Source organism: Chenopodium album, chromosome 11, assembly GCF_948465745.1.
Source record: "Chenopodium album chromosome 11, dcCheAlbu1.1, whole genome shotgun sequence".
Lineage (NCBI taxonomy): Eukaryota > Viridiplantae > Streptophyta > Magnoliopsida > Caryophyllales > Amaranthaceae > Chenopodium > Chenopodium album.
Genome location: NC_137844.1, coordinates 17,898,511 through 17,970,468, shown reverse-complemented (window position 1 = coordinate 17,970,468; position 71,958 = coordinate 17,898,511). Strand labels below are relative to the sequence as shown.

At 34.9% G+C, this 71,958-nt stretch overlaps 5 protein-coding genes across 5 annotated transcripts; all 5 read left to right on the top strand.

Moving 5' to 3' along the window:
* Window positions 1–14,320: 14,320 nt before the first annotated feature.
* On the top strand, window positions 14,321–26,244 carry LOC145568686 (uncharacterized). Its single transcript, XM_081628109.1, has 8 exons — window positions 14,321–15,124; window positions 19,349–19,510; window positions 19,717–19,815; window positions 19,995–20,087; window positions 20,203–20,322; window positions 20,509–20,646; window positions 20,777–21,121; window positions 25,723–26,244. Exons 1-8 carry the CDS (start codon window positions 14,618–14,620, stop codon window positions 26,026–26,028), a joined length of 1,770 nt encoding a protein of 589 aa, XP_081484235.1. The 5' UTR covers window positions 14,321–14,617; the 3' UTR covers window positions 26,029–26,244.
* Window positions 26,245–30,102: 3,858 nt separating this feature from the next.
* Window positions 30,103–33,124, top strand: LOC145568685 (lysine histidine transporter 1-like). The gene is made up of 7 exons (XM_081628108.1): window positions 30,103–30,435; window positions 31,296–31,679; window positions 31,792–32,185; window positions 32,278–32,383; window positions 32,466–32,557; window positions 32,653–32,721; window positions 32,845–33,124. Exons 1-7 carry the CDS (start codon window positions 30,242–30,244, stop codon window positions 32,941–32,943), a joined length of 1,338 nt encoding a protein of 445 aa, XP_081484234.1. The 5' UTR covers window positions 30,103–30,241; the 3' UTR covers window positions 32,944–33,124.
* An 8,214-nt stretch (window positions 33,125–41,338) lies between these two features.
* LOC145566401 (uncharacterized) lies at window positions 41,339–41,954 on the top strand. Its single transcript, XM_081625832.1, has 2 exons — window positions 41,339–41,411; window positions 41,515–41,954. The coding sequence occupies exons 1-2, from the start codon at window positions 41,339–41,341 to the stop codon at window positions 41,952–41,954; spliced, it is 513 nt and encodes a 170-aa protein (XP_081481958.1).
* Window positions 41,955–54,508: 12,554 nt separating this feature from the next.
* Window positions 54,509–55,924, top strand: LOC145566399 (uncharacterized). Its single transcript, XM_081625831.1, has 3 exons — window positions 54,509–54,755; window positions 54,864–55,163; window positions 55,362–55,924. The coding sequence occupies exons 1-3, from the start codon at window positions 54,509–54,511 to the stop codon at window positions 55,922–55,924; spliced, it is 1,110 nt and encodes a 369-aa protein (XP_081481957.1).
* A 5,937-nt stretch (window positions 55,925–61,861) lies between these two features.
* LOC145566398 (uncharacterized) lies at window positions 61,862–62,544 on the top strand. Its single transcript, XM_081625830.1, has 2 exons — window positions 61,862–62,117; window positions 62,159–62,544. Exons 1-2 carry the CDS (start codon window positions 61,862–61,864, stop codon window positions 62,542–62,544), a joined length of 642 nt encoding a protein of 213 aa, XP_081481956.1.
* The last annotated feature ends 9,414 nt before the right edge of the window (window positions 62,545–71,958 follow it).

The window sequence follows — 71,958 nt, the reverse complement described above, 5'->3', positions numbered from 1 at the left end:
CGTGATCACCCGTACCGTAGGCAGAAAAAGGCTTTCGATGGGACAGTGGAGGAGGAGATTGCGCCTAGGCCATTGACGGGTGTTGAGGTATATGCTCGAGTTAAGGGTATACGAACGGTGTTTGGAAAATATGAAAAAGCTCCGGTCTCAACAGCTCTTTTTAAAAAAGAATCAATCTTGTGGAAGCTTCCGTACTGGAAAGAACATGATGTTAGGCACTGCCTTGATGTGATACATATAGAGAAGAATGTGTGTGATGCTCTTGTGGGAACGCTTTTTAATATTTCAGGAAAAACAAAGGATGGAAAGGGTGTACGGTTAGATTTGCAAGAGATGGGGATTCGTCCGGAATTATGGCCTCAGGACAAGGTTAGAAAGGGGAAGGATAGAAAGGGAAAGGAACCGGAACAGGAAAATGTAAATGTTTCGAAAAAAGGAAAGGGGAAGAGCAAGGGAAACGGAAAGGCCGCGGATGCTTCAAAGAGTAGAGATGATGAGGGTCAAGGCAAGGTTGAGAAGAAGTATTTACCACCGGCTTGCTACACATTGTCAAGGGTAGAAAAGCGGATGTTTTGTGCATGTCTTTACGACATTAAGGTTCCCTCTGGGTACTCATCTAACATGAAAAGATTTGTATCCTTAAGTGGCGAAATGAAGTTGACAAGTATGAAATCCCATGAATGTCACATGTTGATGCAAGTATTTCTACCGATTGCAATTCGTGGTATTTTACCGAAGCACGTGAGGGAAGCTATTACAAGCCTATGTTCGTTTTTCAATACAATATGCAGCAAAGTGCTTGATCCTTGTACACTTGATGCTTTGCAAATGGATGTGGTTGTGACTTTGTGCAAATTTGAGATGTATTTCCCACCCTCATTTTTTGACATAATGGTCCACCTTATTCTACATTTGGTGCGTGAGATTAAGTTGTGCGGTCCAGTTTTCCTAAGGTGGTGCTATCCTTTTGAAAGACACATGGGCACATTGCAAGATAAAGTAAGGAATCCGGCTCATCCGGAAGGAAGCATGATTCAAGGGACCGTGAGTGAGGAGATTGGTAATTTTGTGGCTGACTATTTAGCCGTTGCTGAACCTATTGGTCTTCCTACTTCTCGACATGAAGGGAGACTAGATGGTCATGGCACAATTGGGTCGAAACGAATGTCACCTGATCGAGATCAGTTCTTACAAGCACACCTTTATGTGTTGCACCATGTTGCAGATGTTCACCCATATTTAGATGAGCACATGGCTAGTTTGCGTGATGAGTTTCCATCGAAAGGTGAAAGGGCACTGATGCAGTTGCATAATAAGAGGTTTGTGAGTTGGTTTAGTGAACGAGTGATCATTCGTTTGGATGATAGTGTCACCGATACAGTAAGGTGGCTTGCTTATGGTCCTAGGGATGATGTTCGCTCATTTGAGGGATATGACATCAATGGGTACACTTTTTGGACAGAGGGTCGGGATTTGAAATCTTCGTCGACCCAAAACAGTGGAGTAACGCTTGTGGCATCGTCAAGGGAGTTTGCAAGTGCAAAGGATAAATCACCTGTCGATGCAAAATTGTCATACTACGGTCGAATTCAAGAAATATGGGAGCTTGATTATTGTAACTTCACGGTTGCACTTTTCAAGTGTAAGTGGGTTGATAATATCAGGCGTAATGTCAAGTATAATGATGACTTTACTCTTGTAGATCTTGGCCACTTGAATGATAGTGCGGAACCGTTCATCCTAGCATCTCAAGCTAAGCAAGTGTTCTTTGTCACTGACCCAGTCGATGCAAAATGGTCCATTGTGCTAGCTGGGAAAAGAAGAATCCTAGGCATTGGAGATGTTGAGGATGAGGAAGAATACGATGCGTTTGATGATTCAGCACCTTTCACTGTTCCTAGACCTATTGCATCAAATGATATAGACGACCAAACAAGTTATATGCGATCAGACCACAACGAAGGAATGTTAGAATGAGGTACTACAACATTTAATTTGAGATTGTAAGCATTTAAAAGTATTATTTAATCATAAGTTAAGTTATTTTATTAATAGGATTTGGGAAAAATGAATGAAAGTGTACACTTAGTTGCTAAACTTTTACAAGTTCTTGCCTATTTTATATGCTAACATGTACTGAACTTAGTTGCCTATTTTTACAAGTCAATTTGATGAAAATAGAAAAAAAATGATCTATATGTGAACTTACTTGCCTATTTTATATGCTAACATGTAGCATGACCTATATGTCAACATTTTTATCTTTTATGGAACTAATATCGTTTTGTGTTTGTAATGACAGGTTTTTATAACTCATGGCGGACGATCATGATGACCCAGTACTAGAGGATTTGGAGGATGATGACGATGGCTATGATGGTGAGTATGAGGACAAGGACGAGCCATATGATGTCAACAAGGAGACTGATTTGGGTGAGCCAGAAGATCAGGAACAAGATGCTTTTGAGCGGAGGCTTGTAGAATTTGAATTGTCAGCTGAACGTGCGCCTCCTATTGATTCTACAATTGTTGAGGTCGTTGGTGAGAACGCTACTCCTCAAACTGATAGCCAAAGACATGAGCAATTGAACACAGGTGGTGGAGGGGGGGTAAAGGCTCCTGCTAAGAGAAAGGGTAGGGGTCCGACAACAAGTTTTAGGAAGTCAAACGGTCCCATGGTCCTGGAGTATGACAAAAGAGGACGACCTACTGGCAAATGGCTTCGGAATTATGCAAACCAAGTTGGCATGTGTGCGCGCAAAATCCCGATTACACTTGGTTGGCGGCAAGTACCTCCAGGCTTGATTCAAACATTTTGGGATGATACCAGGGCAAGTGTTTTGTTTCAATGCACATTTACACAATTACAAATACTTTCACTTAATATTTGTTAGTGAATTGAACATAATAATTGCTTGTATTTGTGATTGCTGAAGCTGTTTAATATTGCAAATGATCCTGAGAAGAGAAGGGTATTTGATTCTTTAATAGCGGAGAGATTCAGAGGCTTCAAGACCCATTTGACCAATGGATGGATCTATAAGAAGAAGAAACACAAGAAGAAACCTTCCAAGGGGAAGGGTGGTGAAGGTGGAAATGAGGATGTTGTTGAGGAACAAGAACCATCGTGGAAAATGTGGCCAAGCGTGACGGAGGAAGAGTGGAAAGAATTTGTTATTCAAAAAACAAGACCTAAAGCAATTGTAAGAACTAGTAAATCTAATGAGAATTGTATAATATATTGACTTTTTTTGCAGTAATGATTCTAACATTTGTATTTATGTAGGAACTTCGAGAGCAAAACAAGGCAAATGCATTGCAGAAGGAGTACCTTCATAAGACGGGGGCCAAGACATTTGGTGAATGGAGGCCTACTTGGTTGAAGGAGGGTATATACCCTACTTTGCTGCCTGGGTCATCCAAAGAACCCTCCGACTCCACGATCACTACGTTGGTTAGTCGTGCTGGCGATTTCAATTGTTCTCTTCATTCCTTTGATAAGGAAACCGGAAAATGGGTCATCAAAGAACCGGAAAAAAAAGTGGCTGATAAACTTGTAAGCTATTTGAAACTTTTGCATAACTTTACCATCTAAAAACATTATATGTATTCATGTTGACATTTTTTCTTATGCTACAGCTTGAGTACACTACAGAAGTTGTTGAAGGCAAGCTGGTCCCGACTATAGAGAAAGACCCGTTCACCTTGGCTTTGGGAAAGCCCTACCATCCAGGCCGGGTAGTAGGTATGGGAGGGACGTTGCTAGGATGGGAAAAAGTCATGGGTTCGGAATACACCAAATTGGGAAGATCTCGGGCAAGTGTTAACTCACCGGAGGACTTGGATGCCAAGGTGGCATCCATCAAGGAACAAGTACGCAATGAGTTAGTAGGTGAGTTCAATGCTTGGGCGAAGCAAATGAACTTACCCTTGCCGTTCCCCTCGACTACACCGGTCGACTCAAGTAGCCACCCAAAAGGACAAGGAGAAGATGATAGAGATGGAGAAGATGAGATACATGAGGTAGTTTTCAATCTATTAGTTTTGGCATAGTGAGTTATGTGAGATCAAATGTGACATTTTTGAATAACTATTGCAGGTTGTTACTCCCACACATGCGGACTCGAGGGAGCTTGATGATCCAACAAGCCATGAATTTCCAGATTTAGAGGTGAATTTAGGATAATCTATTACTTTTAACGTAGTGAATTTCGTTAGATGATCAATTGTGTAGGAATAGACCATTTTTTTTTATAATTTCTGCTTTTACAAGTGAATTTCGTTAAATGATGTAGGTAGACACCGAGTGTACACTTCTAGCCCCGGGGCTATCAAATAGTGAAGAGTTGCAGTTGGTGGCGCATGGTAGTGCACAAGCGATGAGAGGAACGGTCCATTTCCAAGGGCTTTGGCCACAACATTACGCGGTCGGGATCAATTCTGTCGTAGCTGGGTTCGAAAACATCCCACTCCCGGTGCCTATAATGGATAATGGGATTACTCTTCTTTGGCAAGCAAAAGGTAGCTATGTGCAATGGTCTCGTGCTTGGGTAAGGTTGATCAACGAGGTAATAATTTTTGAACATGTGCTGAATAACAAATCTGCATGCCATTAGTTGTTATTCGGTTTTTTGTCCAAAAAAAAAAAAATTGTGCTGCCTGGGCTGCAGCAGCCTCGGCAGGTGCTGCCTGGGCCGCTGCAGCCTCGGCAGGTGCTGCCTGGGCCGCAGCAGCCTCGGCAGCTGCTGCCTGGGCCGCTGCAGCCTCGGCAGCTGCTGCCTGGGTGGCCTCCTGCAGCCTGGGCAGCTGCTGCCTGTCCTGCTGCAGCCTGGGCAGCTGCTGCCTCGGCCGCTGCAGCCTCGGCAGCTGCTGCCTCGGCCGCCGGTGCATCCTTGGCAGTTAAATCCTTGTTTATTGCATTCGTATAGCTTGACCCCCGGCCTATCATTTTTGATCCTATTTTTACTTTGATTTATTAGATTTCGAAAAAAGGCCAAACCTCAAAGCGAAGGAAGGTGGAGAATCCCAAAAGCGTTGATCAACCTACAAAGAAGATGAGTGAACAAGGGTCGAAGAGTGAACAAGTGTCAAAAAAGAATTCTTCGAAAGGTTCAGCCATGCAACCTACCCCACTTGTTGGAGACAATGTCCTTCAATCGCTCACTAAGGATTTAACTTTTCTACACAATCATGTTAGTCATTTGCCTAGTGACGATCCCATTGAATTTGCACTACCTAAGGCAATGTTCCACTATGATGAGGATGCAAGTGCATGGTTAAACAAACAAGATGTGAAGGAATTTTTAGGAGGTTCTAGCCTTAACATTTCTCTCATTCAAATATTCATGAGGTATGGGCACATGGCACTAAAATTGAATATGTTAATTCATATTAGTGTTGTTTATCCTTGATATGTTAATCAATTTTTCATTGTCCATGCACGCAGAGCACTACGGGAGCACTTAAGGGACACTAATTCCCCTGGTAAAGTTGGGTGGTTATGCCCCGAACAGACATCCGAGACTAGAATCTTAAACAACTCCCCTGAGGTGATGGACTATGTTAAGCGTAGTATTAGGGAATCAATGCGTGCGGGAGATGAGTTCATATTCGCCCCATGTTATCAGGAGTACGTTTAACCATGTGTAATTCAATTCTTTCTACATTTGAAATATATTTTGTACCCTAATTATTGATTTGTTTGTGAATTGTGAATTTATGTAGGTATCATTGGTTTCTCATGGTGATTTGTCCTGCTAAAAACACAATCTTTCACCTTGATTCAGCTCGATCAACAAAGAAGTACCTCGTGGCCTCTGTACTTCAAAAGTAAATATAGCTACCTAGTGGTGATTATCTTAAGCTAACTCATTTAGTAGTCAAACTAATCAAATTTGAATTTACTTTCCTTCAGTATTATGAAGAAAATACATGTTCGTGCTCCAGATGGTCCTACATGGAAATCACCTACGGTAATACCACATCATATTGTGATTATCTTAATATACATTGCTCGAACAATTGTGGATTTTATGTGATGTTTGATTCATTTGATTTGTTCCTATGCTAGTGCCCACAACAAGATAATGGAGTTGATTGTGGATTGTACGTGATGAGATTCATGCTTGACATAGCGACTCATTGTACCAACACCATACATCTTGATGAGGTACGACCTTAAAACTAGTAAAATGCGTCCTAAATCTTGGTAAGTTGCTTTTTTATGTGATTTCAAAGCTTTGCCACCTAAAAATAAGTATAATTGACATGTTATGAGAAAGAACTAGCTCATTATTTCAAAATTGTAGAAAATGGGCAAGGTAGAAGTCATTTAGGCCTTATTTAGGCCATTTAGTACCAAAGTGCCGCCTAAATCTTTGTAAGTTGCTTTTTTATGTGATTTCAAAGCTTAGCCACCTAAAACTAAGTGTAATTGACATGTTATGAGAAATAACTAGCTCATTATTTACAAAATGTACAAAATGGGCAAGGTAGAAGTCATTTAGGCCTTATTTAGGCCATTTAGGATGAAAATGCGTCCTCTAACTTTGTAAGTTGCTTTTTTTTGTGATTTCAAAGCTTAGCCACCTAAAACTAAGTATAATTGACATGTTACGAGAAACAACTTGCTCACTAGTTAAAAAATGTAGAAAATGGGCAAGGTAGAAGTCATTTAGGCCTTATATAGGCCATGTAGTACCAAAATGCGTCCTTTAACTTAGTAAGTTGCTTTTTTGTGTTGATTAAAAGGCTTAGCCACCTAAAACTAAGTATGATTGACATGTAATGAGAAAGAACTAGCTCATTAGTTAAAAAATGTCGACAATGGGCAAAGTTGAAGTCATTTAGGCCTTCTTTGGGCCATTTAGGATGAAAATGCGTCCTAAAATTTAGTAAGTTGTTTTTTTTTTTGTGATTTCAAAGCTTAGCCACCTAAAACTAAGTATAATTGACATGTTATGAGAAAGAACTAGCTCATTATTTAAAAAATGTAGAAAATGGGCAAGGTAGAAGTCATTTAGGTCTTATTTAGGCCATTTAGTACCAAAATGCGTCCCAAAATTTAGTAAGTTGCTTTTTTATGTGATTTCAAAGCTTAGCCACCTAAAACTAAGTGTAATTGACATGTTATGAGAAATAACTAGCTCATTATTTACAAAATGTACAAAATGGGCAAGGTAGAAGTCATTTAGGCCTTATTTAGGCCATTTAGGATGAAAATGCGTCCTCTAACTTTGTAAGTTGCTTTTTTTTGTGATTTCAAAGCTTAGCCACCTAAAACTAAGTATAATTGACATGTTACGAGAAACAACTTGCTCACTAGTTAAAAAATGTAGAAAATGGGCAAGGTAGAAGTCATTTAGGCCTTATATAGGCCATGTAGTACCAAAATGCGTCCTTTAACTTAGTAAGTTGCTTTTTTGTGTTGATTAAAAGGCTTAGCCACCTAAAACTAAGTATGATTGACATGTAATGAGAAAGAACTAGCTCATTAGTTAAAAAATGTCGACAATGGGCAAGGTTGAAGTCATTTAGGCCTTTTTTGGGCCATTTAGGATGAAAATGCGTCCTCTAACTTTGTAAGTTGCTTTTTTTTGTGATTTCAAAGCTTAGCCACCTAAAACTAAGTATAATTGACATGTTATGAGAAACAACTTGCTCATTAGTTAAAAAATGTAGAAAATGGGCAAGGTAGAAGTCATTTAGGCCTTATATAGGCCATTTAGGAATAAAATGCGTCCTTTAACTTAGTAAGTTGCTTTTTTGTGTTGATTAAAAGGCTTAGCCACCTAAAACTAAGTATGATTGACATGTAATGAGAAAGAACTAGCTCATTAGTTAAAAAATGTTGAAAATGGGCAAGGTAGAAAACATGTTTTTAAAAATGCGTCCTAAAACTTAGTAAGTTGCTCTTTTTATGTGAGTTAATTTTTTGCATATTTATTTACACATGTTTATTCTAACATAATGTTTATATATTCCAAGTTTTGCAAGGTGCTAAAGGGTGATCCGTTAACAAGCAAGGACCTTAATGAAGTACGAGACATGTTGGCATCTTTCATCACTTTCAATTTGTAAATGTTACATCATTTTGAATTTAAACTTTGTTGATTAAACTTTAGACTACTTTATATTTATTGTTAATAAGTTAGTATTGTGCAAATTTGTACTTATGTAGTATATGATACTTTATTTATTATATTGCATTTGGTTTTTAATAATTAATGTCTAAATATATATTTATAAATCTTGTTATATATAATTATATTACAGCAGAAATAATAGCAGCAATACAGGAATTACATGCAGGAAATATTTAGCTGGAATTACAGGAATTATTATTGCAGGGAAAAAAAAAATTACAGTAATGGCCACCGGTTCAGCCATGAAACCGGTGGCAATACCTGCCATCCCTCCAAAAAAAAATGGCGGCAAAGTTAAATTGCCACCGGTTAACCGGTGGCCAAATTAATTAATACCACCGGTTAACCGGTGGCAATTAATTAAATTGCCACCGGTTTTGAACCGGTGGCCATTTGTGCTAGCTTTTGCCACCCCCCCACTGGCCAACGGTTCAAAACCGGTGGCAAAGGGGGGTTTTGAACCGGTGGCCAAGTCTATTTTTCGCCTAGTGCTATAAGGTCACACAAAAGGGTGATGGATTAAACAAAATAAAAAAGCCCATTATTGGGTCTCATGGAGTGGCCGGCCATATGGGATTGAAGACGCATATACTTAGCTGCATGCTTGTGCATGTAGAGGTAGATGCAACAACCCAAAAGGCATGTTTCACTGAATGAAACGCAACAAAACACAACCCTGTTCTTCTGAATTTGATCAACGTTCTTCGTGCTAACACATGTCCTTCTTCTCGAATTTTTTCTCTTCTTTTTTTGATCAACAATTTTTGGTTTCCTTCTTCCCAATTCTCTATCTACTCTTTTCTTTCCTAATTCTCATCAAAATTTTCGATCAAAATTTCATTATGATTTTCTTTTCCTCAGTTTTTTCTCCTTCCTTCTTTAATTTCTCTCTCCTATGTTGTTTTTCAATTATTCGATTCAATTTTTCAATTGAATTTATTATGTGGTGAATTTGTGCTTAATTTCGATTGATTAAGTTTATCTGATTTTTTTAGCTTCGATCAATTTCATCTATGTATGAATTTCATCTGATTTTCTGCATTTTTTTTATCAATGAACATAATCATGCAAAATATGAACATATGCATAGGTTCCCTTAAATGTGAACATTAGCTTTTCAGAAAGTGAACATAGGCATAAAAAATATGAACATTTGCATTTCGGAAAGTAAACATAACAATTCAAAATATGAACGTAAGCATTGGTTTCCTTAAAGTGAATATAAGCATTTAAAAGGTGAACATATGCATAAAAAAAAATGAACATATGCATTTAAGAAAGAGAACATATGCATAAACAGATTTAATGAGAATATTTCATGAACAACAAATATTTATTATGAATATTTACATTATGAAAATATAAAATATTATTATGAATATAAGGCATTATAAGTATTAAAAATATGAACATATGCATTTTAAGTATTAAAAAGATGAACATCTGCATTTTAGAAAATGGACATACGCATTCAAAATATAAACATATGCATTGGTTCATTTTAGAATGCGTATGAACATAATTAAGCATTTCAGAAGGTGAACATATACATAAAAAATATGAACATATGTATTTAGAAAGTGAATATATGCATTTCAGAAAGTTTACATAAGCATTTCAGAAAGTTTACAAAAGGATTCAAAATATGAACATAAACATTTAAGAAAGTGAATATATGCATAAAAATATGAACATATGCATTTCAGAAAGTGAACATAAGTAATCAAAATATGAACATAAGAATTCAAAATATGAACATATGTATTTCAGAATGTGAACATAAGGTATTCGTTTGATTTCACTAATTTTTTTGACAATTCCAATAAAAAATTTCGAACAATAGAGTATTGAACAATATTCAAACAACATTAAGTGATAATCATATAAATTCAAACAAAATTAAGTGAAATTTACATAAAATTGCCTTTTTTGAGGAGAATCCGTTTGATTTTTCATCTCATCTCAAATATTCATGGATGTTTTTGAAGAGAGAGAGAGAGAGAGTGAATTGTGTTTGATTGTTAGAGAGAGAAAATCAAATAGAGGAGTAATAAATTTCAGAAATTTAAATTTAAGAGTGACATTTTTTTTAAAAAAATTATACTTAAAATATAATAGCTGTTGAAACTGATGGTTAAGTGGACTGTATTTTAAAAATATGTTCAGTTTTTGGGTTGGCTCTGTAATACCCCGTATTTTCATACGTATTTTCCTAATTATTAATTAGGAATTATTTTATAAAAAGGGTATTTTAGTAAATTTATTATTTGGAGCCAAAATAATATTTGAATTTTGGCGCCAAAAGCATTTTGAAAACTAATCATTATTTTGGATAAGATTTATTATCCATTTATCTTATTTTAAAAACCGGATTATTTACATATTTCGGATATTTTAATTTAAGAAAAATAATGTTTTATAAATTAATTATTATGGCCGAAAATTCCCATTTATTTAGCTAGGAAATTTGGATTTTCTATGTATAGAAAATATGATTTTCTTAGTTAATTATTGGTGAATAATTGGTATTTTAATTAATTAATTAATTATTTAATTATTCTATATTATTTACACAATTATTTTTATTCCTTAAACCGAGCAAAATCTTCCTAAATACTAGTAAGGGAATCTCCTATTTTCCTTAATTCTAATTCTCCATCTTTTTAGTATCCAATCATCATATTCTCTTGCCTTTTGTTCCTTATGATTATTCCCCAAGTAATTCTAATTTCCTTATTATTTTTCATGACATACATACCTTCCATATTCAAGTATACACAATCACCTTAATATCCAAACTTTCCTTAATTCTTTATTCACTTCTCCAAGTTATCTCTTAAACCCTAATTACCATAATTCTTCCTACATTTTCCTACCATAATTCATGCTCATACTAGCCTATAAATACCCCTTCATACCTCTCACATTCTTCACACCAATTCTCTTCTTTTCTTCTTCTCAATTTTACACAAATCATCCCGTTTATCTTTGAAGCCAATTTTCGGGCACTTCTGGTCAGTTTTTGGGGTATTGACGTTTCATAGAAGATTGTTCCTCTCGAAAAATCCTTGAGGTTAGGCTCAAGAATCACCCAATTCGGAGTTATATCAAAGGAGTTTTAGCCTCTGCAAGTTCTGCCTATTATTTCCTACGAAATTCCAATTCTTCTCTTTTCCTTGGTTTCTTATCTTTTCTTCTTCTCTTCTTTTATTCAATTATTGTTATTATTATTATGGGAGATTAATATAAAATTATTATTATGAGTATTTTTAATTATATAAAATCATATTTTAATGATGTTTATGAAAAATTAATTAAAAGGTTCATGTACATATAGTTGGGAGTTTTTAATTATTTGATTAAGGTTATATATTTATTTGTAGGGTGTGTTCTATCAAGATTCTTGAAGTTCTTTTGGTGTGTTTGCTAAGCAAGGATCAAGGTACGTTAGGTGGCTGGATACCTTTGAAAGTGATTGGATTGAATAACATGTTTTTTTATGATTTGATTGGTGATTGAATTAAATTGATTTGAATTGTGATTTTGAAATAAATTATGTTTTGAGGTATTGATAAAAGTATTTTGAATGATTGATTTTTAAATCATGTTTTGAATGGTTTGATCGAATTACTTATCATGTTTAAAGGAATTGATTTGAAAAGTTTATTGAATTAAATAAAAGGTTTCTCAAGGAAGAGTTATTGATTTTGAAATGTTATTAATATGAGATTTTATTCTCAATTATTTATTTAAGAGGTTTTGATTTTGAAAGTATGTGGAATTATTAAAAAGGAGTTTGAATTATATTGGATTTATTGAACCATTGAAATATTATTATTAATGCTTTATAAGCATGTTGATTGGTAATCCCACTATGCGGATTTGGTTTATTGATAAGATTATGGACTTTGTATGACCTAGTCTTTCCTCAAGAATAGCCTTGTAATATAAGGAGACTAGCTTGGGGGGTGTGCACACTTGGGTGAGGAATTGGATTTAAAGAAATTGGTTCAAAAAGGAATTGGATTTTTTAAAGGAATTGGTTTATCAATTATTTTGAATGTTGAATCATTGGAATTGGTTTTGAATCATGAGTTTTGGAATTATTGGATTATTTATTGGAATTGGTTTTAAAAGCATGTTTGCAAATAAATTAAGTTTACATTATCTTGTACTTATCGTACGTAGCATATTTTGCTAATCCGTATTTCTTATTTGTTTTGGTTCGCCCTGTTTACCGTAATGGTAAGCAGTGTTGCTTATTTTCAGGTTGGAGTCAATAAATGATGCATTGGAGTCCCGGGATTGGTTTTCACTAAATTAGGAATTTGGTCTTGTATCTATTTTAAGTACTCATGACTTTGGTTACTATTTATGGTTATTATTAATAAAGAAGAGTATTGAAGTTTCCGCTGCAAAATATTGTTATTTTTAGTAAGATGAGTAGCCTTGCGTAATCACGCGGCGGTAACACGCCCAAGTCTATCTCTACGGTATAATTATACGTATTATACTAGTATTTCCGTAGAGGGAGATTTGGGGGTGTTACAGGCTCATTTTGGTTTGAGGTTTTTTTAATGGGGCACGTTTAAAATTGGGCTTGTGGGTTAATGTTGCATCTAAAATAGGTGCACATTGGTGCATCTTAGACCTATTGGATTGAAGAAGGAGTAGTTTGGACTTGGTTTGGACTCTAATTATACATATGATGTATATCTAGAGGCCTTGCCTAGGGTCTGTAAAAATACACTTAACCAGTCAATTGAGAATTGACAAGTGAGCAACCAAACCCTAGTCTCATGCAATCTCTCTCCTCACTCCCTCCCTCACGTCCGTACAACCGTACAGCCACCCGGTGCAAGGTGGTGCATGGTGGTGGTGTTTGTGGTCGTTCTCCTCACTTTTCCGTAGAAGGTGGTTCGAAGTGTTCGTGCTCAACTACCTAGCAGCAGTGGAGGTTCAATCCTATCCCGCGGACTAAGTAAAAGAGCAACGCTTGGGGCTCTATTATCTCCCTAATTGACAGTCAATCACTTGTGGAAATCACGCGTCAAAGGTATGTATTATGTGATTTTTTATGTGTTATGCTTGTAGATCCTGTTTAGGTGCGAACGGATATAATTCGTGAAATTCCGCATTATAGTACCTAAAACCCACAAAATAAGGTTTTTTTTTTTTTTTTTTTTTTTTTTTTTTTTTTTTTTTTTCAAACACACGAGATAACTCACTTAAAAAAAAAAAATCAATAATCAGACAACATGATATGAATAAAGTGTTTGAATATGGTGTTAAAATTGGAGGAGATCAGGAAGGAATAATAAGGAGGAGGGAGAAGCATCAATTTTATAACAAGAACCGATAACAAGAATGCAATTTAACAATATTGTAAGTTTTTACCAAATTTTCCCAATTTCCAATAACCTGATACAAGAACTTATGTAAGTTTTTACCAAATTTTCTCAATTTCCAATAACTTAATAACAGAACTTAATAAAAACAAAAATTAGAAAAAGAAAAAGTTTAATCAAGATATTAGACAACCAATTTGGGAAGAACTTGGCATAAATTTATGGTTTGCAGAGCTTCTGTTTTAACCTTTTTGTCTCCCACGGCTATCTCTGAGAAAAAACAATGAAGGATGGAGGACTTCAATGGGGCACTATGAACGTTGAGTAGACGACGTTTTGTGTATCCATGTTAGTCATGGCAAAAATACAGTTTTATCCTTTTTAAAGTGTTTCAAATGTCCAAAATAGTCCTTGATATTTTTTTTTTGTTTATCAAATAAATTAACTTGTGTTTTCACCACAAGCTAAAACATAAACATGGTAAAAATGAATTTATATACCATTTAACTTTATAATCCATTTAACTTTGAGCACGATCATGAGCATGACACGAAACGTTTGATAGCTCCATTTGTTGCTCATGCTTACTCTTCTTTAAAAAAAAAAAAAAAAAAAAGCATCAACTACCACCTAACTGTCCAACACTATTACACCTAAAACACTTTTTTCTTTTTTTTTTTTAAAAAAATAAAATAAAGAAACAAGTCAACCACATACTCCACAAATACATAAATGTTTCAAAATATTTCAAATCATATGCTGTTAATGAATTAAGGGAACAAAAAATTATTGCCAATTTGCCAGTCCTAAATGGTTGTACTCGTTGTAAATAACAATAATAATTCAAATTCATACCATTTCAAATTAATAATCATTAACCAATGAATTATTAATACAACGCTCCAAAAATAAAATATTCAAGACGTATAAATATTAATGTACGACACAATTTCAAATCCCCCAAATTTCGTCTTCTCCGCCATTATACTACTTTGAAGAGCTCCATTCAGCTCTTTCCCGTGAACAAACACAACGCCATTTTTGCTCAAATTTTCTCTCTCCTCCAAAAATGTTCTTCACTAAACCCTAATTCAACTCTCTCAGTTTCTCTCTCCTCCATCAACAATGGCGACGGCAGCATTCAGGTCTACAACACGGCGAACATCAATTGGAGGAGATTCCAGTTCCAACTCCAGTACTAGTCGGAACTCCACATCATCGTCGTCGCACCACCGCCGTTCACGGAGTGTCAGCCGCTTTTCGCACCGACTTCCGACGGAGGTCTCGCCGGAGGAACCACCGTCGGCGAGTCGTAGGGGTAAATTTGTAAATACAGTACGAGGTTCTGGTGTTCCTGAGATTAGTCTCGATGATCTTGCGATTGAGATGTTTTCGTCGAGTGATATTGGTGAAAGAGGGCGAACTACTTCTGATGAGGTTTCTTCTGCAAATAGAGATGATAGAACGGCGTCGTATCGGAGAGGAAGGTCGGTTTCTAGGCGTGGGGCTAGGGTTGGTGAGCTGAGGAGCAAGAAATTTGGCGAGAAAAATGGCGATTTTGATGGTGGTGGTGCTTCTAAAAGGAGGCGGTCGCTTTCCGTTGCTCGGGATTATCAAATTAGCGATTCTGAGGTATGGGATTTTTAATCTTGTTGTGGTTTTTGGAGAATTAGGGTTTTTGGTTGATTAATTTGGTTGGAAGTTTTGAATTTTTGGCGGAATTTAAAGTTGATGTGATGTATGGATGTGGGTCAATTTGTGGATTGAAATTGCTAGTTTAATTAATAGGACCTATCATATTAAATTTTTTTTTTTTCTCTTTGGAGTATAAATCAATGTTGAGAGAAAGTAAGTACTCATTATGTTGGGTGTATTAACTTTTGAAGAGGGCGATGGATTTTGTTTGTATGATTGTGGTTTTGTGTTTATATGCACTGTTTTGTGAAGCTATCTTTTTAATGTTCTCGATGCCATAGATTATATGCCAATTTGGTAGATGGTACTCCGTAATAAATAAATGATAATACTTGTGAGTTTGTGGTTAATATTTTGAGAATTTCATGTCAATTTAATTCAATTTTCCTTCGTTTTTTAAGATCATAGGGATTGGATGTTTACACTATGGAGTATTATGTGCCCCTCCGTCCTTTTTATATGTTACATTTTGATTGTTACAATCTCTGATGCACACGCTTAATCATGAATACAATCAATTGAATATGAGTTAAAATTATAAAAATTTGATATTTTGAAAATACATATCAAGCCAAATCTAACACAATCCCCACATTATATAATTTTGATGTTTATATTTTTGTGTGTTTATACTATGAGTTTTTATAAGTCAATTATAAAAGTCAAAATGTAACAAACAAAACGAACATAGGGAGTATGAAATTTGACTATAATTTTTTATTAAATTTTAAAAAATAAGATATTATGCAAATTGCAAAGTATTGTTGGTTAATCTCATTTTATAATTTTAATTTTGTGTGTTTTTTTTTAGTTTTCTTTAATAGAAAAGTAAAGATATTAATAATTAAAGTTATGAATACAAGTGTTTATCTTTAATTGTTGCAACTATTAAAAAAAAAAAAATCCAAAAATCATAGAACTCGTTTGGTTTGATATAAAAACAAATTTTCCATTTCATTTCATTTTCCTTTGTTTGGTTTGTAAATGGGTGAAAAATTGCATTTTTAGTGGTGATTTGGTGAAAAACATTTTCCTTTGTAAAATAAAGGAAGCCACTTTTACCTCCCTATACCTTAACTCCTTTATACTTTTCTCTCATCCATCCTTAATTTTCACCTCCTAATTATAACTTTTCTATTACTTCCGTGTCATATTATGTGCAACAAAGAGCTTGTCACGAACTCCAAGGTGAAATTTGGGTTTTAGTGTTAAATGGAGAAAGAAAGATAGAGATGCATGCGATGATGAGAGAGATAGAGGGATTTGACAATTTAAAATGAAAATAAAACATTTGTTGCACATAACTTGTATATTCTATTTTTAGTAAATGTTGCACATAACATGAAACGAAAGTTAGCATAACTTTTTTTGTAAGGAACTAAACAAAGGAAAACTGAATGTAATTGTGGTTTTCCTTGAAAACATATTTTCCATGAAAAATAATCTTTTATTGAAAATGTTTTACATTTAACCAAACGTTGCCATAGATTTGATAGATTCCTCATTAATTTTCAGCCCTATTCAATGGCAGGGAAGTATTAGTGGACTATTATTATGAGGCAAAAGATTAGATAGGTGTGAATTCATCAAAAGCCAGATGATGAATGCTGGATGGGTGGGGTGGGTCATAGACATAAAGGGAGTTGTTAAGTGCAAATGGTGTAACTAATCAAATATTAGAGAAAAAGTAGGTAATTTTGTTTAAAATTAATGTTATATAAGGGTAATATAGGAATTTTACATCACAAAACTTACCAAAAATAGAAATGTGTCAACTAAAAAGAATTTTTCCCAAAAAGAAATATATATCAACTAATACAAAACCGAGTAATTAGTTACCTAATTAGGTGTTACCTAGGCTATCTTTGGAGAGCATGTATATCGATTATTGCTTGAATTTTATAGGCATACTATTTGACACAATATTTCATGTCACAAGAATTAATAAAGATTTGACATAAATGTCTACAAAATTTTGCAGTTTTACCTATATGACTTCATTTTTTGTTTAATTTGATGAGTAAAAATGGCAAATATAGTTCTAACAACCAAAATGTTGTAACTGTGAGCATGTTATCTTCATCATTTCCACATTTTCCTTGACCCACCTGATAGCTCTTGTGTATGCTGTGCTGTCTCAAATAGTCTTACTGAGGGAAGCTTTCAGAGCGGTAGCAAAAAAGACACCTAGTGTTCCCGTTGTTACTACTGGTCCTGCCTCTACCGCTGGAAAGAAGGGGCCCCATTGAAATGGGAAATTCGCGACCCCCAACCCACGGGGGGAGCACAGACACAGCGGAGGAGCGACGGACTACCCATTTCAATTGTTGTGCTTTCTTGGCAGGGCGCTAGACAGCCGAGTGAGTTTCAGCCTCTTTCTTAGTCTGGAAGTCATATGCTAGATCACTTCCTTGGACTCCATCAGAAAAAATCAAAACATCTTTTGGACTATCGGTCCATGCTGTATTAATGATTAGATTGTCTTCTTAGGGCACTTTTGTAGGGTTACAATCTTACTTCTTTACTTGGATCTTTACGAGTGGGTAATATACAAGAGAGAAAAGGGTGGGAGGTGGGGGAAGTGAAATGACCAGGTTGCCACCAAGCTTTGAGGTGGTTTGCAATGACCTAGTCCCATGTAGGCATACATATTATGTATGAATATGTGGAGGTGGGTTACTCAAATTTAAACTTAGGAGAAAGTAATATATTGGATAACCAGAAAATGGGAAGGAAAAGGAAAGTAGAGTAATGACTTATTTTATTCATTCTTTAGGGAAGACAGATAAAATGAGGATCTGTTAACTCACTTGTGGGATTGGGTGTCTGTTTGTAGAGTACAAAAATGTTATAGCCAGTTGTGTATGCATGTATGTGTATTGTGCAAAATGGGTGATATCTGGTGAAGGGATAAAAATATCAATTGAAATCATTGCGAAGGATCCTGATTCCAGTGGTCTTTTTCACCCTTTATAAGAGTTGTTTATAAAATTATCTGTTTGTGTTAATGTGAATCTGCCAGCTCTTAGATAATAACTGGTATATATTAGGATGAATTGAAATCTGCCGACAGTGCATCATTGAAGACAACTACTAGTTATTGTCACAGTTTACAAATATATTTGTTACTTCTAATAACAGTAATAAGTATTGTCGAGGCAATTTGATGATTTTTGGACGTCAATGCTACAAATGCATTATTTTAGCTTTCAGTCATTAGAAAGTGTGCATTTTCCCATAAGCACCTCTCTGTGTATCTTGTGAAACTGGGCCAGTTCAAAGTTCAAACATCCTTGGAGTATGGTGGTGAGTGACCTAGTCTTCCCCTCTCTCTGGCCAAGCATGGCAAGTAGAATGGTCAGCAATAAAAGTGCCCAAAGCCTACTTCAAAGGTTCCAAAAATATACTTCCTGTTTGTCTTAACTTACACTACCTCTAGGTTTTTTTGTTTCCTACTCTTTTTCCCATTTACAGCTGCTCTTCAGTTATATTCCATTTTTGGCATACCCTACCATCTTTCCCTCTTACCTCACGATATTTATCCCTTTCCATACTACCTCTCTTACTTTTTCTTAGTCCCACCCATCTTTTACATCCTCCCTCCTACCGTTTTACAAACTTACTATTTCTTACACCCACACAACTTTTAAACTATCTACAGTATAATAAGTGAGTCTAACAAAAAAAAAAAAAAAAAAGAAAAGAAAAAAAAAGAGGAGGTAATACATGCAACGCTAATTATTTGTACCATCTACTTATTAAATTTGACCACATTTATATATTGAGATATAAAAAGGAATAATGTTAATTTGTAAATTGTTTCTGGGTAACAGTTAGTGTATACTTTGAAATTATTTCCTCGTAGATAACTTAAGATGTTAATCATCAAAACTATGTGTCAAGCATGAAAGTCAAATTGTTGCAAGTATTGAGAAATGGAGGAAATATTGATATGACTTGAGAAAGAGAATACAATCTTCAGAGGTAGACTATTAGTTAAGAGACTTCCTGACTACACATGTTGCTGAATTAGTTTTCTTTCCTTTTCTTTTTTAGCTGATAATATTGCAAACAAGTTTGCTGATTGTGTTAGCACCTTCTAGCAAGTGACTTATCTCTTGATTTTTGTATGTCACGGCTTCTGATTACTTGGAATTACAGAATGAACACATTCAGAAAAACAGGAGTCTTGTGAAAGCCAAAGATCTTAACATGTGGAGCAAACAAAAGCCTGCAATGCAGCCAACATCTTCTAATCAGCAGAGAGGATTGCGGAGGTCCTCTAGCCAGAAAGATCTCTTGAGGTCATATGATGGGTACTCTGTAAGTGCCACCTTATCTCTCTTTCCATTCCAAACCTGCTGATGCTTTCTACTGTAGGTTCATTATAACTTGCTTACCTCAAAAAGCTGTTTGGACTGGAGCATTTCTCTCGGTGGTTCAGTGTTGTACTAATACAGTTATACTCATCTTTAAGCATCTAGGTATCCTGCTTATTATATTCTAAAACTTTTGTTTATAACTCTCAGAGCTATTCCTCCACCCTAACTGATGATGAAGGGAATGATGCTTGTTACAATGCTAACCGGAGAACGAAAGACGTGCAAACTGCCTGCAAACAAAATAAGGTTATGTTCTGAAGTGTGTATTTTTTTCTTTTTCTATTTTTTAATATATGAATTTAGGAAGGAGGCGTTGGGTACAGTTAGTGATTTGCTTGCTGTTATCCAAATTAATTGTCTTTTATGTGTCTGAATCTTTACTCTTATGTGTACCGCACCTTCATTATATTTTTCATGACTTACAGGAACCACAGGCAAGTGGACATGGGCAATGGTCCAAAGCATTGCAAAAAGACTATACGAATCCTGCCAAAGATATTAGGCTAGATTATAGACAGGTTTGGTTTCTCTTCAGGTGTTTGAGTTAAAATATTTCCTTAACACTATCTGTTTCTTATGCTTTCCTTTTTGGGAGCTGTCCTAAGAAAAATAACTGACAGCATGTATGTACAGGTTAAGGCTGAGAACCAACTGTCAGAGTTGGCTAGTAACAATGGTCTTCAGTCATCAGACTCTGATGCTCTTAAGGCTGTTTCAACTGTTAGAAGGAATTATAAGTCAAAACTGGAAGAGGTAGGTCTTAGTGTATGCCTTATTGCTTAATTATTTAGTATGAAGTCATGCATGTGTTCATTATTCGTTATAGTCAGAAATCATTTGATGGTAAGGTTCATCTCAACCGCTGAGTGTTTATCAACTGCTGTTGATCTGATAGTCAAATAACCGTAATACTGTATGCTAATCCTCTGCTTGTCACAGTCTGAAAAGCGTAAACAAGAACTTCTTGCTGAAATAATGTTGGAGGAGGAGCGTGGTAAAGAGCTAAAAAAAATTGTTGGAGAACTGCTTCCTCATCCAAAGAGCACTCCTGTTAAAAGAGCTGCTAGAGGAAGAAAGGTACATATTATGTTAACCAGGGATCCTCACTGCTTTAGAAGCACAGGAAGTGCACATCTCATTCAAGAAAAAATCGTTTGCTTGTCATTTATTTAGGCAGTTTCTGAAACTCTCCATTTGTGAATTTCAGAGAAGTACTGACACAACCAGAATGCCTAAGCAATTGGTAGAAGAGGCTGATAAAATTATTGACGAATTTATTTCCAGTGTTGAAGAAACTGATATCTCATCATATGATGGTGAAAGGAGTGATACCAGTTCTGTTTTTGGAGGTGCAGTAAAGCCAACCTGGCAATATGGAGATACAGAATCTTTTAAAAGTCCAATGAGATCTGATTTGCTTCCTGGTGAAATGGATGGGGTTGTTCTTCCTTGGTTGAAGTGGGAGACCGGCGATGATAGTACTCCTCTTCTGGGCAGTGATGATAAGCAACATCCTACAACTCCAACAACTGTTCTACAGGGTTCACAGGAGGTAATGTACTGTTTGATATTTGCACCTTATAGTTTGCTACGTCCATGCATTACTGTTTATGGTATCGTTGACATATTATCTTGTCAAATTTGCTTACATAATTGATTAATTATAATTGAATGATGCTTCGCATGATTGCAAAGTTACCAACAGCTGATACTTTTATGAATTGGTGTGGAACGCCATAGAAAAACTAAAGAAAAAATTGAATCACTTGCTTTATTATTTCATGTCACCAAGTGTAAGAACCCTGAACCAAATGAAAAGCTTTCATATTTTATCTTGATCAAAGCATTGATCTGTGTTACTTCCTACAAGAGAAGTTGTTACTGGTTAAACACCCCCCCATTTGACATATCGAGGATTTTCAGGGTATGTTCAATATAAAGAGTAACAGTTTGACTTTGCTTTTACTGATCTGAGACATTTTGTCAAAATGATTTCTAATTGCTATCAATATGTTTAAATTAATTGAACCACATGATACAATAGAATATTGCCTAAATTCCTATTTGTTCTCCACCATTATTAGAATAAGATGTATTTATTTGACTTTCAAAAAAAAGTAAATTTGAACTAATGCTTTGAACCTAATGAACACGGATTTTGTGTCAAAATTATTTTGAGTGGAAAAATCCATATGTAATTCGTGAAATGATCAACTATAATGTCATGATGTCTGAATCCATTTATAAAATAATTTGGAGATGTCCATAAATCAATGTAAACTAGCTCAAGAGAAATGAGGAACTAAAATTGATCGGTAGAAGGGAGCTTATGACTCTTATTACATTGACATAATTCACTATTAAAAATTTAAAACTGAAGAACTAAAGACTTTCAGTTTAAATTGTGAAAATAAAAATTTGAAAATAGCTAAAGATGGATGGCCAAGTTTATGAATCTATGATGCCAATTAATTACCCGAGCTTTGACAATAGACAAGGCTAGAATAAAAGAAGGGTCCCTATCTAGTTAGACCACAAGGGACATGGTGAGAAGCTCTAATATCTAACAGCTAAAAGGGGGCTGAGGTGAGTTGGGTTACCATGGACAAGTTGGCTTTTGGTAATTGTTGTGGGTTTGATGGTGGTGGGAGGGTAGGATGGGTTTGCGGAAATTTTACGTGAAGATACAGAGATAATGACCATAAGCATGGCACCATTGGCATTTGCCTCAGTAACCCATACCCTTTGGTATTGACGTTTTACTTTAGATAATATCCAGCAGCCTTACAGTTAATAATATGGTGCTTATGACTTTATGAGACTTAGTTTGGTGGGGGAAAAAGTAGTAGAAGAGGTGATGGGGTAATAATGGAGGAAAATTGAGTACTGATGCTTACCTTACATATAAGTAATTTTCACGAAGCTCATTAAATTAATGAGTCACAACCATTTAGCGAATCAATGATTGATATTTAGAGCTGTCTAGCCTTCAAGGTCTTGTTTGATGAGCTCCTTTGGCTTAGAATAACCCGCAAAAATAACATGCTGATTGAACAGGGACTCTAATTGCATTTGTATATGTTGATATTTTTGAAGTACCTTTGTAATGAGCCAGAAGTTTGCTTGTGGAAGTTTAATGTCGTCGGGATTGGTGGGCATAAGGCCATAAGTGTGCCAGAATGTCCTGTGTTTCCTTTCTAGTGGAAGTACAAGAAAAAAGTGGGAAAATGGTGGGTCTTAGGTTTCCAATAAAAAGAACCAAACAATAATTTATATAGCTTGACAAACCCAAGTGATGTAGGATGTGTTGCTAGAGACTAGAGTAAACAATCTCATGAGTAATAGTTTCAAATAGTGGTGTGTATGAACTATTTAAGAACTTAAAGTCAACCATACTAACAAGTGTAGTTTCAACGATAGATAATTTGTGGTGTTTTGTTTAAAGATATTTGATAAGGTGGTGACCATACGAAGACGAGTCAGTTGAATTCACTTAACTCTTTCAAAAAAAAAAAAATAAATAAAAATAAATTGTTATAAAGAATCAAAAGATGAAAAGTAAAAATTTACAATTGAATTACTCAATATGAGAAGATAATATGCAAAATTGGAGAAATGCATGACTCTTTACAAAAAAAAATACTTGTTACAAACGGTTACAAGATAAAAAATAAGGACATGCAATGATAAATAATTTGTGGTGTTTTGTTTAAGGATATTTGATATGGTAACGACCATAAAAGGATGAGGCAGTTGAAGCATTGTTGGGAATGACAAAGGTGGAACTACATTCAATGCAATATGGTCAAGTGATTTCATACAACGATTAAAAGATGAAAAGTAAGGGCTTATAATTGATAATGGAAGAAGATATGTGAATTTAGAGATTTATATATATAGTAACTCTTTAAAAAAACTTGTTACAAACAATTAAACGATGAAAAGTAAGGACTTACAAATGAATTCTTTATAGTACAAATACATGTGTAATATAGATATATAACATATGCTGGAATTTAAGGTTTGAAAATTCTCAGTTGTTACAACTTAAAAATGTGTACTTCCCGTGTTCTTTTTTAATTGCAACGTTAGAGTTTTTATGCTTTCTAATGCACTTTTATACTCCTTTTTGTATCAGAATAATTAGCATAGTCAAAATTAGTACACATGTCAATGCAATATTTTGACCTTGAATATATTATAAATGTTAGTAAAAGAATTTAGAAAGGTGCTATTATGGAGCTCTAAGTTAATACCCATTTTTTTTTTTTTTTTTTTTTTCTTTTCTTTTTGAAAGATAGGTATTAACTTAAAGCTCCATAATACCTATCTTTTATCTTGAAACTGTAAAAGAATTTATCTTGAATTATGTTGTTAGTTAATACCTATCTAACATGTTTCAAGATAAAATTCGATTTGTTACGTTACTTTAAAACTATGGTCAAACTTAGTATGTGAATAGTGAAAAAAAAGGCCAACGTGTCAATTATTCGGGGATGGAGGGAGTTACCATTAATATCTTTAATTATACTTAATTAAAAATTATGAAATTTTAATATTTTGAAAGTGTACCAAGACAAATGTAACAAGAACTCATATGACTATTTCTTTTTTAATGAATGAATCATAAAAGACGGTCAAAGAAGGTTGTGTGAATAGTGCAAAATTTCGAACATTGCGATTATATAAGAACGGAGGAAGTATTTATATGTTCTTTCAAGTGATTTTGAGAAAAAGTGAATTTATTTTGCCCATTGCGCTGCTTTGAAGTGAGACACATATAATAAGTAATTAAAAAATGTGGAAAAATTGACATGTGCCTCAAGGGGTATGCCTCTCATCAAATTCGGTTCTTCTATACCACAAAAGGCATATGACCACCTGAAGTGTGCTTTTTATTTATTTTTTATTTTTTATTATGCATGTTGTCTATCAAGAACCGTAAGTCCACAATTGCAGTTGTATTCATGGAAAACTTAGATAGGAAGAGAATAAATGATCAGTCCACACTAGGTGTCTTTCTTCTTTTTTTTTTTTTGGGAGGATGGGGGGCTTTTGGAAGTTTGTTCAAGAACTAGAGTATCTTAGTTAATGTGAAGCAAAACCTGGTCATAGAAGAGCTAATGCTATAGGAGAGAGTAAGGAGACCATACATCATAAAATATTAAAATAAAAGTACATGTATGATCTCCTTACTCTCCTATAGCATTTACTCTTCTATTGTTGGATAAAAGAGGTTTGTTCAAGTGTTGAAGTGGTCATAGTTTACAGAATTATAGAAGGCAAAGCTTAATTGACTGGATTAATGTAATAGTTGATGGTTTATCTCAAAAGATAAAAAGGTAAATTACTAGCGCTACAAGTAAATTACTTCTTTATACCCTTTACCATACTACTTTCAAATTGGTTGGGTGTTACAAAAATTTCAAACATTCCACTCTGTAACTGTTAGCTTTAATCATGTAATATGCTAAACTCCAATGGTTGTTTAGATACAAGTAATAGTTGGGTTATTTCATTGTATTTGAATGGATGTTTTGTCTTCTAAAACAGCCGTGGTGAGATTGAGAAACTAGAGAGTATAATTTTTCATCTCACCCAATGTGGGTAAAAACTTTGTTGCTATACTAAATTAACAATTTTAAAGATGAGATAAAACTACTGTTAATTATTGCTAACAGTCAATTTTTTCATCTCTGTTTTCTGTGGTAAAACCAAAATGGCAAAGGTTCAGTGGAGAATTTCCTTCCTTTCCTAGCATTTGGGGATTGCTTTCGTAGAATTTTTTGTAAGAAAATAACCTTGTTGCCAATTGATTATCTCCAATGGAGATCTCAAGAGGGTCTTGAAAATTTCTCGGTTTGTGGCTCATAACTGGTGGATTCTAGACTCTGTGGCTTCTGAATAAAACCATTTCCATTAAATAGTTGTTTCAAGTCATGATAATGTTCACACTTTTTTTTCAACACTGTAGTAAACGTAAAAAAGATTGTGGGTCATACGAGTTTTGTTATTGGAAAATGGAGTTCAACAATTAGTGGTCATGTGAGTTTGTAAAATGGCATGTAGAAAACTATGTTGGGATCCAATACAAGTCTCACTATTAAAGTTGCCTATAACAACGTTTTTTAACTCTCTACATTGGATTGGCAGATGAATGCTGGGGATGAGCAAGAACAAAGTTCAAGTTCCAAAAGTAGCCGTGGGAGTTGGAGTCCTGGAGTTGCCAATAGCTTCTCTTTGGATGTAGGAAATTCCAGCAAATCTGGAGTAGTTGAGAGCTACAAAAGCCAACTTTTATCTCGAGTGCCCAGAAAATCGCAGGTGGATATAGATGATTATCTAAAGCTTACAAGCAATGAGGGTTTCCTTTCAGAAAGATGGATACAGCGGGAGAGAATCCACTCAGGTGGTCTCCTTATATGTAATAGTAGGTCTTCAGGAAAATTTCTTTATTGAATAAATGCAGTAATCCATCTTATATCTAGGTGCATTGATCAGTAGTTACTGTATTCGGACTGATTTCTGTCAATTCTCAGCGTAAACCTTTGAGGCTATGTAGTTATTATTAAGGTCTCGCTTGTTTATGCTTTTACTTGTGTTGGGTTATATATCCTGAAGCAATTATGCATTCACCACACCTTGGCTGCTGTACAAAGTACTGTCGCTACTGGCGTTTAATACCATATGCAGTTCTTCATAGCTCTATTTTCCATATTGTCTCACTTTAATACCATAATGTTATCATGATTTATGACTACACTGTAAAACTTCCTTTGCCTCTAAATAAAAGCTCTATTGTTGCTAGTCATTGCTTATTTTTAATGGGAGTTATTGTATGGCTAGTGGGATTAAAATGGAAAAAAAACGAAAGTAGCAAGCCTAGTGTGTCCTTCATAGCCTTTTTAAATATTTGCATTGCTTTGGCCGGCTTGGGTCACTTTAGTTCACGGGGCATTTTGATTTTAAAAAATGTTAATAACAACAGTTGATCTTGGGTAGAGGTGGTCACTGTGCGAGCTGGGTGGGCTGGTCAGGGTTAGGTGGTTAGTGGGTTGGGGTAGCTTGACATAGGACTGACCCGGATTTTGGGTAGGATGGGCCGGGCCTTGGTCTGGGATGAAGAAAATGGACACACTAGGGTTGGGTTTGTGGGTTAGGTGGGTCGCAAGTGGGTCGAGCTGGGTTTGTGAGGCAGGTGGGTTGTGAGCTGATCAAACTGGGTTCGTGAATTAGGTGGGTTGTGGGTGGGTCGAGTTGGGTTCGTTGGTTGACCCTCAGTCCCAACTGTTGTAAACTGAGCCCCAACTAGCAAAAAACCTTGATGTAATTCATTTGTCTGCTGCTTGAAAGCTTCCTCAGATGTGCCTAGGTTTGCAACTTGGCAGCTGATCTGAAATTCTGAATCGACAAAATCAGCAGTATTGTTCTGCTGAGCCCAGAGCTGAGAGTTTTTACCAGCCTTCGACATATGAACCTCATGAGATCCCTACTCAACAACCGTTCCATTTTCCAGAACCACAATCTTAAGGCAGAAATTTTAACAGGTAGTCAAATTAGAAGCAACTTAATCATAACATGCAACTTAAATTCTATTCTTAACACCAACCAGTTCACAGGTTGATATAACTCAAAGAAAGTTTATTTTGCATGCTTATTTGGCAATAAATTTTTTTAATTATCAACACATAGTATCCTACTAATGCTATTATTAACTCATCATGTGGTACTGTTACTTTAAAATCTAGTCTCAACTAAGGTCCTCCTTTGCTTTGGTGAATACTATCTAGATAAGGCCAATATAACAAGTCCTAAACATACTTTCGTTCGTGCATGGGTTATTAACTTATTATTCTACCATCAACTAAGGCCTCAGTTCGGCTTTACCAAAAATAATAATGATCTATATTAAATTTATATGAAATACAGAGTAATTTATAATGTTCGGATTTGAATATATGATAGAAACTATATTGTCGAAGTATATATTTGTTTTTCCTTATCTTTATCTTTATATATTACCCCGTATACTTTATATTTTGTGAAGTTGATCCAATATATTAATTCTGTCGAAAAAAAAAATTACGTGTGATGTAAATGTTAGCTGAGCTTAATTAATCCCACACCCTTTCTCTCGCTGCCCGAATATAAAGGGGACCAACTACTATCTTCTTGTTTATACTGTTTTACGAATAACACCCCAAATATTAGGAACCAATGAAGTCAATGATTATTTATAAAACACAACTATTGGAAAGGAATTGATAAAACTTAACAGGTTGAGATAACAAACACCCTTAAATCCTTGGAATATGTTATATAAGTGCATCATACACCCAACTAATTCATGTTTAATTTTTATTCTTTATTTATTTGATGATTAAAGGGAAAACAATCATCAGAATGATAACAAAATACTCATAGGGGTACAATGCACCAAACTGTATATATATAAAAAATCTTTCCTTAATCCTAGGGTCCTATGATTAAGTTTTTTTTTTTTTTTTTTTTTTTTTTTTTTTTTTTTTTTTTTCTTGGAACCGGCAGAGAATCTAACTATATATATATATATATATATATATATATATATATATATATATATATATATATATATATATATATATATATATATATATATATATATAAAGGGGAGTTTTTTCCCGAGTTTTAAGAGAGTCACGAAGGATTTAATTTTTTCAGCGTGCCATGTAGCATAATAAATTTTAGTGGTAGCTAATTAAATACGAGATTATTAATTTCCTTTTGAATTAAATAATTTAAATGACATGTAAGCAAAATTGACGAATGAGATTTCCCAGTTTAAATTAATTAAATATAAAATATTATCTTTTGATATCATGAATTTTATCTAAATATATAACAAATTTTAGCACATAAATATATGTATAAAAAAAATTATTTTAAAAAATTCAAACAAACCGTACATCGCACGGGCTTCATCTAGTATTATTAAAGGAGATCAATTTCTGCCAAAGTTAATAGACTTTGAGGAAAAGGACCAAAAATACAAATTCATTACAGTTTCTAGTATCTCACCTTGCTACCATATGAGCTAAGGTATTCCCTGCCCGATTAACATGAGAAACGGAAAAATAATTAAAAAACAAAGAGTCATAGATAAATGCATAAATATTAGTCAAAAATAAAAATAAAAATAAAAATAAAAAATTGTAAACTATATTTAGATATTTTCTGTAAAGGTGAGACACATAAAAGTATTACTTTAGATGTTATGCATCATGAAACCGTGAAACTAATAATATTAGATAAAGGTTATTTTTCTTTTTTGAAAATGTTAGATTAAAAAAGAAATGATTTTTTTTAACAATAAATTTTTATGATTTGGTATTTTTATGATTTGGTATTTTGATTATATATGTGCAGGATGATTAGTTGCCAAAGCAATGATTTTTTCAGTTTTTACCAATTATGATTTGATCATGTAATCAAAATATATAGGGTGATTATTTACAAATTGGGATGATCATCTATTAAACTAATAATCAATTGAGCTAATCATTTATTAAGTTAATAATCAACTGGGATAATCACTTACCTTATCAATGAAAATTACTCCACCATTTACTTATCAAATTCATGCATATTGATAAATGATTGTGCTAATTTACTCTTTTATTAAGTTATCAATCAACTGGAATGATCACTTACCAATTCTGTTATCAATGAAAATTGCCATTTACCAATTTATCTATCAAATTCATATTGATAATCAAATAGACCTAATCATTTATTAAGTTTGTAATCAACTGGGATGATCACTTACCATTTATGTTATCAATGAAAATTGACATTTACCAATTTATGTACCACATTCATTTTTCTTACACTGATTTGCTTATCAAATTAAATCTTTTACCAATTGATTTATCAATCATGACAATGATTTACCAATTTACGTACCAAATTCATTTATCTTATACCAATTTGCTTATCAAAATAAATCGTCTACCAATTGATATATTTGATTTATCAATCATGAGGATTGCTTTACCAATTTACTTATCGATTAGGGTGATCACTTACCAATTCACAAGTTTTTAGATAAGGATAAAGATTGTGTTTTAAAAGTAAACAACTAACCGTTATTTAACCAATTAATTAACCATATAAATTTTGTAATGTAGAAAATTACGCATGTTTAATATCTTAATATCTTTTGAATTAACAAAATAAGCTAATTAAAGTTTCTCAAAAAAAAAAAAAAAGCTAATTAAAATAAATACCTACAAAATTGTGGAAAAAGAAGTTGATAAGTCAAAGTCAACAGATTCACATGATACAACATCCTAAAATCACTGAAGTAAAACTTTTTAAATAACTTTTTAAACAAATTCACATTCCCACCACCCATGAGTGATGAGTCCATGACCCATCATTAAATCAGGAGTCGATTGTGTATGTAATATCTATTAATTATTACAATATTTTTATAAATGGAAATAAATCAATAAAATTTATTTAAAAAATAATTATAAAAACCATCCATTCACACCCTAAAGGAGTCATAGAGTAGCTAGGAAACAAACTCTTTGGTGGTTAGGAGACACAAATATTTTCGCCCTCTCAAATTTGCATAAATACTGTAAACTATATTCTAAAAAATCATATTAGCAAACTAGAGAGCAAAAACATGGAGTTAGTGAAGAAAGAAAACGGTGAGACGGTAAAGAAGGAAAACGGTGAGAGTGACAAAAGCATCAACGACTGGCTTCCGGTTACGGCGAACCGTGAAGGGAAGTGGTGGTACGCCGCAATACACAATGTGACTGGTATGGTTGGTGCTGGTATTCTCGGTTTACCATACGCTATGTCTCAACTTGGATGGTATGTACACTTTTATTCCTTTGCCCTTTGCAATGTTTATTTTTGATCTTTAATTTGAGAAAAGATAATAATTTTAAGGCTTGTTATAATCTAATTCACATATACCTCATGTTATTTAATTTAATTACATATGTACCGTATAATAGTTTTTATTTATCATGATAATGAAACATGGATGATATTGATTTTAGGTGAATAATTATTGTTGATTGCATGAAAACAGTTGAATAATAGAGAAATATTTTTTCGCCTGATAATCATTATTTTTATTTCATGTTGTTTATTTCTGATTATAAAAGTGATTAATGAGTTAAAAACTAGAAAAGATTTCATTAATAATAGTAGTCCAAATTAATTTGGTTAATGAAACAGAAGTTGAGAGTATGTATGTACATGATGAGGAAATTTTGTTACTTTGCATTTATTTTGTTGTAAATTGTTAGCTCAATCAATCCGACAACTCGCCAGGCGATTTGATCTGAAGTTGTGGATCATCTGGTTGTTCCGGGGGCAATCTGTAAGTTTAAGCTATGTATATGTGTATGTGTATATATGTTTGGTTGCATCGTTATTCATCATCAATTTGATCTAGTTTTGATATGTTCATTTAAAGTATTTATGTTTTTGTAATTTGTGTATCTTTAATTAAAAATAAAATTTATGAAAATGGAATATGTATTAGTAGAGTTTTAAATATAATTAACAATATATTTTTTTCCCTTTTTGACTCATAAATTTGGGGAAATCATGTGGTTTGCGTTCATGATAATAACTAAAAAAGGAAATAATATATCATGTTATCAAAATAATAATATTTTTTATCTGCGTAATACATTGACATTATTATTAATTTATTATAGGGGTCCAGGTGTGACAATATTACTATTGTCATGGGCTATAACACTATATACCCTATGGCAAATGATCGAAATGCATGAGATTGTCCCTGGTAAAAGGTTTGATCGGTATCACGAGTTGGGACAGTACGCGTTTGGAGAAAAACTCGGTCTATGGCTTGTTGTTCCCCAACAGTTTATGGTTCAGGCTGGGTGTGACATTGTGTATATGGTCACCGGAGGGAGTTCGTTGATGAAATTTTATAACATCATTTCTCCTAATGGACCGTCAATCAAACTTACCTATTTTATCATGATTTATGCGTCTGTTCAATTTTTCTTGTCCAACTTACCAAATTTCAACTCTATCGCTGGTGTCTCCTTAGCTGCTGCTATTATGTCTCTAAGGTATGTTTTTGCAATAGACTAATGATTTTATATTTTTTCTTAGACAAATATAGTTTTTTATTATCATTTTCATTTGATATTATTTGATGGAAAGTCATTATTTTGAATTCAGTTATTCAGCCATCGCATGGATAGCTTCAGCTCTAAAAGGAATACAACCCGACACGAGTTATGGACCTAGATATCACACTAGCGCCGGACAAATATTTGGTTTTTTGAGTGGTTTAGGGACGGTTGCATTTGCTTTTTCTGGGCACAATATAGTGTTGGAGATTCAAGCAACAATTCCTTCAACTTTGCAAAAACCTTCTAAAATAGCCATGTGGAAAGGATCTCTACTCGCTTATATAATTGTAGGATTGTGTTATTTTCCGGTGGCTTTTGTTGGTTATCTAGTGTTTGGCAGACTTGTTGAGGATAATGTTATGATGTCCCTCGAGAAGCCTATTTGGCTTATTGCCGCTGCAAACCTATTCGTTGTCATACATGTTATTGGGAGTTACCAAGTAAGTCAAATTTCTTTCGTTCAGTTTTCAAAAAGTATTTGACAATATTTCAAAACTACACTTAAGACTAATAAATTTTTATCGTACTATAGGTTTTCGCAATGCCAGTTTTTGACATGCTTGAATCTTTTTTGGTGCTGAAAATGAAATGCAAACCTTGTAGAATGCTTCGTCTTATAACTCGTTCTACTTATGTCGGTGAGTTGTTTGATGAAATGTTGTTTATTTTATAATTTATCATTTTTTTTACAGTATATTAAAAATATCTTGTTCTGCATAGGAATTACTATGTTCATAGGTATAGCATTTCCATTTTTTGGCTCTCTCTTGAGTGTATTGGGAGGAATTGCTTTTGCACCAACATCATTTTATGTAAGTTTTATATACTATTTTTTATTTTATTTCATAATAATCAAAACAAATGAATAAAATTGTCTAATATTAGTATCATATGATTTGTGTTTCAGCTTCCTTGCATAATATGGTTAATAATATGCAAACCGAAGAAAAACAGTGCATCATGGTTCTTAAACTGGGTACGTTTTCTACTCTAAAATTCATTTACATTCACCAACATTTATTAATTTTATTTTATTTTATTTTTTATTTTTTTTCTCAATGACACTAATGAACGTATGTTTTTATATGATATATTGCAGGCATTCATCATTTTTGGCACATCGCTGACGATTTTAGCTCCTATAGGAGCTATAAGAGACATAATCGTTCAATGTGATACCTACAAATTCTTCTCCTGATCAACTATTTTTTATGAGGAGTGATTGGGGTGATGATATATATAGATCATAGGTTTTGATCCAGTCATTTTTCAAAGCGGGTCATCTATGATTGTTAGTAAATTTATGTGAACTGTTATTATGAACTATTGTAAACATTATATATGTATAATAAAACCATGAATTATGGGTTTTATGATCAGTCTTTTTTTTCTTTTTTTTTTTTTTTTTTTTTGGGAAGGATCACTGTCTTTTAATATTTTATAATATCTATATTATATACTATAGTAATCATCGGATAAATGTCATAATATTGTGAAAATTTCTAATAAATACTATTTATTGTTTTATTAAAAATTCTATAAAAATTAGGAAAAATTGAAATTAAAAATCCCACCTTTAGCTCATCTTCTCAAAACAATTCCACCTTTATACCTCATATATTCTTATTTCATAAAACACTAAATTCAAATTTTTGACCATGAACCCTAATTTTAAGATTCAATTGAGAAATTAAATTAATTACAATGCAAAATTAAAAGCAATTTACATGTTTTGTATTCGGCCACCGAATTCTCTTGTTGTCTCTACCACAACTGACTGAAATTATATAAAATAGGGCCCCAACCGAATATTCTTATCAGAAGATTTAATGTGATAGTGTTACTCAAGGTTTCTATGTTTTTTGGTAGTTTTATTTTACAAAAATAAATGATCTCAAAAGTGGTCATTTTAATGGTGGTTGATTTCAATTCAAATCCTTGAGAGTCGACCGATATACTATTTAAAAGATATACGCAAGTGCAAGAAAGTTAAAAAAAAAAAAAACAAAGCTAAATTGTACCATGCGATCTTTTGTAATATAACATTATTACAAAATTTCTAGTTAAATTCCCAACAATTTATTTTCTATATAAACTACTAGAACATATGAAGTGTATAAGAAAATCATTTATGGTATCCTAAATATGATACGACCCGAATGTTTATCACTATAGATTTAGAATTTGTTATATACACCCAAATATACCGGTCGTACATCCAACTAACCTAAAATTAGTTTATGGTGTTCATTTGATGATTGTTTTTAATAGTCATGGGCGTACGATACACCCGGCTTTATATAACAACCTCTCTTATAGATTTGAACTTGGAATCATTAAAATAACAAACCTTTCTATCCAGTAATCCAACATGACAACTAGCATATTGTACCATTTAAGTAACATGAAAGACTTAGGGCCTGTTCTGATTGACTGAACTGAGCTGAAGTGAACTTATTGAAGCTGAACTGAAGTGATTATTTTATGAGAAAAGGAAATTAAGATAAGAGCTGAACTGAACTGAACTGAACTTATCAGAGCTGAACTGAACTGAAAATAAGCGGAAGAGAATAGGCCCTTATCTCCAACCATTCAAAAACTAGAGTATGTGTTACTGTTTAAAGGAATAGTGTATCCTCGAAATTACCCTAAGTTGTGTATTTGACGAAATTACCCCTGTTGGTCAGCTTCTTGCGATTGACTTTGAATAATGAGAAAGTTGGTTAATTTCCTCTTCCTCTCCCAAATTTCTTCACAACCCATTCATCTGTTTGAGTACATTTCCGTTTCTGGTTTCCCACCAGGCCACCACCCACTCAATCTGTAGTAGTCACTCTCCTCAATTTATATTAACCTTTTATACTTTTTAATAATATATAATTACAAATATTAATGGTAAAAATTGTGCATTGATATGTGTAATTGTCAAAGTAAATAGCTTCTTTTGAGTTGTGCATGTACAAAGCCACCTGAAAATTTATATGAATCATACTAAAATAATGAGAGTGAGAAATAGTTCAACATTGATTTTTGGGAATTTTGTATCGATTCTTATTGGCCGCCCTGTGGCTTGCTGATTAAAAAAATAATGATAATAAATAAAAATACCATTAAGGGTTCATTATTGTGCAGTTGTAGCTTGGAGGATACTGCTTTAGCTGATTTGATCAAATTATGAGTTATCAAACTTTTTCTATGACAAATCCTAATAAGGAAACATGAGATGCAAAAAGAAATCTAGAGAGAGAGAGAGAAAAGAAATCTAGAGAGAGAGAGAGAGAGAGAGAGAGAGAGAGAGAGAAACCCAACCCCACCCAAAAGAAAGCCCTAGAAACACCACGAAATACCTAGCCCACTGTCGCTGCCGTTTCGCTTCCCTAAGACTCATACTTTTGCTCGATCTCTCCCCCGCTTTTCCTACTTAGCACTAGCAATTATTATGTTATTAGCCCTTCAATTGGTCAAATATGGATCTCCTATATCCTTTGTACAAAAGATTATCTACTTTATGAGATAAAATACCCTATTAAGATTTTTAATTATAAGATTGGTGAACCCAAAAGACCTCTAAGCATCGAGATCTTGCAGATCTTGGGTAATACGCTACTCATCTCCATCTATGGAGTAGATGTGATGATTATTTTTTCTGAGGAATTCGCAAATATTCAACAAGCAATCTCAAGCGATACTATCAAGAACAAAAAAAATTGGATCTCAGGGAAGTCTCTCTACCTTCTTTTACTTAATTATGTGGCTTTGCTTGCATGTTTAAATTACTTTCCTTTTATTTTTATATTTTCTGAATTTTTTAACGCAAGTACTAAATGCAGTACAAAATAACCTATATGTAGAAATTAATTAATGATACAAAAATTAAAAAAGACTGAAATACCCTTTTCCAAAATGAAAAAACTAATTCTCCATTTCACCAGGCTTTTAGTTTTTACATTTTTTATTTTGCAATTCATTTTACTCGCCAATTTTTTTCATTTCATTCGCCATTTCAGTCACCTTTTTTTTTTTTTTTTTTTTTTTTTTTTTTTTTTTTTTTTTTTTTTTCTCTTTTGTAATTCATTTCATTTCACCATTTACCTTAAAATTCTTCTATCTGAGCCCTAGAGACGAAGAAGTTGTTCATCGCTCATAAACCACCCGGTCTTAGATTTTTTTCGTTTATTGTTGTAATTTTTCATTATAAGTATTCCCGACTATATTTTTCGGGGGGTACTATTTACCCCGGAATCTTACCCGGGGGGTACTAAAGACCCCCGGAAATTTTATCCGGGGGATACTAGAGACCCTCAGTAATCTTAGCCGGGAGATACTGGAGACCCCCGGATATCGTATTGGAGGGTGCTAGAGACCTTCGAAAATCTTAGCTGTATAAGATGGAAATTTTATTTTGTTTGATTGTTCATCTATTATAGCACATAATTTTCATACCTCAAAAAAATGTCGTAGTGCACTTTATTATTGTATATGAATTTGTATAGTATTGAATATTAAATAGGATTCAAGATTGAATACGTTAGAATATGGTTGTAAATTAAATAGTAGGGATGATTATATAGTTAGGAGTGTACATGATTTAACTTTAATCATTTAAAAAAAGTGTAAAGGATTAAGTTAAAACAAGGACAAAACTGGAATATAATTTTTTTTTAAAAAAATATTTTATTCTGCATTTAGGTAAAATTATCCCTGCATTTAGTACCCCCTTTTTTAATCGGACCTTTGCTCTTCCCAATTTCTGTTTCTGTTCTTCTCTCTTTTTCGAAAAATATGTGTGTTTTTTGTTCTGTTTTTTATTACTCCCTCCGTCCCAAATTACTCGCAACGTTTTGACTTTTTGCACTATTCATACATCTCACTTTGACCATCTTTTTTAGCTATTATATGAAAGTTAATGTAATCATGTAAGATACTGTTGGGTTTATTTTAATGTATAGTTTCTTAATATAAAATTTTTGTAGACTTTATAAATATATAATAAAAGATATCGACGATCAAACATGTGCATCGACAAGCGTGTCCAGTCAAAATGTTGCAAGTAAAATGGGACAGAGGGAGTATTATTTTTATCATGGTTTGTTCTTATCCCTTCAATTCTCTGGTGGTTTTTCTTGGGAAAAGGTTTTTCCTGTCTATTCATACCCTGGCTTGTGTTTAGTTGTAGCATCTCTCTTCGGTGTTTCTTATATCCTCTTTGCTTATTGTTTCTGTTGTGCTTTGTTTCTTATTCACTTTCATCTTCCTACTACTTATAGTATAGCTTTCATGTCAGACGTTCCCCTCCTCCTAGTTATGCCCCTATTCTTACAACACGACATCCTTCTCCTGCCATTTGTCCTTCCAAATCTCAACTCGTTGAATGTAGAATTAATAGTATAGATAGCCTTAATTGTGAAACCAATCAATCCCACCCATCCAATGACACCCTCCACTCTCTGGGAGGTCATAGTCCTAGTATTCCTGCCCCCCTCTTCTTCAGACTGTGCAGGTACTCCTTCACCGCCGATTTCAAATACAGTTCACTCTAGTATAAGTGTCAATGCACCTACTCTTTTTGAAGCTACCATAGCCGATCATAAATAAAAAATCTTTTATGCTAAAATTTGGGGAGAGTTTGTGCCTTATGCTGCTGTCACCTCTAGGTTGGTTAAAGAGTGGAAATTTATTAGTGGGGAAGTTTCTATTAGGTACCTAGCCAATGGTTTGTACATCATCAAATTCACCAACCCCATTGGTAGAGATGAAGTTTGGTCCCGCAGACCTTGGTTTGTGCAGGGGCTTAATCTGGTACTCATTCCTTGGGAGCCAAACTTTTTCGCCTTCGATAATGAGATTACTCATGTTGATCAGTGGGTTAAAATCCCTTTCTTTCCCACCGAGTATTGGACTTGGGATCATTGTGTTTCTCTGACTTCTAACATAGGTACTCTAATCAAGCTTGATGAGTATAATATAAGGAATGATGATAAAACTTAGTTTGCTAGGGTTTGTCTTAATATAGATATTTCTAAACCTGTCCCTTACACTCTTTCTATGCATATCGGTGAGCAAAACAAATTTTTTTTATCTTTCTTATGAAGGAGTTCATGAAGTCTGCCCCCTGTGTGGAAATAAAGACCACACCTTGAAGGCTTGTCCTAAAAATCCTACTCCTTCTCTTGAGCTCATAGTGGCTCAGCTTGAGGCTAGCAATCTGGACCATCAGGGTGAACAAGCCCCTCTGCCTCACTCTGACTGGATACATGTCAAGCCACAATGTCATGCTAGACCTAGATTCTTCAACAGGGGTGGAAAAAGTGGGAGAGGTGCTTTTGCTAGCCATTTTTCTAGTTTCAACAACACTGTCTACACTCCTAATCCTAACCCTACCAACTTCAATCAGTCCCCTTCTTCTTCTTCAAATCATGGGGATGTAGCTACTGTTCCCATCAGCAATGCTTTTGCCTCTTTCGGTGAGTTTCAGGTTTCCACAGGGGAAAAAATCACTCTTAATCCTCCTGTTCTAGAAAAGAAATTTTTGTTGATGATGAGGATGATCTAGATGAGTCTTTCTTCAATGCTTTAGGGGTTATCCACCATAGCCCCGAGATAAATTTCGATGCTGATATGATTGTTTCTCCTTCCGGTGACACTAACAAGTTCGAAAATTCTAAAAGGAGGATACGTGATGATGGGGATGTGGGTTCCCCTACTTCTATTATGAATTATGATTAAGTCTCTATGCTATGTGTGTTGCTTTTTGGGTATGAGATTCCACTACTAGCTCTTTTTTTTTTTTTTTCTTTTCTTTTTTTTTAACTCTTTTCGTATGTAATTTATATTTTCTTTTCATTATCTATTTTCTATTAAGGTTCAGCCTATGTTTTCTTGCTAATTATCATGCCGATCCTTCCTTTTGTAATTGCTATATCTTTAAGCTAATGCAACTTCTCTATTTAGTTTACCTTCTCTTGCATTATTGATTTATGTTCTCTGTCCTCTTGCAATTTACTTTTACTGCTACTATGGTACTACTAAGTGCATTCCATTGGAATATTATTTATTTAGCATTATCTTTGCTCTTAATTCTTCTGCATAATAATGGGTTGTCCCCTTGGTATTTCTGGTTTTATAAATCTCAAGCTTTGCACCCTCTTTTAATATGTTCAGCTGGTCTTCCTATGTTGGATTTGGTTACAGGTTGTATTGAGTTATATTGTTGCTATGCTATGCTTCCTTGCTGGAAGCGGCAAAGGACCCTTTCTTCTCTTTACTCCCCTTCATTGCCACACCAGGTTCTCTTGGTTTAGGAGGCTGATTGCAGGAGTTTTGAGGGGAGCTGCCCTTTGTTGTTGCCCTTGGATGCCTTGTCCCAAGGATGTGACCTGGGCTATTTTTTCCCATGGGACTGAGGGCCTGTCTATATGTTGTGTCTCTTGTACAAATGTTGATTATTCTAGTGATTTTTTATATGAATTATGTATACAGTGGTGCACTTATGTATTTTGCTTTTTTTGGCGTAGGTCATGCCAAAATATAGAGGTGGATTGTTGCAAAATTCTACTGGAAAGAAGCTTTTGACTTAATGTTCTTCTTTCTTCTCACTTCTTGGAAATTTTTATTGTATCTTATTTTATTTTTCTCATGAAAATGTATAGTTGCAATAGTTTATATTATAGAATCGGGGCTTCAAACCCCCAATGGAATCGAGTGCTTGACACTCGCGATGAATCTAATTCGGCAAAGGCCCTCTTACATGATCACACATCATCATTATGAAAATTCTATGCTGGAATGTACGAGGTGGGAAAAGACCCGAGGCTTTGGCCAAACTAATATTTTTAAAAAATAAACATAAGCCAGACATAATATTTGTGAACCAAATGGTCATTCGGGTGGCATTTGGGTGTGTTGGAATGTTGATAAAATCAGTATTAATCAAACTACTTTGACAGAAAGGTGTTCCCACTTAAATATTAATTTTAAACCTCTAAACTGCGAATTGTTAATAAGTGGCATTTATGGTCCAACCCAAGAGTCTGATAAAAATGATTTTTGGGACTATCTTAATTCATTTAGCTCAAATATTACTATGCTTGGATTATTCTAGGAGACTTTAATGAAATGTTTTGTATAAATGATAAAATCAGTAGGAGACCTTTTCTTCCTCACCAATTACAACGCCTACCTAATTTTATAGCAAATACCCATGCAATAGATATTCCTAGTACCCAAAATTCATTTTCATAGAAGCAATGTGTCAATAATAGAGTTATATATGAAAAACTAGATAAAACAATATGTAGTAATGATTTCCTTCGGATTTTCCCGCGGAGTCAAATAAAATTTGATGTCTTTACAATATCAGATCATGCTCCTCTAATTTATGATTCTCATTATAATGATCAAATTATGCCCCATTGACCCTTTCGATTTCAGAACCATTGGACTCTTGAGGCTGATGCTCTTGCAATCATGAAAAAAAGTGGCCATCACCAATTCGGGGATCAAGATTCTACAGAATTCAACAAAAATTGTCCCGTATAAAGGTCGAATTAAAACAATGGGCGCAAAAAAGATATGGGAACAATAATAATAAGCTCATACTTAATTCTGAAAAAATAAAGGACCTCGAAAAAGCGTTACGCATACAACCTTTTAACCCGATCTTAGTCAGTCATATGAATAGAATGTTACGCCAAAGAGAGAAACTTCTACTTTTTGGCCAACGACATTGGGGTGCCCTTTCTAAGAAAACTTGGCTTACGCAAGGTGATAGAATTACAAGATTCTTTCATAATAAAATGCGTAAAAGGATAGCCCTTAATCTAATTTTCAGATTAAAAAATACAGATGACATTTGGGTAGAATCTAGGGAGGAAATCCACAATCTTCTCCTAGAATCCTTCAAACATAAATTCAGTTCAAACTCACCGACTAGTCGACAAATTGATCTTTCGTTCATCGAACCAATTGTTTCACCAGATGACTGCAACACCCTCTTAAGCCCAATCTCTAAAGAAGAAATAAAAAGAGCCTTTTTTGATATGAATCCAAATAAATCCCTCGGATCAGATGACTTTGGGGCTAAATTTTTTCAAGCCTACTGGCCAATAGTTGAGAACGACATAAATATAGCAATTTAGAGTTTTCTTTTCACATGGGCAGCTTCCTCCCTTTGTGAACCACACTATTATTACCTTAATACCAAAGGTTGATATCCCAGAAACCCCAAATCATTTCCGGCCGACTAGCCTGGTAAACACAATCTACAAAGCCATATCAAAAATCATGGTTAATCGTCTATGTCTGATCCTAAAGAAGTTGGTTAGCCCCTTACAAAATGCTTTTACCCCCGATCGCTCTATACATGACAACATCCTTATAGTGGAAGAAATACTTAACACCTTCCATAAATAAAAAAAATAAGACAAGTTGGTGTGCACTAAAACTGACATGGAAAAAGCATATGATAGAATTGAATGAGATTTTTTGCGGAAAACCCTTAAATGTTTTGGATTTCCCTTGAAATGGATTCATTGGATCTAGGAATGTGTCACAAAAGTATCATATTCTCTCAAAATCAATGGAGAAACTACAGAATGGTTCAAGCCTTCAAGGGGGTTAAGACAAGGGGACCCCCTCTCTCCGAATCTGTTTATCTTATGCATGGAAGTTCTAATTAGAAAATTATCCCTAGAAAGCTAAAAAAATAAATCAGGGATCAGGTTTAAAATTTCTCCTCGCTCTTTTAATATTCTGTGTCTCCTTTTTGCAGATGACAGCTTAGTTTCATGTAAAGCTACAACACCGACTTGTAATAATTTAAAGAGAATACCAAATGAATTCTGCTCCTCCTCTGGTCAACTAATTAATTTCCACAAATTGTCAATGATTTTTTCACGACAAATTACAAATAGTCGTCGCACTGCCCTTGCTGCCCATTTCAACATGACTCCTAAGTCCTCTCTCGGAAGATATTTAGGGGTCTTTTTTAGCTCTTATTGCCCTATGAAAAAAGATTTTAAGAGAGTGCTTGATAGCACCAAACAACGAATAAGCTTTTGGGAAGAAAATTACCTCTCTAAAGCAGGTCGCCATACTTTAATCCAAAGTAATCTAGAAGCCTTTTCGTCCTACATTTGCTCTTCATCTCTTCTTCCCACTGATATTGCGAAAAATCAAGACTCCCTCCACAGAAATTTCTTTTGGAGGTAGCAAAAAGAAAAAAAATGGTACTCCTCTAATAGCATGGAATAAAGTTTGCAAACCCAAGAACCATGGCGGTCTAGGTTTAAGGCGAACCCTTCCCTTGAATCAAGCATTCCTCACTAAGTTAGGTTGGAAGATTCTTTCAGACCCTACTAATCTTTGGGTTAAACTTATAGAAGAAAAATATCTCCATAGATCCTCCTTTTTTGACTATCAACTTCAGCCTAAAGATTCACATATATGGAAAACCATTCTTGCGCAAAGGGAAATTATGCGCAAAGGCATTCGTTGGAAAATTGGCAATGGCAATGACATTTATTTTTGGCTAGACAATTGGGTGATAAACAAGAGTCTTCTAGAAACTTTAGAGTTACAAGGCCACCAAGTCAACATTAATTTAAAGGTTGCAGACTTTATTCTCCCCGATCGAAATTGGAATAAACACAAGCTTTGTTCTTTATTACCAAATTATATTGTACAACTAATCTTAGGCATCCCCTTACCTAACTCTCAAATGAGTGACACACTAGTATGGGGCCCTACACCTTCGGGAAATTTTTCAGTGAAGTCGGCTACATGATTAGCACATGATTTAGAGCCAAATGCTGTAAAATGGCCGCATCGTTGGATATGGAATTTGGACATCCCGCCTAAACTCCAAATCTTCTTATGGAAAATAATGCATAATAGTCTTGGAGCTAGAGACACCCTCTATAAAAGAAAGATTATTCCTTTCAATCATTGCACCTTTTGTTCTGCCTATTCGGAATCTCACGACCACTTATTTCTTACTTGTGATAAAACCAAAGAAATTTGGAACAACACTTTAACCCAAAACTGGTTTCCTGGTACACTTCCACCCACAGAATTGATAACGACATTATCTACGATTTGGAAAAACAACTCCTCCCTTCGAAAATTTATCTTTTTGTTATGGAGTATATGGAAAGAACGAAACTCTATTATTTTCAAGAATGAGATTTTTAGCATCTCTAGAACCTTCCACCGAGCGCAATTTGCGTTAAAGAGTGGCATTACCGCATTCTCATAGATACCTCTTTAAGCTCGGGGTCTCCAATGCAGAGATCCCAAACCCATCCATTTACCTCACCCAAACCACCCCAAACCACAGTTGGTTGCATGGGAGGCTCCTCCTCTCAATTCTTTCAAACTCAACTTTGACGGTTCGGTAAAAAACAACTCAGCAGCAGCAGGAGTCATCATCAGAGACAGTGAAGGTACACCATTGCAGCACAAGCTTTCAACCTTGGAACCACCAACATCTTTGTAGTTGAATCTTTTAGCCTCCACAAGGGAATCATCCTCGCCCTCCAATAAGGAATACAAAATCTTCACATTGAAGGGGACAACCTCCTAGTTGTCAACGCAGTAAACGATATTTGGTCGACCCCATGGCAAATTGATCACATTATAGAAGATATCAAGATCCTACTTCGCAAATTCCCCCATTGGGAACTCCGACATGTCTACAGAGAAGCAAATAGAGCAGCAGATTGGATAGCAAATGTTGGACATCTTGTCACCGATGAATTGGATATTTCATTTTGTACCTCTTCATCTTTATACCCCATTCTCACCTCAGATGCATTAGGATCGCCCCTCGTGAGGAGGGGTCCTAATTCTTTCCTTTTTCTTACCTTACCAAAAAAAAAAACCTTTCTATGACGGCATTTGAGGTTGAGATTTGGAATGACTTTGGCTGAATCATTCGCCATAAAATTGAGTCGACTTAGTAAGGTCATATTATTATGGTTACATACTTTGTTGTCAAGATGTTAAAAGTTTTTGACTTAAAAAACAAAAAAAAGTTACAAAATTTATTCATTTGACTGTTGGGATCTATAGTTATTGGGATCTCTTAATATTAGCTTCCTCTTATTGCTACTTTAATGGGTGTTATTACTGATTAATATTGTTATACAAATATTAATCGTTACACCCTTTAATGTTGATTAAAGCTGCTTGTTGAGGGGGATTAATGGGTGGCTATTACACCACTTAATGTTGGAAGTTCTTAAGTGAAACACAAAGAAACGTGAGAAAATAAAGGAGCGAGAGACAGTGGCGGATCCAGAGGTACAACTGTACCCCCATTCCCAAAAAAAAAAAAACTGTTTATCAAAGAGACTAGTTATATGTAATAGTCGGTCTCTTAGAGCAAGATTAGCCCTGTCTAGTCTTAAGATTTTAATTCATTGCCACATTAGATTTTATATTAAATTAATTTTTTTTTAAGTTTTAATTATGTTAAGACTCCTTAATACTCAATCAGATTTATCTCTTCATTCTTCAAACTTATTTTAGATTTCTTTAAATTATTTATTAATTGTTTTTGTCTTTTAACATATATATTTCAATATATTTTTTTGTACGTTCTTTATTATTTTTTGTAGGCTTTTAAAGAAGACAAATAAATGATAATAAAATCAATAGGATATTTAGTTTTTATAATACATATATAGAGTAATTTTATTATGACTAGGTACATACATGATAAATATTAAAACCTAACAAATAATAACAAAAAAATAGGGTAATTAAAATACAACATAATTTAAATTGATGATTGTTGTTAAATCATGATTGGTACATATTTTTATTTTTTTTTGAAACAAGATAGGTACATAATTAAGATAAAATAAAACAAACAATATGAATTTTTTATATAAAAAACTAAAAACAACGTACATATCTATAAAATTTTTTTGGAGCAACGTACATAAATTTTTTGTTTAAAACAACGTACATAGAATATTTCTTTTTGAAGAAATGTACACAGATTATTTAAGAAATAAAAAAAGTTTTATTTATTATTTATCATCCAAACACTGTGTTTTGATTTATATACAGGGAAAACACTGTGTATAATGTGTAGAGTTGAGTCTTGTCGTCTTGAGTTTTCAAGACTCCACTTCAGATTTTGTTAAGACTCCTTCTTAAATGCATTAAAAAACAAAGTCTTGTCTTAAGACCAAAAACTTTAAAAATGATAATGTCATCCTACGTCTTAAGGCTAATCTTGCTCTTAGGTATTATCAAACAAACTAAAAAGCTGACGCGTTGCTATATGAAAGAGACCGCCTAGTCTATATTATTATTAAAACTCATGGGATTTACATGCTAACGCCATATGTACCCTAATTATTATTTGGTGCCACATGTGCGCCATGTGTCATCCTTTGCGCCATCGCAATAACGTGTAATTAATTTTAAAACTCTTCATTAGTATAACTTTAATTCTCTATATTTATGATTTATTTACTTCAAAAACTTTAATTCTCTCTCTCTCTATATATAAAGCTAAACTTTTAGCCTGGTCACGAGGCAGTGACACTTGGCGTTCTAACTTTTCGCCAAGTGTCGCGCCACGTTGGATAGATTTAAATAGAATTCATAAGATAAAAAAAATTAGTTTTAGAATTCTATTTGGATAGAATTTTAGGATAAAATTGTTAATTTAGAGTTTTATTTTCGATAAAATACCAATATTTCAGAGGTATAAATCATATAACTGATATATAAAGCTAAACTTTTAGCTAGATCCGGGACAACGACACTTAACGTTTCAACTTTTTGCCAAGTGTTACGCCACATTGGATAGATTTAAATAGATTTCATAAGATAAAAAAGTTAGCTTAGAATTCTATTTGGATAGAATTTTATTATAAAATAATATACTTCACAATCTAATACGAAGTAGAATTTTATTACTATGTAGACCTGTCAATTAGGGTCGGGTCATGAATCATCTCGGATTGGGTCATTTCAGGTTACGAATCAAGAGATGTTTAACCCTTGCCCAAAGTTTTGGGTTCGGGTCAACCCAACGTGCTTTGAACATTTATTTTATTTAATTTATTTTTTGCTAATTTTTTTTTAATTTTTATTTTTTAATGTATTAAATCGAACATTATATATATATATATATATATATATATATATATATATATATATATATATATATATATATATATATATATATATATATATATATATATATATATATATATATATATATATATATATAATGTTCGATTTAATACATTATATATATTAATGAAAGATAAAAGTATAAGTTATTATATTTTTCACTTAATAATAATTGTTCAACATTAACCCTTTTTATTAATTTTGATAAAATTTACTACTTGTAAATTTACGATATACCGGGGCATCGCCTGGGCCAATAACTAGTTTTCTACTAAGACAACAGTTCTCATTTTTTTTTGTTACTTTACCAAGGTCGGTAATACGAACACTGTTGCTTTGCGGTACTTTTCTTTTTCCTAATTTCTGTTACCCTTTCCTTTTTAATTTTTTATTTTTATTTATGTTACTGTATCTTTTTTTTTTTTTTGACAGATTATTTTTTTGTTATCTAGTACACTTAATTTTTTTTTTTCAAATTTTGTACTATTAGTTATAGGGAGTAGTAATTTTCCTTGCCTTCTTCAATTTTATAGTTTAAACTACTATGAAGTACGATGAAAGTGGTTTCAATTCCAAAAAAAAAAAAAGGGTACGATATTTCATACTTGAACATATAACATTGTGAGTTAAATATCAATTATTTAAATCGGATGTACAATAATTATTGTGCATCCATTATAAAGATATCATAAAGTGATTAAAATTTACCCTTAAAATGAATAAAAGTTACCCCAATATGCATGCATAAAAGTAACCCAATACAAATAAAAATTATCTATGTTTTATTAGTAAAGTATCACATTTTAAATGACTAAAAATCAATTACTAGTGATTGAATGTAATTAAATTATCTTTATAAAACTTTTTTTATTGTCTATTTATATAAAAATTGTACTCCGTATTATGTTTAAAGTTACCCCAAAAAAGGCAAAAAGTTACCCTAAATTTAGCTAAAAGTTACCTTTATACCGCTCAATGTACACTAATATTAGTGTAATATCGGGTGTATACAAAAGTTTTTCTTATATAAAATAAGAGTTTGCGCATTATAAGTTCTAAACGTAGAATGTTCATCAATATTTTTTTTATTTTTTTCCTTCAAATAAAACTTCCATATTATTACTATTGATTAATAAGTAGTATGCCTCAATTCGAGTACTCGTATATTAGATTGTGACAAGTAATTAAAGTAAGTGTAATTAGTTAAATTTTAAGATAATACAAGTATATTTTTAGTTTATTTATACGATCGTTCACTTAAAAATAAAAATTTGTCTATGAGTTTTATAAAAGTACGGGTGTAATTGTATGACCTTTAATTATATTATTTTTAATTATTTGGTTCAATTATGGACAATATTTTAGGAGTAAGGAATACATTCGATGACTAATAAGAGGTGAAATGAAACAATAAATATTGAAATTTTAGTTTGTCAAGTTTCATATTTTTTTAACAAATCGGATTTCGTACCCCCATTACCATATTCCTGGATCCGTCACTGGGGAGAGAGTCTCACATTAATAAAGTCGTAAAGTATTCCGTTAATTATTGTTTGGAATACTTTAGTCCTACTTGGCCAACTTGGGTAAGAATTAGTAAGTGGCTTGCGGACCTCTTATCTTTTTTTGGTACCCATTTTCTCTTTGATGGTTCATTGTTATTTGAATAATGTACTTATGTTACAATAATACTCAAGCTCTATTCATTTTAATTAAGTTATTGAGAATGCTATTAATTTGGGGGTTACACTCATTAACAGTCTTTGTTAAGGACTAGCTCTCTGCCTTCTTATTTACCCAGTAATTAACTCCTTTAATGGTGCAAGTTACAACTTTGTTTGGCTAGTCATTCTCCTTTGTAAGTGTAGCCATTTGCTTCCCCTTTTCCCTATACTAGGGTAGTCCACGCGCGCGATGCGCGCGGATGGCTAGTTGTTACATTAGGCTCTTTTGGCTTGCGTTTACACTCCACACATAAGTAATGGATTGGTAATGAAACCGTTCGCTATATGTCTTCAGTTATAATGTGAATATATAAAGTGAGACATATCGTCTTATTAATGTTATATACGTAGTATTATGAAATGAATGGAAGAATCCTTTTGGCACATTAGAACAGAAGCATCACAAGTAAAGCTTAAACTTAGCAGACTTTTTTTTGAAAACAAACCTAGCAGACTTTAGATAAATAATTTATAAATAAAAACTTCTTCACATATAATTTGTTTTCTGTGCTCTTGTGTATTAATTGCTTTTGTATCTCATGAGCAATACTATGTTTCTAATCAATGTGTTTCTAATTGTAGCATTGTGAAACACGTCCATAGTTATTATGTGTAATGCAACTACAAAAACGCTTGAAGATGTGAACCGTAAGTTAACTAATATCATAACCATAATAGGCTATTTAATTGTATGACAAAAGAGTAAAAAAGTGATATGAGTCTTTCAAAAGCAACTATTACAACCGATGACTCATAAGCAAAGTTTAATGTTGCTAGTACGCAATACATGTATAGTCTTTGCCAATGTTTTTGTAAGAAGGCACACCGTGTAAGTATTCGTGTTAGTGCAATAGCATAGCTTGCTCAAAGGAAATGGCTTTCAAAGCTCATTTTAGAGCCTAGATTCTATTCAGGTTAGTTGTTGGTGCAATCTAGGAAAACATGGGCTTAGTCGCTAACCTGGTAGCTATTGCTTCAAATTCTAGTCAATCACCCTGTCTAGTAATACAGTAAATGTGTTAAGGGAAAAGACAATGGAGTTAATCAAAGAAGCTACTACTGTTAGACATTTTAGTTCAGGCAACTTTAGCAAGCTTTAGGGTAGATAAGCAAGCGCATATAGTTTATGATATGACATATATAGAAAATAGATAGTATGTCGAAACTACCTACAACTCTCAATTATACGTTCATATAGAGATTGTAGTAGGTAACTCTAAATGGGTGTTGAAAATGCTAAATGTGACCACTATTTATTTTAGATTATCTTTTTCTAAGATTAATTATCTGGTTACTGATTTGCATAAGTTTGGGTAAGGTAATTTTATAATAAGAAAAGTTTTCTTATGAAAAAGTTATCTAAGTGGTTTAGTCAATTGTTGTATAAGGAAAAATTATTTTTGTATTATTTCTGCAAAGAAAGAACGGAAGTTAGAACACAAATGATGCTAATTCTATCTTCATAGAATAATAAACCAAAAATAAAAATAATACTAATGCATATTGCTTACCTGACTCTTCTTCGTGGGGATACTTGTATTTCAGTATTTAGGTAAAAAAAAAAAAAATATCCATTTCATAAAAATCAAATATTTCAAACTTTATTATTCCATTTAATTTCTCATTAATTGAGTAGATGTTTCAAATTCATCCATCTAATAGTCTAAAGGTGTTTTGTGAAAAACCCAAAATGAAAATCCTTAATAAATTACAAAATAAGGGTAAAAAGGTAAACAAACATTTTAAATTAAACGTCCGTGCACTATTCATAAGTGTAATCTTCCACTTTTTAAATTACAAAATAAGGGTAAAAAGGTAAACAAACATTTTGAAGGTTATAAACGTCCGTGCACTATTCATAAGTGTAATCTTCCACTTTTTATAAGGTAGGGATTCATGGTTCTCCATCCTTTAAAAACAATTTTGTCATCTACATTTTTACCCTTGTAATTAATAAATGAAAATTTGTTGAAAACCATCTTATAAAATTCAAATTTTGTTGAAAATTATCTTATAAATTTTTTTTTTTTTTTTTTTTTTTTTTTTTTTTTTTTTTTTTTTGTCAAATCACACCTGTTTTAATTTTTTTTTTTTTTTTTTTTTTTTTGTTGAATCCCACCACTTTTCGAATTCCGACTATTAATTGACATTTCCAGTGTTGATTAGCACATGCACCTCACGTGACTTACTTAACCCCACTTTTCTATTATTTTTCCCCCTTTTTCCTTCATTCATTCTCCCTCTGTCACTTACATTTCCGTGCAATTTTATAAAAGGCTATAAAAACCAAATTACGATGAAGAGGAGTGACGAAGAGGGGAATAAAAGGAGGGAAAGGGGGGAAAATAAAAGAAAAGTAGAGTTAAGTGGGTCACGTGAGGTGCACATGTTAGTCAACGTCGGAAATGTAAGTAATTAGTCGGAACTCGGGGAAAAATGGTGGGACTTAACAAAAAAAAATTTAAAACAGGTGTGTTTTGACAAAAAAAAATTTATAAGATGATTTTCAACAAAATTTAATTTTTATAAGATAGTTTTCAACAAATTTTCCATTAATAAACTATTTTTTGTTGATATATTTTATTTTGTAGATGTAGTAATGTAGATATTACTACAGGTACCCGTATTTGTAGTTAAAGTATGTTTTCCCAAATATTCTATGATTGTGAAACCACGGGATTTTTCCCTAATGGTTTCATGTCCAAAAATGATTGGGTCGTCTTCGTTCCATAAATTGGAGAAAAGAGTTACACAGATGATTTTGTGTAGTTTTTTCAATAAGGTTAAACATAAATAATTTCCAGCTCTTCTTCACCTTGTTGAAAAAACTGCTTGATTATATCTGATAATTTACCTTATATCGATGGTTTATATTTGAGAGTTTGTATCTGATATTTTACCTTATATCTGATAAATTATATCAAGCTGGTAAATTATCAGATAAACTACGGTGTTTAACTTATTCATGATTTCCAGCTCTTCACGTTATTTTTATTTTTTATTTGTTACTTCCCCCGTTTATTAATTGCAACACTTTTTTAAAATGAAAATGTCACAATACTTGTAACACACTATAATTGAAAAGTATTTTATGACAAAAGTTGTACTATTACCCTTATTATAATCTCATGCTCTACTATATTATACTTTTAACAATCTCTCTCCTCCATTTTAATTGTTTTAAATTACATAAGACCCATTTTCTTAAATATCGTGAAAAATCGTGTGTTACAACTATTAAAAAAACAGAGAAAGTATATGTCAAGTCTTTGAATATGTTGATGTTCCTAAGCCTCTAGGAAGTTCCGTCACTACTGTTATTTGAAAGGATTTTGCAATGAATTATGATCCAACAGTTAGCCTGCACCAATTGTCAGATGAGCCTCACCCCAAACTAAATTCTTGGTCGAATATATGCCGCCACTGTTACAACGTGGTCGAATCAAACTAGATGCTCACAAAAACACTCCTTGACAAGACAGCTAGCATAAAAGGTGGGGGCACATAGTAGAATTTGTAAATGAAGGTCTTTAGTCTTTACCAAGTAAAGCAAAGTTGGCCAGCTGCTCCTCAATTGATCATCTAGCTCATCAATTGGTCCTGGAAGGTAAGATTTTCTGCCCTATAGGCTGTTTAATTCTATAACTGATATCTCGTTTTCAAATAGATTTGTTTCTCACCCGCCACACTTGGTACACATTGTGGCTTCCGAAAGTATTTGTTTAATTCTATAGTCGTTTTGTCGGTATATAGGGCAAAATTTTACATCCTTTTTTCCAGAGACTTATGCATTACATAAGTAATTAAAAATGACATGATGGATAATAAAATTCCAACAAGAAAGCAAAGAAAAAAAAGCGTTTGTTATGTGAAGGATAAACATAGTATGTTCAACAAATGCTTTACGATTTTCAAAATTTTTTTCTCGAACCTCAGGATTGCAAGTGTGTACCAAGGGTTGAAGGTTAGAAATAAATCTATTTGACAAGGAGATATCAAACATAGAATTAGACAAATTATAAGGAAGAAAGACTCACTATCCAGGATCAATAGATGAGCTAAAGTATCTATTGTGGAGCAAGGGGCCAACCTCTATTAGGGAAAGACCTTCATTTACAAATTCTACTATGTGCTCGCACCTTTTATGTTAGCTTCTTGGCAAGAAGTTTTTCTACAGCAACTAGTTTGATTTGACCACATTGCATCAAGGGCATCATATCCGACCAATAATTCGGTTAGGGGTGAGGCTTATCTGATAATTGATGCAGGCTTACCTTAGGATCATGATTCACTACAATTTTTTTTGAAATAATAGTAGTGACGGATTTTCCTAAAGGCTCCTGATGATCAACATATTCATAAACTTGCCATACAACCTGAACAATGTAAGAGTGAGGCCATTGGATGACCAGGTCATTGGTCATGAGGAGAGAGAGGAGTTTTTATATTAAAAAAATAAAACAAAGAAAAAATTGGATGAAAGAGAGTAATGACCAGGTCTTGAAGATGACCAAGCTGAAAATTTGGACAAGAAGATGTAAATGACAAGTGACAGTGTATTATTGGAAGAAGAAAAAGGAAAACTTGCATGTACTAGCAACAAATGACACCAACGGTAATATTGTTGGATGATCACGCATGCATTCAACGGCTAGAATTATTATCGTTGTAAATTTTTGCAACGGTAATAATTTGAAAAATACAAATAAAAAAAAAAAAATTACCAACGTCTTTATTTTTTTTTTTCTCTATAAAAAGAGACCAATATTGAGGTATTTTAAAACAACTTCTCATTAAGCTTAATTTCTTCATTTAGCTCAATTTCTTCATTTAGCTCAATTCATTCCTTTTAAAGTAATTTATTTTTTATCTACAAAATCCAAAAAACTATTGAATATGGATAAATCCAATCGGAAAAAAAATCCTTCAAAATCGAAAAAAAATTCAAATACTCAACCTTCATTTTCTGATTATCAAATAGATCTCAACTCTCAAGTGGAACCAAACTCACAAATTTTTCCACAGTTTCCAAATTATGGAATGAATAACATCAATTTCACAAATCCAAGTTCTATCTCACAATTCCCTTTACGACCACAACAAGTTCTTAACTTCTCCTATTCTCAAAATGTTCTTCCATCTGAAGGACACTCACCTTTTCAAAATCGTTAATTTGCTGAAAATGAAACATCCTTCCCTATGTCACAACACTTTAACATGTCAGAAGGTGAAGGTGCAAATTCAAATTTTAATTGGTCATATAGATCAACTGCTGTCTCTGATGGCGATAATGATGACAAAGCTGAAGAAAATGAAGAAAATGAAGGTGGGGATATAGGAGGCGGAGGTAGAGGCAATACAGATCGAAGGAATTTTTGGTCGCATGCTGAAGATGAGGTCCTTGTGAGAGCTTGGCTTGAGGTAAGTAAAGATAAAAAAACTAATACCAACCAAAAGGGGCATGAATTCTGGGAAAAAGGTGAGGCAATGTTTAATAATGTTAGATTATATAGAGAGAGGCAATTTGAACAAGATACTGAAGAGATTAAGAAGGATGATTTTCTAAGAGTAAGGGCTTTGGAGCCACTTAGATGTCGGTGGAAAAGGCTAAGTGCTAATTGTTCAAAATTTTCTGGTGCGTATGCACATGCTGCATCAAGGAGAGGAAGTGGTCATTCTGACGACGATGTTATTAAGGTTGCACGTAGAATTTATAGGGACGACAAAACTAGGAAAAATACCAGTAGAGTTTTCCAAGATATGCATGCTTGGGATATTCTGAAAAATGAACAATTATGGGCGGAAAATGAAGATCCAGTCGAGACATGTAAGCAGAAGACAGCAACCCAGTCCAGTGTTTCAAAGAGATCTCGGATTAATGAAGCTGGTAATTACTCGTATTCAACCAACCCAGATACACCGACCAGTGGTGATGTTGGGTGTTCAGGCTTCCCCTCTATTGATGATTGTAGCAAAAATAAAGGTAAGAACAAAGTTATGAACATGGCGACGGAAAATTCTCAGAAATGGTTGCTTACTATTCAAAACATGAACATAACAAGGTAATCTGAAACTGAGATGGAGATGATGAAGTTGAGGTTCCAGAGAGAGAAAGAAGCTGAAAATGCTCAGCTAGAAAGGGAGAGAGAAGCACGAAAGCAAAGGAAAATCAACTTGGAATTGTTCAAGATACTTGAAGCAAAGCCATACTTATCAGAAGAGGATCAAGAACGAAGGAACAATTTAGTGAAGATATTATTCCCATCCAATTAATTTATTGTCTTCAAAATGTAGTAGTGTTAGATTCTAGAATGATTAGGTTGTTGTTTAGTAACCGCTTTTGAACTTGAAGTTGTAATCATGTTGTTTAAGTTGTTATTTATTATCAATTAATGTGTAGTCATTATGTTGTTTTTAAATAGCTCTAATATAGTTGTACTATTATGTGATGTATGATTGTCATATTTAAATAGTTTACTATTTTTAAAAAGTTGTGCATTAATGGCATTACTGACATTGATGAAATGTAACAATAACAAAAATTGTGCATTGCTCACATGAACTTACGTATTTGTATTTTCTGATAAATGTAGGTGTTTAATTTGATGTGATTGCTCACAGGAAAAACCAAAGACTTACTCTTCTGAAAAAGTGAAGCAATTACTGATTTTGATAAGACATAAAAATGACCACACAACCTATTGATATGAAATCACATTGAAGCTTTTCAGTACATTATTTTTGATGGTGAATGATAGCATTATAACAACACACTATTATTAAAGTTCGTACATTGTTCTATATATTGCTATATGTTTTAATTTGGTTTCACTCAACCAATAATCTATTAGCTCTCTCATCAAAGTAGCTTCCTTAACTTTGAAAATGTCTGAGAGTTCTAATTCGTCCAACTCATCTTCTAACTCTTCCAATTCATGTGCCAACACAAATCAAAATTCGGATGATGATTACAACCGACGTTATGAGAGACGGAGGCAAGCAAATCGTCTTGTTGATCGAATGATGGATGAATTCATAATGACCAATCCAGTTGAATTCTTTCAAATGGTTAGTCAAGTTCCAAGGGCACCAAGGACTCTAGTCGAAAGGGATCGTGAAGACGTACACAACCGTTTATAAAATGACTATTTTGCTGATCCTCTAGTGTTCCCTCCAAACTTGTTCCGTCGGAGATTCCGCATGAGAAAGCACGTCTTTCTCCGTATTGTGCATACTTTAGAAGAACGTCATCAGTTCTTTCAACAAAGGCAAGATGCTACTGGTAGATTTGGAGCATCAGTATTGCAGAAATGCACCGCGGCTTTAAGATTACTTGCATATGGAACTGCTGCTGATTCCGTTGACGGCTACTTATGGATTAGTGCATCTCTTGCGAGAGACTCCTTACAACATTTTGTTGAAGGAGTTGTCTCTTATTTTAGTGATGACTATCTGAGAAGACCTAATGAAGAGGATATGGCCAGACTCCTACGAGATGGAGAACGTCGAGGCTTTCCAGGGATAATGGGATCCATTGATTGTATGCATTGGTGATGGAAGAATTGTCCTTTAAGATTGAAGGGAATGTTTTCCGGGAGAGCTAATAAGCCCACTTTGATTTTAGAAGCTGTGACATCACAAGACCTTTGGATCTGGCATGCTTTTTCCGGGACGCCAGGTAGGTGTAATGATATAAATGTTCTTGATAGGTCTCCATTATTTAATGATATATTCGAAGGTTGTGCACCTTCGGTTAATTATGTCGTTAATGGCCACCAATACAATATGGGATATTATCTCACTGATGGTATATATCCTACATGGGCGGCATTCATTCCCACAATATCCCTCCCCCAAAATGAAAAAGAGGGTCTTTTTGCCAAACAGCAAGAAGGTCAGCGAAAGGATGTCGAACGTGCATTTGGAGTATTACAAGCTCGTTTTGCCATAGTTCGGCATCCTGCTCTGGCTCGTGATGTATCAATGCTTGGAAAAACTATGATAGCTTGCATCATCTTACACAACATGATCGTCGAGGATGAGCGAGACACATACGCAAGATATTATGATCCAAGGTATGATGATCCAAATGAATATGAGCAAGCTGAACCCCCGTCTTCAAGTAGAAGAAATTCTGAAGGACCGTTTCAATTCAGCAACAGTAGTAACCGACCAGCTAATTTGGACACTTACATGGCTAATAGAGCTCGAGTTCGTGATGAAGTTACGCATAGAGCTTTGAAGTCAGATTTAGTGGAACATTTATGGCTCAGATATGGGGAGTCTTATAATAGGCAGTAATTGATGTATTATTGGGCCTTTAAGAGTATTTTCTTTAAGTAATTATGTTTAGTGTATGTTTTAGCTAATGCTAAATCATGTGTTCTAATCATGCATGTATTTCGTACTATCGTGTATTATTAATACTTAACGAGGTTTTAAATTAAGTGTCCATGTATTTTACATTTGCGCTTCAATAATACATCATTGATTACAATTAGTGTATAATTATATTTATCATTAAGCATTTTAAATTTTAATTATGTGCAACAATTATAGGAATTATTATGTTTTTAACAACAATTTTAAATTATATGGTGGGATAGAAGAGAGAGAATATATGGTGGGGTATGGTAAAAGTAGGAGAGAGAAAACCATGACCAAAGTAATTTTGGGCAACCATTGGGAGTCTTTGGTCATAGTTGGTCATGTGACTTGGTCATGGATGAGTGGAAAGAGAAAGAAATTATATAATAATCCATGACCAAATATTTTGGGTCATCCATTTGGCAATAAATTATTAGTGAATTAGTTATACACCTTAATTGCTTTGGTCATGACGTGCGTTTGCTTTTGCGGATACCGTCCATAAATAATCAAAACTTATAAAAAATATGGGTGAAATTTTGATGAAAATTACCCTTTTGATTTCTCGCAGAGAATTACCCTTTTGATTTCTTGATTATCCTTGTCTAAATACGGGCTTCCCTATTTTAATGTTAGTACTAGATGTAAGCCCGTGCGATGTACGGTTCTAGTAAATCATTTTATTTAATTTAAAATTTTGTAAATTTATGAAGATCATTCATTAAATATATGGATAAAATTGCTAATATCATAAGATAATTTTTTAATTTTAACCCTAAAGTTATCTTTTGTTGTTTTATTTATTTTATGTGATACTTGAATTTAAAATCCCAAACCTTATTCACTAATTTTGCTTATGTGACAATTTAAATTTTAATTCAAAAAAAAAATGACAAATCTCGTTTTTTTATTGATCAAAATAAGTCTTTTGCCTATGCGTTTATTTAATATACTCGTTTTGTTTAAAATATTAGTCTCATTTATAATCGTTTAACTATTAAAAATTATGGGGAATTAGTCATATAAGATATAGTTTTATTTGTCTCGATGAGTACATTATTAAAATCAAACTTTTATAATATTTGTTAGGGAGTGATTAAAGATATTTGTGATCAAAAATTTGCATCCATATATGTAAAAAAGATAATTATTACTTTTTTTTGAGTAGATAATTATTGGTTTTTAAAAATAATTTAAATTTTAATTATTCTCTATTTGTTGTTTTTACCTATGTATCAAAATTCTTAAATCTTTTATTCTTCACTTTTTCTTAAGTGGCGAGTAAATTTTTTAATTCTAAAATAAATTATTAATCTAATTTTTCATTGGACAAAATAATACATTTTCTTATGTGGCGCACCAAATGCTCTTAAAAAATACCTATTTTATTTATATATATTAGATTAGAATTACCTTATTTTTGCTAAACTAAAAAAAATTTACTGAATTGAAATTATTTTTGCTTAAATGAAATTATTTTTGCTAAACGAAAATTAATTTTTACTGAACTGAATTTTTTTTATTGAACTGAAATTATTTATACTGTTTTTTTAGTGAGATTATTTTTACTAAATATTATTTTTTTTAAGGTGAAGTAAACGGCGCCTTAGTGGGAATTTAGGTTACAATTTCTCATATTTTATTGATTGGTAAAATAAAAATTGAAAAATCAAACTCACCAAGATCCATATTATGATTTAGACAATTGCACAATTTTCGACAACAAAGCTTGCAAAACAAAAAAAAAAAAAACAGAAAAGTTAAAATCAATCTATCACAAAATTATCAAAAAATTTGGGGAAACTGAAAAATAGGGTTAAAGAAGGTTTGAAATTTCCCAAGTGTATGGGGAGATACCGATATCTGGTATAGTGCCGATATCCATTGGTTTACAGTCTAAATGGGTTCAGATTTATAATGATAAAACCCATATCGGTAACATCACATAACGACATTGATATCGGCACCTTTTAAAACTCAGCATGTGGCGTTGGTTAATCGACACTTAGCATAAAGTGGTTTGCATGGCATGCAACCACGTGGCAGTTGAAGTCATTATAAATAGGTAGGATTATCCAAATTAAAAGGTAGAATTTATTACACACACACACACACTCTCTCTCTTTCTCTCTTTTCATGTCATCTTTTCTTCTTTTTCTTAAACACTTACTGACTTTGACATCGGAGTGGTTTTCCTCGGATTCATTCCGGGGTTAGCTAATCTCTATTTCCTGTGTAGGTGCTTAGTTGGACGATAGGAGCTTCACGAATCTCGGGAATAGGTTCTTGGATCTCGGATACGGGTTGTCGGATCTTAACAGGAACAATTTGGCGCTAGAAGGAAGGGGAAGTGATTACTTCTATCGCCTAAGGACCTAACACAGAAAAATCATGACTGGAAATCAAGAAACACCAGAAAGCAATAATGTAATTAGAAAGGTAATAAACCTAAGGATGACGGCTGGAAATGGAACAACAGACCCGGAGATTGAGGTGGTGGATGAAACTCTTACCTTGGAGGGTAATCCATTTGGTATGCCGTTAACACCAGAAGGGTAAGCTGGTATAACAACAGACCCAATGGTCGGAAGATCTGGAGACAACGGCCAGGGTGATGAAAGAGATGAGTAAGAAAAGGAAGGAAGCTAGAACGGCCCAGACTGGGGAAGGAGTGCCGATTGTGAACCTTGGTGGTCAGTTTAATGAGGCAGTAGGTTCTTTAAGACATCGGCATCGAGAAGTGTCGCCGCCAAGGACACACACAACTGCCCGGGAGACAGAGGAGCAGTCCTCTGGTCGTGCCGTTAGTACCAGAAATCAGCGGCAGAGAAGCTCGCAGAGTGTACAGCAAGAAGTGGTGTGAAAGGTAGTCCAGCCAAGGGCGTCACCGTTCACACAGAATATTTTGGATCAACTAATGGAAAAGATTAAAATGCCGACATGTAGATATGACGGAAGGGGTGATCCGAGTAGGTACATAACATCTTATGAGGGGCACATGATTTTATACACCAATTCATATGCTGTCTGGTGCAAGGTCTTAACAACTACCTTGACTGGGGCAGCAGTAGATTGGTTTAAAAACTCGGGAAATGGCACGGTGGATAGCTTTGAAAAGCTAATAGAGATTTTTGTGGGGTAGTATATCAGCAATAATGTTCGATAGAGAACTTTAGGGGAGTTGATGGTTGTAGGGCAGAAGGCGGATGAGTCTCTAAGGGACTACATCAGGAGGTTCAATAATGAGGCAAATACAATTCCAAAGTTACAGCAGGAGATAGCCGTTATGGCATTAATGAATGGCTTGAATGACTTTGAGTTAAGCGGTATCTGACAAGAAAAAACTTAACGACGCTAGCGGCAGCCTTTAACAAGGCCCATGATTATATAAAAAGTGAGGAGTTGATGAAGACAAGTAATAGGGCCGTATCGGCAGACAGTATGCAGTACCTACTTGAGGGAGTGGCCTCGGGAAGTGGAAGGCCGAAAGCTCCAGCCCCAATGAAGGGGGGAGGAAGTCGGCAGGAGGTTAGGGGTGCTAAAGTGCCAATACGATACATCATATATACTTCACTGAATGCGCCCAGAGCTGCTATATATATTCAGTGAATCAAAATGAGGAAGGTTGGACAAGACCGGTACCAATGAAGGCAAAGGGGAGAGACGTTAAGAAGTACTGCATGTTTCACCGGGATGTGGGGCATTATACCGAGGAATGTGCGTAGTTGAAGGATAATATCGAAGAGTTGATAAGGAAGGGGAACTTGACTCAGTACCAGCTGCATTCGAGGGGAAACCAACTACCGCCATATCGACAGTTGGAATGACAGTAGTTGGAGGCAAGGCCCGAAAGGCCGCATACAAGAATAAGTCGACAGGGGGGTGGCGGACTGCCACCGCTGTTGATAGGGAAAAACAATGATGTGATAACTGGAGGTCCGGTGCATGGAGGAACGATAAGTGGAGCATCTATCAGAGCACCGCCATATAGTCAATGCCTTGGATGACGATAGCCGTCCATGACCTGCAAGCATACCTGATGTGGTGTTTAATAAGGAGGATGCAAGGGGAATGGTTTTCCCTCCTGATGACCCTTTAGTGCTGATAACGATGATTAACGAAGCTGACATCAAGCGAGTCTTAGTAGATGGGGGCAGTTCGACAAATGTTCTGTTTATGCAATCTCTCAATGAAATGATGATTGGAAGGCAATACCTCACGCAGGTATCTTATCCTGTGATTGGTTTTAATGGTTCAATGGTGAGGCCGAAAGGCAGCATTGTCCTACCGATACGGTTTGGTGACGTGCCAGCAGCAAGGGATATGATGTAGAGTTCTTGGTGGTCGATGTGCCGTTAGCATATAATGCCATTATCGGTAGGCCGATAATTCATGATGTACAAGCAGTGGTGTTAACTTACCACCTGACCATTACTTACGTGTCAAATCTAGGGAATGTGGAAAAAGTGCACGGGGGACAGGTGATGGCAAAGTCCTGCTATGTAATAGCCTTGAAAAATCCGGTATAGGAAGGCCCGGTAGCAAGTAACCAAAAGAGGGATTAGAGAGCCGTTAATGCGGGATTTATCAATGGAGAACTTTGATACAAGGCTGATTACAGTTCCAAGGCCGTCACTAGGAGGAGAGACGGTACAAGTTGAGCTTCAACTAGGTGATCCAAGCCGAACAGTGAAGGTCGGGGCAGATATTGATGTTGACATGAGATGCCACCTGATTAGCTTGTTACGAGAAAATGCAGATATGTTCGCCTTCTCGGCGAATAAAATACCTGGATACATCCTGATGTGATGTTACATAAGCTGAATGTCGATAGGAAATTTAGGGTAACACAAAAGAAGCGGAATTTTTCAACGGAGAAGATTGAGGCAATACAAGCCGAAACCAATAAGCTCTTAGCGGCAAGTTTCATAGAGCCATGCACATACCTAGAATGGTTGGCTAATGTTGTAATGGTGAGAAAGCCGACAGGAAAGTGGCGATTGTGTGTAGATTTCACATATCTGAATAAGGCCTACCCCAAGGATTGTTATTTTTTTCCCTATATAGATAGGCTGGTAGATTCTACATCAGACCACGCAATGCTCAGCTTTTTAGATGCGTTTTCGGGGTATTATCAAGTGAGTCTTCATGAATCAGACAGAGCGAAAACGACGTTCATAACAGATGCTGGGGTTTACTGTTACAAAGCTATGCCGTTCGGGTTAAAAAATACAGGGGCAACTTATCAGAAGTTGGTTGATGAGATCTTTGAAAAGCAGAAAGGGCGGAATGTAGAGGTGTATGTGGATGATACGATTGTGAAGAGCAAGGTGAAGGAAGATTACATAGCTGACCTGAAGGAAACATTTGATACTTTACGGCAGTATCAGATGAAGCTAAACCTAGAGAAGTGTCTGTTTGGGGTCCGGTCAGGCAAGTTTTTGGGGTTTATGGTGAGTGAACGAAGTATTGATGCAAATCTTGACAAGGTGAATGAAATCCTAGAGATGAAGCAGCCGAAAAGAATTTGTGATATATAGAGGCTTACAGGCAGAATGACAGGATTGACTCTATTTATAAGCAAATCTGCTGACAAAGCGCTCCTATTCTTTGTAGTTCTGCGGCAGAATAAAACTTTTGAGTGGGGAAAAGACCAAGCTGATGCTTGGGAGGTAGTAAGAGAATACCTGAGAACACTTCCGACAGTTGCGAGACCAGAACGGGGTGAGCAGTTACAGTTGTACATATCAGCCTCACTGAAAACGAGTGGCTGCAGCTCTACTAGTAGAAAGCAAGAAATAACAGATGCCGATATACTTCGTTAGCCATGTATTAAACGCAGCTGAGCGTAGATATCCGGTGATAGAGGAAATGACACTTGCTGTGGTGATCGCAGCAAGAAAACTGCATCCTTATTTTGATGCTCATCCGATAGAGATACTAACTTACCACCTACTGGAGAAGTCATTGCAAAAGATGGATACATCAGGCCGACTGCTAAAATGGGCAGTTGAGTTGTTAGAGTATGAGTTACATTATAAGCCTAGGTTGTCGATTAAGGTGCAGGCTTTATCGGACTTCATTGTGGAGACTTCCCAAAATGATGAGGAAGAGCCAAAGGAACATGGCAAGTATTAGTAGATGGATAGACGACATTAACTGGCTCAGGGGCCGGTATAGTGATAACAGGGCCATATGGTAGTATCTTTGAGTATGATTTGAAGTTCAAATTCAAGGCTACCAATAATGAAGCGGAGTATGAAGCGGCCATAACTGGTATTCAGTTATCCATAGTAGTAGAAGCTAAACGTTTGATTCTGAAAACCGATTCCCAGTTGGTGTCAAGCCAATTCAGTGGAGATTATGAAGCACGAAAGCCGGCAATGATAAAGTATCTTGAAAAGATCAATCAGCTAACGGCACAGCTACAACATTTTGAGGTACAATTAGTCCCGAGAGCACAAAATGCACAAGATGATGCCTTGGCGAGATTGGCGAGCTCAAGCTTCAATGATCTGGAAAGAACAGTGATGGTGGAAATCTTAAAGCAATGAAGTATCGATGAAACTTCAGAACAAGTTCTTTGTGTTGATAATGGCAGTCAGTGGTACGATAAGATCTTGGGGTATATCCTTTTTGGGGCATTGCCTCTTGATAAAGGTGAGTCACGGAAGCTGAGGAAGGATAGTGTCTGGTTCATTATACATCAGGGCCAACTGTATAAAAGAGGATTCTTACTCCCTCTACAGTGATGTATAACAAATTACGAATCTACGAGACTTATTGAAGAAATTCATGAAGGCACCTGTGGTAATCATCTCGGAGCCCGTGCTCTATCCCGAGAAGCAATAAGAAGAGGGTATTACTGGCCGACAATGAATGAGGATGCTATATGTAGGGAATATTTCAAGCATCCCACACTTGAACCCCACTGTGATCATACACATAAGTATGGTGGCGTCCAAAGGGAAGGAAGCTAGAGCAAAAGAGTCGCTATGCCTAAGAAGAAAAGTACTACCAAGGGCAAGGAAAAAAGAAAGATTGACTCTGTAGAAAAGAAAATATGGGTTGAAAAGAAAAATGGTGTAATGACTATTGGAGAAACCATCAATTCTAAGATTGTGTGCAGATCTTCTAAGGGATCCCTATTGGTGAAAGAGATGGATGATGAAGAAGAAACGGAGAAGAAACGGCTAGAAAAGAGATGACAGATTAGATCATTGTTTTCACTATCAATTTATTAGCTAATTTTATTTTTAAGTCAATTTTACTTTTAAGCCTTTGTTTTAATTCCATCGATAATGTAATTTTATTTTTATTAATGCAATTTTCAGCTTTTTAAAACTTTTATTAATTATTAAAGCAATAAAAACGACTGAATAAATTTCGAAAATTGTTCGAGTACGGAAGTCGAAAATTCTCGAAATACACCGAAATTCACCCAAATCGAGGAAAAAATACTGGCGCTAGAATTTTGAATTTGTCGCAGCGCGACGATCCTGTCGCGGTGCGCTGGATCCTGTCGTTGTGCGACAGGTGCTGTTGTGCAGTGTTGGTCTTGAATTCTACGCGACGTTTGTTCTATGTTGACATACTGATGTGGGGATGTAAGATTTGTACACATTAAAGGGGCCGCACCTTGTAAAGGGTTGCCTACTTATCCTTTCCTTAGGAATCAGGCCAAACGTAGCTCTCTTGAGCATGTTACTCAAGTTATCATGGGTAGAATTTCTTAAGTTGGTCAAGGTTTGTCATATTTGAGAATTCATTACCATCCATATCAGTTAGTTTTATGGCACCTCCTGATAGGATAGTTTTGACAATATATGGTCCAGACCAATTAGGCCTAAATTTACCCCTTGGGTCTAGAACATTTTTCCTTAATGCTTTTAACACTAAGTCTCCCACTTTAATGTTTCTTGTCTTGACCTTTTTGTTAAAGTGTCTAGCCATGCAAGTTTGATAGCGTTGAGTATGATATAGAGCTTCTAGTCGTTTTTCATCAAGTAGAATTAGCTCCTCATATCTTGCTCTAGTCCATTCGACTTCATCGAGTTCACTTTCCAACGCGATGCATAGGGAATGTATTTCTAGTTCTACAGGTGGTACGACATCCATCCCATAGACTAGGGAGAATGGCGTATTTCCTTTGGATGAGCGAATTGACGTGCGATAACCCCAAAGAGAAAATTGGAGTTTATCAGGCCAATCTTTGTAATTTTTCAGTCATTTTCTTGATGATAGTCTTTAAGTTCTTATTGGCTGCTTCTATTGCACCGTTTTCTTAAGGCCTATACGGGGAAGAGTGATGGTGTTGAATACTGTACTTTTGAAGCAATTCTTCACATTCCGCTTGAAAGTGAGTTCCATTGTCACTTATCATTTCGTGCAGGACTCCATATTAACATATTATGTGTCTTTCAATAAAGAGTGCTACATGTTTTGCAATGAGTTTTGCATATGATACTGTTTCAACCCATTTTGTGAAGTAATCAATTGCCACTAAGATGTATTCATGACCTCCTGTCCCAGGAGGGGTGATTTTTGCAATGATGTCTATACCCCATGTTGAGAATGGCCATGGTGATGTATAGGTGTAAAGGAGTGATGGAGGAACATGTTGCAAGTTAGCATATATTTGACATTTAGGTCATCTCTTACATATTAATGGCAATCCCTATTCATGGTAGTCTAATAGTATCCTTGACGTATTACTTTCTGGGCTAGCATTTTGCCATTCATATGAGTTCCTCAAACTCCTTTGTGGATTATTCTCATTACTCTCTGAGCTTCCCTATTGCCTACACATAGGAGAGCTCTACCTTTAGGTACCCTTTTATGAAGCTCATCGTTTATGAGTACATATTGGGAAGCCAAAAGTCTTAGAGCTCGCTTTTCTCTCTTGTCGGCGTGAGGTGGATATTCTCCTTTGGTGACATAGTTGAGGATGTCAGTATACCAAGGTTCTTCCTCTTCATCTTGTTCTTGAGCTACCTCATCATCTTCTATAGATTGAATGTAAGCTGGCTTATGCCTTTTCTCTATTGTTAGAGGAATTTGCTCAATTTCCTTAGGAATTCTAACCATTGAGGCTAGTCTTGCCAAGGCATCAGCAAATTGATTGTCCTCTCTTGGTAGATATGTGTATTCCACCTTTTCAAGTTGATCAGTAAGAGTTTCCAAGTATGTTTGATAAAGGGCTAAGCTTTCACTCCTTACTTTCCATGTTTTGGAAATCTGATTGATGATTAAAGAGGAGTGTCCAAATATTCGAAGTTTCTTTACTCCTAATGCCAAAGAAGTTTTGAGGCCTACTACACATGCTTCATATTCCGCAGCATTGTTGGTAACATCAAAGTCGAGCTTTATAGAGATTGGGACGTGTTCTTCTTTAGGTGATACTAATAAAACTCCTACGCCACAACCCTTTTGGTTTGAAGCTCCATCGATGTATAATGTCCAAGTATCATCTTCTATAAGCATCAAGTCTTCGTTTGGAAAATCATTTTCATGCATTGGCGTCGAATCTTCTATTGGGAAATCTGCTAAGAAGTCCGAGACCACTGATCCTTTGATGGCCTTATGAGGCATAAACCTTACATTGAATTAGGCTAAGTTGAATATCCATCTTGATATTCGCCCGTTAAGTGTAGATTTCTCGAAGAGATACTTTAGTGGGTCCATTAGAGATACTACATAGACTGTATGAACGAGCATGTAGTGTCTTAACTTGGTTGTGGCCCACACTGGCGCGAGGCACAATATCTCAAGTGGTGTGTAGCGTACTTCGTACTCGAGCATCTTCTTACTTAAGTAGTAGATGGCATTCTCTTTGCCTTTTACTTCTTGCACAAGCATAACTCTCATTGTCTCTTTAGTGACTGTTAGGTACAATCGAAGAGGAATTCCCGAAAGTGCTGGCGCTAATACAGGAGGATTAGCGAGATAGGCTTTGATCTTCTCAAAGGCTTTTTGGCATTCATCGTCCCATATCACTGGTACATTCTTTTTAAGTTTCTTAAATATCGGTTCACATATTGTGGTTAGCTTGGATATGAACCTACTTAAGTATTGCAACCGACCAATGAATCCTCGAATTTGCTTCTCATTCCTGGGCGGCAGTGTTGACATGATTGCTTTAATCTTAGTTGGGTCTATCTCTATTCCTCTAGAGCTAATGACATAGCCCAAGAGTTTCCCAGAGGTGACTCCAAAAGCGTACTTAGATAGGTTTAGCCTCATATTATACTTCCTTAATCGTTCGAAGAATTTCCTTAAGGCTACTGGATGACCTAGACGATCTTTTGATTTTACAATCATATCATCCACATAGTCTTCTACTTCTTTGTGCATCATGTCATGGAGTAAGGCAGTCGCTGCTCTTTGGTAAGTGGCACCCGCGTTTTTTAACCCGAATGGCATTACCGTGTAACAGTAAGTGCCCCATGGTGTTATGAATGTAGTCTTTTCCATGTCTTCTTCTGCCATTAGAATCTGGCTGTACCCTGCGTATCCATCCATAAACGAGAGAAGTGCATGGTTCGCTGTATTATCTACTAAAATATCAATTTGTGGTAAAGGGAAATCGTCCTTTGGACTTGCTTTATTTAGATCTCTGTAGTCGACACCTATTCTTACCCTTCCGTCTTTAATGGGTACCACATTTGCGACCCATTCGAGGTATTTGGATACCCTTATAAAACCTGCTGTTATTTGTTTTTGAACTTCTTATTTTATTTTTAGAGCTACGTCGGGTTTCATTCGACGTAACTTTTGTTTTACAGGCTTTATTCCTGGGATTAGTGGTATTGTGTTTTGAGCTATTTCTCTCTTTATGCCTGGCATATCTTCGTATGACCAAGCGAACACATTTATAAATTCTTTAAGTAGATTTATTAACTCGGTTATTTTTTCTTTATTAAGAGTTAGACCAATTTTAACTTCTCTTTTAATGGCTGGATCCTTTGAGATATCAACCGTTTTAGTATCCTCAATTACCGGTGTTTTATTCTTAAGTGTTTCCATTGCCTTAATTATTTCTTTCTCATTTTCATTGTTAGATAAGCAATGCTCATCATTTTGAGTAAGGGAATGACACAAGGAGTAAGCGTAAGAAGACATATTATTAAATTCGGAAATCATTACATCAAATAAAGAGATGTCCGTTGGGACTTGACTACTAACTATCCTAGGGGTAGACTTTGAAGTAGAAGGGAGAGAAGGAGATGTTACTACAGAAGGTTTAGAGGACTCGACTAAAGAAGACTTGAATTCTGACTCAGACTCTAACTCAGACTAAGATGACTCTGACTCGTCGAACATTGGTCCTTGTCCTATTGTTATGGAGATCCTTCTTCCACTTGGTGTAGTCACCTTTATGGTCTTTCTCCATCCTTGGACTAATCCCTCTGCCGGAGTAATGAGCTTTGTAGGTTCAAAGTCTTCGCTTTGCAAGACCATTTGAATAAGCGCCGAATTGTCATCAATACGCTTAGGCTCGTTTTTCTCGTAGCCAAAGAGTAATCCCATGACATTAAAGTCAAAGCATGGAGGTGCTTTTTCCTTATGGGTAGGAGTTGGGATATCATCCAAGAAATTACAATCTAAGAAGATCTCGAACCCAGGTTGTCTTATCCCATCTTTGACAAAGGGTTCAAGAAATTCGTAACAAGGGCAATCCTCACCCTTTCTTATGAATTGACCATTTAGAGTGAGAGGATATAGGTCCACTGGGATTTCATTCTTTTGAGTACGAGCATTCCTCCGTGGATTAATTTTTTCCTGGGCTTGCTTATAGTCTTTCGGAGTCGATTCAAAACCAAGTGCGAAAGTATCTAATTTAGGAAGGCCAGGCGATCCCATTTATGTTGCTACTCCTTTCTTCTTTCCTAGTGTCATTCTAGGAAAGTGTCCTTGTTTTCGGAGTATACCATTGAATATCATGTTTGAATGGAGGTCGTAGTGAAGAGGGGTCTTTTCATCTTCGTCGATAAAAGAGACCTCTTCTGCGTTAAAGCCCCATAAGTCTTCATTTTTTTCATCGTGCTCCACATTTATAATAGGCTTATCAATTTCCTTAATTTTCATTGGAGAAGCATCAATAGTGACAGGAATTCCTCCAACTATGGCCTTCACTTGTTGATGAAGGGATGAGGGGAAGGCCTTAAGGTCATGAAGCCAAGGGCGCGCTAACAACAAGTTGAAAGAAGCTTTGATACCTACCACTTGGAAAGTAGTAGCATGTTCAATTACACCTGCTTTGACATTCATAGTGATAGTCCCAAGAGCTTGGCGATGGGTGTTGTCATAAGCCCTTATTCCTTGTGTAGACGAAGACAAATCTTCATCTTTTATCCCTAACATCCTCGCAGTTCGAAGTGGGCAAACATTGATTGCTGACCCATTGTCTACAAGAGTCATTGGGACATTCATTCTCTTACAGATTACTGAGGTTTAAGGCCTTATTATGCTTATCACCCTCTGGAGTTAAATCCTTGTCAGAACAGATGATTAGATTAATGGGACTTGGAAGATCACTCATGAGAAAATTAGCTAACCCCTCAGGAGTGGTTTCATAATCTATCCCTACTTTAGCCAAAGCATCCATTACTGCAACTCTATGGTCACGGGATGTGGCTAGTAGTTTTCATATGTTTATCTCGACCTTAGTCTTCTTGAGTTGTTTCACAACATCATTGTCTTCAATGATGGGTATGGGAATTGTTGGGTAGTTAGAATAGGTTGTGTTGTAATGGGAGGTTGCATTCTCCCTGATCTTGTGAGGACATCTATGGGCGAGTCTTCTTCATCCCAAATATCATCTACTGGGTAGATTGTGGAAAGTGGAGTTTCTTCCAAATCTTTGAGGTAGACATCCTCATCATCGCTTTCCTAAATTCCATTGATACTAGCATCTTTTTTTGGAGTTATTTGGACTAACTTTTTGTTATCAATTAGTCCTTAGACTAGATCCTTGAACTTGAAGCAATGTTCAATGATGTGTCCCCCAGATTGATGGTATGGACAGTAGAATATGTCTGTCCTTTTCAGCGATTCAAAAGGTCTTGGCTCAAGAGGTTTAATCTTCCTATTCTCGAAGAGCTTTTGAAACATGTTTGCATAAGAGGTTCCAATTGGAGTATAAGGTTTATTGCTCCTTTTGGGTTTTTCGACTACTTGGGGAGAAAATGGTTTTCTCTCACTAGTCTTAGCAATTGTCATCTTTGCCATATCGTTCTCATTTTGAACTCTTTTTAGACGGTCGAGGAGTTCATGACATGTATCAATTGCCTCTCTCAGCGTGTTTATGAGGTGCCATACCTCTTCTTTACTGGCCGACGATTCACCTATAGTGTGCTTCTTGGCATCAAAAAATATTTCCTCTTCTTCTTCAATAGCAAGAGTCTCTTCAATCGGTTTAATGAGGGTTGTTTGATCGACATGATCTTCCTCATCAGAAATAGCCAAGGAGTTTGAAAGTGGAACATTATTGATACTTGGATTCTTGCTTGTATGAGGCAATGGAAGTCTGTTGTTATCAATGAGATCTTGAATAGCTTGTTTTAGCTTCCAGCAATTTTCAGTAGGATGGCCCCTGCCTTAATGGTACTTGTAGTGTGCATTGGGGTTCCAACTAGCCGTCCTCTTTTCGACTGGTGGATCCCCAAATGGTCCAATGGGAGTTATAATACCTTTTACATGTAAGCTATCAAATGCTGTGTCATAACTCATGCCAATAGGTGTGAAGTTTCTCCTAAATGGCTTCTTTTGTCCTTGATTGTTCATATCCAGGACCTCATTCAGATTAAAGGTGCTAACATTATTCGAGTGGGTAGTTTTAGAAGAAGAAGGATTGTCTCTCTTCTTTCCATTTCAGCCACTATTGGAGTTGTTAGTAGCTTTTTGCTTTGCAAGGTCGTCCTCAATGTTGATTCCTACATCATAGACGGCCTTGAAAGTGTTCAAATTTCTTTGATATTTGAGATGCTTAGAGTACTTTTCCTGGAGATTCTTAATGAACATCCTTACGGATTCTTTCTCAGTGGGCACCTCAACCATTTGAGCGGAAGTTTCCTTCCACTTATTAAAGAAAGAAGTAAAGCCTTCATTCTCTTTTTGTTTCAACATCCCAAGCTCTCTATGGTCAGTTTCGACTTGGATGTTACATTTGTATCTATCTATGAAAGCTTTTATTATGCCATCCCAAGAAGAGGTTTTCTCCTTTTCAAGGGAAAAGAACCATTATTGGAAAACAGTCTCTAGAGATAGTTTCAAAAGCTCTTAAGTGAAAGTAGGGGTTATCAGTTGGTTTAAACTTAGGGATGTCATTGGCATTGAACTTCTGCAGAAGAAGTTTCTTGTCCACTAAGACCCATTGTGAGCTAATCCCTTGAAACTTATAGTCATTGGAAAGCTTGCTCCAGCTTTCCTCCATTCGCTCCAGCTTTCCTCCATTCGCTCCATTTGTTGTTGTTTCACAGGGTCGTTGACTTGAAGAGCAAGGGTCTTCATCATCTCGGTCAAATTAACGAGGTTTTTCCTAAGCTCATCAACTTCTTGTTGGGTTGCCATTAGTATGAACTTTTTTCCGTGTTTGATGGGCTTATCGAAAAGTAGAACTTAAACAAAGGTGTTGTCCTTGATTAATCACCCTTCTTTTCTTGACCAAGTACTGTAAATTAAACCATATTTGTTTTAATGACTTGACTCAAATTGACTTTGACTTTATTGGTTTTAAAGGCAAAAAAAAGCAAAAATAGGGTGTATATTTTTGGGAATCAAGTATAGGGTTCAAACAACATGGTTATTATTTTTTTTTTGGAGGATTAATATCCGACTTACCCCCCTAAATAAAATGACAGAAAAACACGCGAACACAAGACTCTCTAGACATGGTCAAAGTGTGTGCTTTAGAAGTGAGTGAGAGTGACATGATTTGACTCTTGTGTAAGACCATGGGACTATGTGCTTAGACTCAATTAAGGACTCAATACGTTTTATACCATTAATAAATTGATTAAATAGACTCGGCATGAAAACTCAGGCAGAAAACTAGACCATCGCACAAACGATGGAATTGTCGCGATGTGCCAGCCTTGTCGCGGGGCGCCATTTCTATCGCGTCGTGCAGGAAACTAGCGTGTCACGTCACAGGAAAAACTTCGGCGTCATTGCTGAAACGTCAGTCTGGGTCTATTTCCAGTGTTCTAGCTTAGAAGGAAAATCCTATAGACGTACTAAGTCAGGTTCGATCAATTCATTTAGACTTTAAAAAATCATATTAATCGGTTAATTAATTAAGCAAAGTCCTTCAGTCATTAATCAGTTTATTTAGACTCAATCACAAGTCAAACAAACGGTTAGTGTAAATGTGCACAAACAAGAGATGCACAAGTAGTCAAGTAAGCACAATATGATGCAATGAGTTTGCAACCTAACCATGGCTCTAGTTCTCTAAAGTTCAAGGATAATGGTTAGTCAAAGAGGGTTCATGGTTATGAGTCTGGATGCACTGCGCAAAAGCCTTACCTTTGGAAGGAATGGTGCGTATGGATGGAACCCCCGCAAGTTAAACTTGCTTCCATCGCTTGGTGAATTCACAAACTCGGATGTACCCTTTGTTGCCATGAGCTTTCGATTGGGTAGATGGAGCATGAATTCCCAGAGGGTTATGGAGTTATGGCCATATGTAGAACACATATGGGTTCAGAAAATTGAGAAAAACTCAATTAGGAAGTGAAATCGAGCAAATAATACTAGAACTGGTCGAAACAAGAAGGTAGATTTCTGGCTCGGTTATGGAAGAACATAGCGCGAGACAACAGAGCCTGTCGCGAGACGACGACTCTGTCGCTACACGACATTGTTGTCGCACTGCGACGGGCACTGTTTTCTCAACGCCAGTTCCTACATGCCTCAGTAGCTTTCTGTTCTTAGACTTTTTCAGTTTTTCGTAGCGTTATTTCGAT

Coding starts and splice junctions, on each gene's coding strand:
- LOC145566401 (XM_081625832.1), top strand. CDS start 41,339: ATGGTTCAAGCCTTCAAGGGGGTTAAGACAAGGGGACCCCCTCTCTCC. Junction 41,412..41,514: donor TGTTTATCTTATGCATGGAA/GTTCTAATTAGA, acceptor TCCTTTTTGCAG/ATGACAGCTTAGTTTCATGT.
- LOC145566399 (XM_081625831.1), top strand. CDS start 54,509: ATGTCTGAGAGTTCTAATTCGTCCAACTCATCTTCTAACTCTTCCAAT. Junction 54,756..54,863: donor TCGTGAAGACGTACACAACC/GTTTATAAAATG, acceptor TGCATACTTTAG/AAGAACGTCATCAGTTCTTT. Junction 55,164..55,361: donor GATAATGGGATCCATTGATT/GTATGCATTGGT, acceptor ATATATTCGAAG/GTTGTGCACCTTCGGTTAAT.
- LOC145568685 (XM_081628108.1), top strand. CDS start 30,242: ATGGAGTTAGTGAAGAAAGAAAACGGTGAGACGGTAAAGAAGGAAAAC. Junction 31,680..31,791: donor GCTGCTATTATGTCTCTAAG/GTATGTTTTTGC, acceptor TTTTGAATTCAG/TTATTCAGCCATCGCATGGA. Junction 32,558..32,652: donor TTGCACCAACATCATTTTAT/GTAAGTTTTATA, acceptor TTTGTGTTTCAG/CTTCCTTGCATAATATGGTT.
- LOC145568686 (XM_081628109.1), top strand. CDS start 14,618: ATGGCGACGGCAGCATTCAGGTCTACAACACGGCGAACATCAATTGGA. Junction 15,125..19,348: donor ATCAAATTAGCGATTCTGAG/GTATGGGATTTT, acceptor TTGGAATTACAG/AATGAACACATTCAGAAAAA. Junction 20,088..20,202: donor TTAGGCTAGATTATAGACAG/GTTTGGTTTCTC, acceptor ATGTATGTACAG/GTTAAGGCTGAGAACCAACT.
- LOC145566398 (XM_081625830.1), top strand. CDS start 61,862: ATGACACTTGCTGTGGTGATCGCAGCAAGAAAACTGCATCCTTATTTT. Junction 62,118..62,158: donor GGAAGAGCCAAAGGAACATG/GCAAGTATTAGT, acceptor TAACTGGCTCAG/GGGCCGGTATAGTGATAACA.